Below are 71906 nucleotides of genomic sequence, written 5' to 3'. Positions count from 1 at the left end.
TTCAGATGGTCATATCTGAAAACAATGCAGCTGGTTGGCCCTTGAGTTGATGGAAGATATAATATCATTCTTTTCCCTCACTCTTCCCATCATTATTCAGCATTCCATGATTTTTTGCACTTTTTTATGTTTCAAGTTTCTTTTACTCCTTTCCATCCATCTGACAAACCACAGGAATAAAACTGTTAAAAGACAGGTCTTCCTAAAAAGCATCCGTATGTGCCAACCAAGGAACCTTTGTTCCTTCACACAGCTCTTGAGCAAACTCCTGAAAATAACAAGGTGTTTGAAGGAGAAAAATAAGAGAACATCCAGAATGATCAGCCATGTTAAAGTGCAGGTTCTGCATTGCACCTGAAAAATACAGAAGCACAGAATAACAGAATATCCTGAGCTGGAGGGATTCACAAGGATCATCAGGTCCAAATTCTGGCCCCAGACAGGACTACCCAAAACTAAAACTATGTCTGAGAGCACTGTTCAACACCAGAGAAGAGTTCAGCACCCATCCCTCCATACCTCTCGTGAGGAACTGTGAGCCACCATAAGGCACTCCCTCAGTCTCTTCTCTGGGCTCAGTGACCTCAGCTGCTCCTCATACATCTTCCCCTCTAGACCCTTCACCACATTCATAGTCCTCCTCAGTTTGGTCTAAGGACAGAGGCAAAACTCATTCTGTATTGGAAAAGATGAGGCACAGTGAGGCAATTTTCATAACTTTAGATCAATCTACTAGCCTTGCTTTTTGCTTTTGTGCTCTCAGCAGGGGGGAGTGTATGAGATCAGGAAAAACACAATTCTTACTTAGTTGATTTCTATGGATGGTCAACAATACCCTCTACAATTTCATTATGTGATGGAGAGATTCAGGTAGCAATGAAAATTACAGCTTTGCTACTTGCAAAGACTCGTTCCATACAGTGTAAGCCATAATGATATTCAGGACATCTTTGCTTTTACCTTATCACTCAAGTATGTTGCTCAAGAATAGTATTCTAGCCAGCAACTTACAACGAATAAAAGCATCAACAGTGTTCAGTGACAAATCCTGAAACATTACAGGAGCACAGCCAACGTATTGAAGTCTGCTCTTAGACACCAGAACACCAAGCCAGCCAGAAGTCTGCTAGTGATTCTTTGCCCACATCACTCAAGTTACAGAAACTGTATCCTGTAACAAGGCTATACAGCTATTGAGCTCATCTGTCCAAGAGGTACTCACGTTCACTGTAAAAAACAGGATTTATTGTTTTCACTGTGAACTACATTTCCATGTAGAAATGTAAATGAATTACATCTATTTGTATTATTATAGCCCAGTTTAAAATGGTATGTTACAAGCATTTCAGCACGTATTAGCAACATCAGCGAATTTGATCTGTAGTACAATCTAATACAAGCACAGGGTGTGAAAGTTCTTATTCCAAATTTCTATAGGCAGTACGTTTTAAACCAGAAAGCAGATTTCAGCTCCATAAATATTAAGAGAGTATGTTTTCTCCTTCATAAAAAAATATACAGAAGCAGCATATATATGATCCATGTTTTATGAAGCACTCTTGGGTTTAATGATTGTTCTGAAGTTATCTCAGTTATACGTGGTTGCAGAGGAGTGCTCCTTTCCGATACAGGACTTTCTCTGTAAAAACAACCAAGCCCATCTGAAGTACCGTGGCTCTCCCACCCATCTTCTCTACTTTGAGAAAACATACTGCACATAATGCTATAAAGCACATTTATTAATGACACAGTTTGACTTTCAAATACATTTTAATACCACCACTTTCCCACTGAAGCAGTTAAAATTTCAGTGGATAATTTTTTGTGCAATAACATTTTCTATGTTGAAGCATCTCAAGCATCCAAACAAGCCTATGGCTAAAAATCAACACTTAGCAGCTGCAGCTGCCAGTCAGCAGCTCCCTCTCAAGTTTTCCACTGGAGCAGAATAGTGGAAGTAGAACTAGGTCTATTTTGCCTTTCTCGGTTACAAAAGAAAAGGAGATATAACTGTTCTTAGTAGTTTTATCTTAGATTGACCTTGATAAAGGTCATCTTCCAAAGGACAGCTTCAGGTTCACCTTAGAGCAAAAATAACGTTGTTTTATTACTGCACGTGTTTACAGCTGCACAAAGGTAGCCCAGGTCTTTCTAGAGAAAAAACCACGATTTTGCTCCACCCATGAAACAAGAGGAAAGTCTTGCAAAATGTAGCTTAACATTGGTTTACTTGATAGCTATGTAAGGCAAATTCTGTCTTATTCTTCTGCTGGCCTTGAAAGTTCGCTATTCAGTGCACAAGAGATGCTATTTTTTTTTACCAGTTAAGTTGAACCACATACAAAAGGCAATTTCTAAAATTACTTCGCATCGGTGGTCTTGATGTAAGATCAAGGTTGTACTTAATGCTCTCGTCCAAAAAACTCTTAGAAGCAGGTTTTGTTAAATAGCTTCAAAGCTTCCTACCAGCAACAGGGGCAACAAGATATATGTACTTTTATCCCTGAAATTCAACCCAAAGTACTTCACACAAGTGTTTTATTTAGACTTAGGGAATTGGGCTTTGCAGTATAATGCTGTTAGCTACCAACCACTGTAAGAATGTGTTTAGTGTCATTGGAAAAGGGAAACCGTTTTAGATTTTACTCCTCATTTAGAAAGGAAATAAAGGCTAGCTTACTTGTTTAGCATAACCATCCCAAAATCTTGGAAAGTCAGAGGGCTTTTTTCGAAGTAGCAGGGATCTCAATGCTATGTAAAATAGTAGCAGAAATACTAGACCTCAATAGGATGATGTGGTCAATCTATTTATGCTACTCCAACAGAGCAGACTGTTCATCACCAGCTTGAATGCTGAAAGGCAACATATGGAAGTTCTGCAAAAAGGACACATGCTCCAGCTCTACTAAGTGAACAAAGTAATGCTGGAGGTGATGAACCCTTAATACACTATTAGGCATTTTCTGAATTTTACTTAGTGTGATTCCACTGTTGCCTCTTGTACAGCTGAAACTCAAAAGGCAGCATGCTCATCTTTTACATTAAATACTGGAAACAAACAAAATTCATTGCCTTAATAAAATATTTTCAGGATTCTCTCCTTGCATGCCTACAAGCTTAAGATTTCCTCAGATCATTAAGGTTCAAAATCAGGCATTCAGAAATGTATGGTTCAACCAACACTCCCTATTAACATAATTAAGTGAAAAAAAAGGCAGGGGGGCACAGGAGTGTAAATCAAACTACAGAAATACCGAAGTTAAGAAAAAGTTGGCATGTTCAATCCCTCCAAGAAGAAACAAGCCATTTTTAATTATCTTTTAGTGGTTGAATATTTCTGAGAAACTTTATTACATCAGCTTTGCTCTTGTTAAAGTAGCTGCTGCAATTTAATTCCACAGTACAGCCAAAACAACATCTTTGGTGCAGTTCAAAGCCAAGAGAAGCAGAAATTAGTCAAGTAAGCATAATTTGCATTGCAGTGACTACTCCAATGCAGAGAGTTCTGAGTAGTGTAAGATTCTCCCTCAAATCTATGGAGAACGCAGATGCTATAACTGGGATGTCCTATCAGACTGCATTTTTATCTCAATCACTGCAATTAATCTGTTTTACAGAAACAGCTGGTGAAACAGAACTGGAAAAAAGGATACAGCTGCAGTTAGTTTCTGCAATACTGCATGGGATTCCTTGGCCCTACTCTGGGAACAATGAAAGCCTATTTTGCTGCTGCCGTTTCACAATTCTAATTCTTGAAGTGCAGAAAGGCCTATTTTTTTATTTTTCATTTTGGGAAGTATCTGAGGCATTTGCTGCTGTGAAATGAAGCTCATATATGCAGTAGTAAACAGACACTAAGCACTCTGTTTCTCATTTATTTCAGGCAATGACAGTGGTAGAATTTAAACCCTCATGTGGGATGAGGGTACAGCCAATAGTAACACCATATAGAGTTTGTTTTCCACATAGTCAAATATATAAAAGTTTCATGAAACTCATCACTGGACAGCCAGCGAAGTCAGTCCATGAGGTGTCTACTGAGTTAAACCAAGCTTCTTCTTCAGAGATTCTGGCATTTCAGGTGGAGGTGGACGAGGAAGTCTGAAATAAACCTTCACAGAATCGTAGATGAACCACTGTAGCGCAGTCAGGGTACCAATCATGATGATACGAGCAAACAGACCTTTCCAGACACCTGCAGAACAAAAATACAAGCCATGAGCAGAAGAAACCAGGAAAGAAGAAATCTCCTCCAGAACACAAATGACCACAGACACTAAACCCAAAATGCATGAAGGTATGTATTTACCTCTGAATCCAAGCCTCTTAAGAACCTGTGAGGCAGAACTGCCTTTTTCCTTGTTCAACACAGATACCACGGAGTCAGCAGGATGAGAAACGATTGCACAGAACACACCAGCTGAAAGAATAATTTGACATCACTTCTGTGGTGTTTTATCTGCATCACTACTGTGCATAGTAAATATAGCCAACTGAATTAACACCTTCCCTAGATCACTAACAAACTGCACAGGAGATACTTCAAGTCTCCTGATATTGAAGAAGTCTGTTCTTATTAGGGTTATATGACTATTAGGAAACACCTCAACCAGCTAGATTACCCCTACCCCTTCTGTCAAAAGAAACCTCATCTTGAATCTTTGCAAATGCACAATCACCCTTCCACTCAGATTTCTCTACCATTCTTTCAACATTCCTGTTTCTTTTGTAGCCTCGCAAAGATGCAAGTTTTCTTGTTTGAACCAGCTGTTGTTTCTAAACTAAGGCACTGACATAGCAGACACAGGAATAACTGAGAGTACTATCCTACTACAGGCTCACTCATTCCAATCAGAGATTGAATCCAGGCTTTTCACCTGCACTTGCTGAAGTTACACGCAAATTCCCTCACTCTCACGTCTATTTGAGATAGAGAAAAATGTGTGGCTTTCAAGAGCAGGATTTAAAGTTTTCTTACCAATATAGCCTGCAATAAATGTGACTACCAGCTGTTCTCCTTTTGAACATTCACTTCGTGGCTTGGGAACAACATACTTGTAGAGAGCTTCAACAGTACGTTCAAAGCAGGCAAATTTCATCATTGTGTATGGAATCTGTCTCATCCATAGCGGAGCAACACCTTTATAGAAACTTAACAAGAGAAACTATTTGATTATCTGTAGTACTGAAGAAGTACTTCAAATCTGAAAAAAAAATCATTATCTTACTGCTGCTATCAGCAAAACAATTCCTAACAGATTGACATTGTAAGGTCAAATTGCCACAATACCTATGGAGCAGGAACATATTTCTATTATTCATTTCTGTGCACTACCTGCAAACAGCAAAACAGGAATTTAACTGATCCCTACTCTGCACAGCTATTTTTGTTGTCACATTTCAGATCACAATGCACTGCAATAATGAAGCACGGCTACTACAAGTGCAGCAAGGTTCAATGTCTGCATACCAGCCATGTCCTGATAGCGGTAAATGACTCATGTATTTACAGTCACTTTTATCAGAACAGAAAGCTAACATGCAGTTATATTTCTCTCACATGCCAATGACTCAAGCATCTTCGACTGTACAACCAAAAAAGTTGCTGAGCAACTTTGACTGGAACTGCTAGAAACTGAAGTTATCCAGCAGAACTCAGCACAAAGATACTCACAAAGATGGATCTAAGGAGCATGTGGAACTAACAGCCAGCTCAGCACAGCTTCCCTGATGTTAACTGCGTTAAGTTGTTATCCTGAACTAGAAAGACCAACAAGTATTGTAAGCTAAAGCCACTACTGATTTTAGCAATGGTTCTTTGTCAGGAAAAATATTTTAAAAAATGAGAATTCAAGTCAAAATAAAAAAATAAGGAAACACTAAAAACTTACGCCCAAATGCCTTCTTCTCCAAACATTTTAGGTACCGCTTGCCGCAGAGTGTTAGCGTATCCAGGCTGTGTCTGAATGCGAACTTTAGCAGCTTCCATTGGAGCCAGAGCAATGTCAGCAAAAAACTCTGCACTGGCAGATGCAGCTAAATATAATGAAGTACGCCACAAATAGGCATTTTCCTGAAGTGAATTAAACGTACTTTCATTAATGAATTGTACTTTTCCTGATTCCTCTCTGCTAGTAGTACTGTTACGTTGCTGATGCACAGTTTCACATAAAGTACTTAATGCTTACCTCTCCCAGCATGTTGCCATACAGGATTTTGAAAACTTCGTAGAAACCAAATTTACAAAGCCCCTGCAGGGAGTATCCAATAAAAGTTGGAGCCCATCCCTTAGCCAAGCCACGAAATCCATCTTCTTTGATTGTCACTGAAAATCCATTGAAGATGCTCTTGTACTTTTGTGGATCAACCTAAACAGAACAGACAGTTAACTGCTTGACATCTGACATTGTTTTCTCTTCTCACACCTCCAATCGGAATAGAAAATTCTTGAATTCCTCACACAGCTGGATTCCCTTGGACAACATCATCACCACAAGGTTACACTAATGTAACTGCAAGGGTTACTTGCTAGTCTCAATCCCTAACTTTAAATAGTCAGTATGTTCTTCAATACTCAGGAAACAAGCAGCCTCAATTTTGCTTTGTATTTATTTTCCACATGACAAGTAGGACTTCGTACATAGGAGAGACTCACTAACACTGATAGCACTATTTTTGCATAATTTTGTTTAGATCAGATTCTTTAAAATCTTGACAGCTTTTATCAGCAATCTTATCAACCCTACATGTAACACCTACACCAAATACAAAGCCTGAAGATTCCCCTGATTCTTAAACAGAAAAGGTTATTTGTCCACTATTAGTTTGATCCCTCAAAACAATTAGACTAAGATAGGTAGATCAAAGAGTAAAGAACTTCTGCACTTGTACTTTGATTTTGCAGTAAGGGCTACATTCAAAATATTTTCTGAACACAAAAAAACCTTCGTTGATGCTGGAAAAGACCTCTGGAGGTCATCTGGTACTCTGAGCATCAGATCTTAGAATAAAGGCCAACCAGACTATTTGTTTCACATGAAAGCAAACAATTCATTTAACAGAAACTCTGAAGCATGTCATTCTGACAGATTTTAAGTCATGTCCACTTGCCTTTCATACTTGTTTTCATCCAGCATTTCCCCAGGAAGATGAAAAGGAAGATATCCTTTTAGAAGACAGTCAAAGGACATGCGTGTGAAACGGCAGTGACTAATTCTTTAACTTGCAGCCTATCCACTGACTGAGAACTAATTTACCTAAACACGTCAATTTCAGAACATTCAATATTTAACTGGGTACAGTAAAACTAGACTATATTCATTTCAGAGTCATGTCTAATTATCATCTACACAGGAGACTACCTCTTCTTAAAAGTACATGTGAGGACAGGAAACAGTTTTCTTCCTGGAGAATCTAGGGAGGATTAATAACATGCTCTCTTATAGGACCTGTAAAAAGATAAATGCTGACAGGTTTTACAAGGTTACACTGTAAGCCAAATGGAATCTTCTCTAGAGAAGGGGAAGCATAACCAACTTCATCTCAAAGGATGCCCAGGACTAGAAGCCCAAGTAAAACACACCTACAAAACCAACGAAGCTTATGAATTATGAGGTCTTGCTCCCAGTGGTATATGCAGCGCTGCGTGACTCTCAGGCCTTCTGCCCGATAACCCAACTTGCAATCCGATTGAGAACTGTTTGAGATGCTACACCCTCTCTACTCGTGATCAATCTCCTCCTTCCCACAAAGCTCATCTTTGCCTAAGTCAAACTACATATCTTGTCTTTTCATGACATGCACTGACTGTAACAGAAGAGTTCACTTAAGCTACACTTTCAGAAATAACACATGTATGCAACTACAGCTTTTCCTCTATGGCAGAAATAGAGATTGAGGCTGAGCCTCAAGGGAAATTTATAAAAGGCATCACATTGCCTGCATCTGATGCACCATGGGTCTGCCCAGTGCATTACAAAATCAATACTTTGAGACCAGAATTTAAGATGCTCCTGAGCACACCCCCCCCAAACTTCTAGAGGGCTAAAGGCCCTCTAGAAGAACAGTTTTAAAGAACAGCACAGGCGGTCCTCCTAGTGTGATTAACAGTTCTGATTAATTAGTAGTTTGGTCCTTGTTCCAGGAGTTCTACCATTACAACATTGCCACTTTTAGAATTGGTGTCAGTCTATACAATACTGAAGTGTTAATAGCTTCAGTACATTTCCAGGGATTTACGAGTGTGCTTTAATTTGCTATGTTCCTGAGGCACAGATTTGCCTGAAATAAACCCATCACTGTTTTTACTCACAGCTGTTTACCAGATTATTTTAATGTTGGAGTTGGTATTCATAAATTAAGTGCAGTGAGGTTTCACTTCTTCCAGTTCAGTGAGAAACCATTCCTATCACTACTAGGAAACCAGACACAAGCACTGACACCCTTACAATTTAAAGTTCTACCTTTTATACTGAAAATGTCATCATGAGAAACTATCCAAGCTGTAACTCATGCAGCAATATCCAAAATGTTAATGGCTCAAATTAAACATGCACAACACTTCAGGCTAAAAACATAATTAAGTCTTCAAAACACTAATGATACAAATTCCTTTTTTTGAAATACGTGAATTATGCAGAGCAGCCCACCAGTCAGCACAGAATAACTGTGGTGGGTGTAGTTTTGGAAACGTAGTATGCTAAACTTATCTTGAACATAGTTAACTTACCCAGGTTAGCCTAAATGACTCTGCTTCCCTTGAATGTGGTATTTTGTAAACCTCACAGCATTAAGCTCGACAATCAGCACTCAATTTATTTGCTGTGTGGCATCCAGAAAAGGTACTGTGAACTCTCCATATGCTGGCTACGTACAGAAAAAGTTTAAGAAATGTCTGAGTTAATACAAACCTGCATACGACATTTCACTAAATCCAGAGGTACGACAGCAGTGTGTGTCAGGCCACAACTTAGGACCCCACCAACGCCACAAAGAGCATAAAACTTGAGCGAGCCATATTCACAACTGTATTCTGCAGCAAAACATAAAGACACACCATGCTTTTACATAAACTTCATGCATCGTTGGGCAATGATGTCCATGAGATAGTTTAAGCTTCCATTTCATTAGTAGATTAATTATCTCACACTAAACACACTTTATCAACTTCACCGCATGCAGAACAAACCTGCATTCTGCATTTAACCAGGTCTAGAGGAACCAGTGCTGTATGCGTTGTTCCACAGCTAATAATCCCACCGAAACCACAGAGCATAAAGAATCTGCCTGAGCCATATGCACAGCTGTATTCTAATTAGGAAAAAAAAATTACATTTCAACCAGACATGGTAATGAACATGAGAAAAGAAACAAATTGATCCAGTGCTATCTTCTCAAAATTATTAAATTCAAATAATTTTTCACACTATACTATTTAACTACAGAGTTATATCAGAAATAATCTCCCATGCTTAACTTAACACCTTCTGGACTGTCAAGATTGGATTCTAGGCCATTCAACATGAGTTTCTTCTTTGAAAAAAATAAAAAGTAATGAAAAAGGTTATAGCTCACAGCATATTTGTGTTGAAATAATTCCATATCTACTAGTACAAATTATGACTCAAAGCCGCAACATCAAGCATCTTCTTGTATCAAGGAAATAAGCAAAACAAGCATTTATTATTCTAGAGACAAAACTTCTTTTTAAGCCCCTACTACCTAAAGGAATGAAATACTATGGCTTAAAAATCTCTCACTCTGATTGCAGAGACCACACAGATCTGTCAAAGACTGGATACTTTTTTTCCTTTATACAGTATTTTTTCAGGTATTTTTCAGATCCTTCATGTAGACGAATTTTTCTTTCAAATGCAGAAATTGAGATTTAAACAGCTTCTGTTAAATGAAATTTCAGAATTTTATTAGATTGAATAATCACATTTAACGTTATAGAAAGGGCTAATCAAAGAAACTTTTTGACCATTCGTCATCAATGGATATTTAACTAGAACTGCTCCATAAAGTACTCCGTGTGAAATCATCCTGTTTTAAATAAATTTCTTCATGAACATGAACGGAAGTTTCCAATTATGTGCAACACCATCAGCTAATCACCCATTAACACTAACAGGTTTATCCAACTTGCAACTTCTCTATTGTAAAAGAGCTTCCCCAAAGCATTCCAGAACTTTCATCTCATTTATCTCTCAACTTACTCTTCAAAATTAAGACAATAAAAATTCATTTCCTCTTTATTCTGAAATAACAACACATTTCAAATCAGAGACGCAACATTAAGCTTAAATTTAAAGACAGGAATTAATTAACAGTCAGAATAATGTATAACCTAAGAGGTTTCTTTTAAAACTGAGATAATACCCAAAGCTGAAAATATGTTAGTCCAGGACTAGCACATACCTCTAAATAGCATGGTTAAGCTGTCTGCTTTCCAGACTGCAGAAATACTCTGTTTAAAACTCATCAGAATGACTGGTTAAATACACACAAATGAGTTTGTCTATACAGGTGTAATCAGAGAAGCCTCCAGGTCTGAATTATTGGGCGGTTCTGTCTAACCACATCTTCAGCCTTCAGCATGACAGTACTGTACTTCCCACCCTGCCAAGACACCTGAACTGCCCTTTCACACACCCCTCTTTTCTATATTAATTTACTGTTAAAAAGTTGCACTCCTCAGTAAGGCAGAGCACTGTAGAGAACACAGATAAGTAGAGCTTTAAGTATCTCATTTATTCCAGTGATACGCAGACTGATTGGTCAACTGGATATTCAAAAGCACAGAAAACCAAGCCACTATCAGGTTGGCTTATACTCTTTACATGTACCTATGTTTGCAGCAGCAGAGCAGTATTAGGAAAATAAAAGACAATCACATTAGATACCTTATTTTCTATTTCAGAAGTGTAACCACGTTTCCTTAAAAACTGTTACCTGAGAATAGAATGCAGTAGAGGAAATTACAGGAAAGACATCCTAACATAAGTAGATGCTGACTTATGACAAACGCACTAAAGCTACTTAAATATAAATACACATCACAAAAACATGTCTACTCTGTTAAGTGAAATAATCCTAGCTGTAACATAGCTGTTGTCGTTACTTTAGATCTGAACCACTAACAAGGACAAATTCCAAGAGCTGCGTTATGGCTGATGCCCTGAGCTGAACTTGAAAGGTCTTGTGGGTTCTACCGATGACTTTGTGTGACCTTGCATAAGCTCAGATATCTTCTGTTACTCTCCCAACACAAAGATCAAGAGTACCAATTAACAAAATAGCAGGACAGACAAAGAAACATATATATCTTCATCTGCTTACAAAATGGATGAAGATTTAACATAATAATTTTAAGAAATAAGTGCACATACAAGATATATTTAGCATGCTGAATGGTGATTTAGGGCTTTATTTAGCTAGGAGCAATGCTACTACTACTGAAAGCCAAGATTTGTTTCTTTAAATTCAATGAAACCAAACACTCAGTTCTGTCTTTTTCAAATGCTACACGGACGTTCATACAACAGCACTAACAGACGTCAGTAATTACAGGGCTTTACAAAAGAAATCTTGTCAAGATTTTATAGTATGGAATTTTTAATAAAAGCAGGCAGGCATTTTCCTATAGACAGCTTATAGGAACGTGAGTTTTCACATCTACTTCCACTACAGGAAGGTCTGACCTTTGGAAGTCACAGCAGAGATTAAGTAACCCGCAGAAAGGGCTTGGACTTAAATCTAAGGAGCATCACTGGGTCTTTTCACAGCTACCTCGTGCATGCCCTCTATCTACTAAACTACTAAGGAGAAAAAAACAAAAATATCAACACAGAATAGCCGCTCCTACAACGCGTGTGGATGTCGAGACGCGACTAAAATACACACACGCAAAAAGGATCTTCAGACCCATCCACGTCCGCAGACTTGTACGCTGCTCTTCCCCGCAGGCAAAAGCGAGAATCTACGGGCCTAACGGGGCCAGAAACAGCGACCCGGCAGCCCCAGAGCAGCCATCAGCAGGGCCTACGCCGCCGCTCCGATCCGGGACCTTCTCGCGTCCTTCGCCGGCGGCGCTGAAGGCGCGGTGCCGTTCGGCGCGCCCCGCCGGGGAGCGGAAGAGGCCGCCAGCGCCTCCCCCCCCCTTGCCCTTCCTCGTCCTCCAAGCGGCCGCCGGCCGCTCCCCGCCCCAACGGGCACGGGCCCGCTACGGCAGAGGGGATCGGGCCCGGCCACGACCTTCCCCTCCCGCTCTTACCTTCGGTAGCGGACGCGGCCGCCAGGCTCCGCCGCGTGGTGGGCGCCTCGGCCGGTTCCGCGCGCCTCCTCAGCCCATCCTGGCACAGCTGGAAGTGAGGCGCGTAGAAGGGGTTGAGCCGCGCGAGGGGCGCGATGGACGAGAACATGGCGACCTGAAGCGGGCGAAAAGAACGCAATGGGGCGGCGAGGCCTCGCGACGGGCACGGCCCGGCGGCCGAGCACCCGGCGCCCGCTCAGCTCCCCAAGCGTACAGCGGGCCCCACCGGCCGGGCGACCCAACTCACCTCCTAAGATGGCGGCGGGCGCGCAGCGCTGCTCCGGCCGCAGCTGGGTGCAAAGGCTGACCGCAGGCCCGGCGCGGTGACTTTGTCCTTCGCCGACGCGAGAGGCGGAGCCACAGGGCAAGAAGCCGCGAGGCGATTGGCGGAGGCGCCCCGCGAGCCGGTGCCGCCGCGCATGCGCGGTCCGCGCCAACGCCCTTCCTCCCCGAGGTGGGGGAGGGGGCGGCTGTCGCTGAGGCGAGGGCGGGGTTCCCCGCGTTCTACGTAACGCCGCGAGGATGCGTACATCTCACTTGGAGGAAAAAACGCGGGCGAGAAAAGGAACGTGGCGACGGTGCGTGTGCCCGCGGCCCTGGAGTTCCTCCCTGCGGTTCCCACTCGCCGGCTGCGGGCTCCACCGCATGCCTGCACGCAGCCCCAAGCGACGGCAACCGCAAGGCACGCCCAGCTCCGCTCGTGACTGGCGGCGGCAGCGTTACCTGTGCGACCGCAGCCTGGGACTGGTCGGAGCTGGGCGCTGCTTGTTCCAGGCCAGCTACCATTCCAACTCTTAATCGTGTGCTGTTTTCAGGCGCGGTTTTGAGTTCTGTCTCTCGTTAACTAGCATCACTACTATTTAAACTACTACTATTGAAACAAATACTATTACAAGTCAAAGAATCATAGAACAGCCTGGGTTGAAAAGGACCACAAAGATCATCTGGTTTCAACCCCCTGCTCTGTGCAGAGTCGCCAACCAGCAGACCAGGCTGCCCAGAGCCACATCCAGCCTGGCCTTGAATGCCTCCAGGGATGAGGCATCCACAGCCTCCTTGGGCAACCTGTTCCAGTATGTCACCACCCTCTGCGGGAAAAATTTCCTCCTCATATCTAACCCAAACCTCTGTCCGTTTAAAACTATTCCCCCCTTTGTCCTATCACTATCCATCCTCATAAGCAGCCATTCCCCTTCCTGCTAATATTCTCCTTTCAAGTACTGGAAGGCCACAGTGAGTTCTCCCCCAAGCCTTCTCTTCTCCAAGCAAAACAACCCCACTTCTCTCAGCCTTTCCTCACAGGAGAGGTGCTCCAGCCCTCTGATCATCTTAGTGCCCTCCACTGGACCTGCTCCAGGAGCTCCACGTCCTTCCTGTACTGAGGGCCCCAGGCCTGGACACAGTACTGCAGATGGGGCCTCACAAGAGCTGAGTAGAGCCTAACATCCTAGTGAAAGTACAGGAATAACACGTGTTTCTGCTGAATGCCTTCCATTTTATGCAGAAAACCCCTTCAATTTTTCTAGACCTGAAAGAATAAAATAGCAGAAGCCTGCAGTTTGATCAAGTGAATCTGATTTCTGGCACACAGTAAAGGCAGCAATAGAAAATAGTCTTTCAAGACTATGCTTTAGTGTCTGCCTCTTTCAAATTCACAGTAAAAACAGTTACTGTAAATTAAATTCTTCTCTTTAAATCTGTCTGTATCTTCTCAAATTTTGGGTAGATAGGAGTATACCAGTTTGGCCACTGCAAAGCTTTCCTAGCCATATTTCTCTGTTATTAACACTCACTTTTTTTTTTTTCCTCCCCCTTTAGCTCCTGTCTTACAAGAGCTTTCCACAGACCTAACATTTTAGTGAAGCCCATAGGGTCAGATCTCTTATGATAACTAAGACTATGCTGAAAAACAAGCTCATAAACACAAGGTTTTAAAATTAAACATCACAACCTACCCTTTATCTATTACAGTCAGGTAAAGCAAGCAAAAAACACCAGACAATGTACCCCACACAATTTTCCAAGCTTCATTTGCAGCATCTGCCTTTTTTCCTGTTGAAATGCCTCCCTATGGAGCTCCATTATAAAAGACATTATTTTTGGACTCCTCTGTTCTAAATCTGAACAAATCAATTTTATTTTTCCAAAGACATTCCATCCACAGAATCATCTGAGAAGCTGTTTGCACAAACTGAGGACTGTTGTTATCACGGAGACTTTTGTAGGTTGTGCCACTACAAAACACACAGCATTCTGTTGTACAATACACATATACTGCTAGCAAGTAAACTCCGGAGGAAAAAAATACATTCCTTCACATCATTTCTTACTTAAGCACAATCTAAATTTCAAACCACACACAGAATTCTAACTTAGACAAGAAACTCTCGAGGAGGATCTTTAATGTATTAAGTAAACTCCCCAAGCCTTACAATAGGTGAGGTACCATAAAATTAAGTTCCAATGCTGGCAATTTCACCTAGCGCTTCACAGCTTGAGAGCAGACTCCTGTGACTTGATGCATATTATCAGCACATAGTTTAATGGGAAAAAGCTTAAGAAAAAGTTAAGTACCAGTCCACAAATCTGCTCCATTTTGTTACTGCTGATGAAAATTTAACCCAGTTTTGCCTAAAAAAAAAAAAAAACAAGGAATTTTGTTATTTTTTTCTTTTTAAAGGAAAAGTACAAGTGCAGCATTTCACCACTTTCATATAAAGAATAGAGCATACTTCAGTATAATTTAGACAGTGGTATTTTGGATACTTTAAGCACATTCAATCATTCAGCTACTTGTGCTATTACTACGTGTGTTCCCACGCAATTATTTGACTGGCTCTAGCAGTGTTGGTAAAGCTCTCACAATATTAAATGCCCCAAGAAGACAGACGACATTTTTTTCCTGTAAGATACATTGTCTCCCAACAACAAACTGCATGCAGATTAAGGACTTATGTGAAGAAATCTTTACTTTCCATGAAGTAATACTGAAGTTGAGAGGTATCTTTTGAAGAATCCCTCAAGTAGCATATAAATGAAAAAAAAAAAAATGATGGCATTTAATTGCATTGCGGGTTGTTGGGTTTTATTGCTGTTTAAAAACAACAACAGTATCCCTGAAAGTGGTTGAAAGTATTTCATATAGCTAGAAAAGATAATTTCACATTAACATATATTGCATAGTAGGATGAAAAACGAAAAGGAAATTACTCGAGTACTGAAAAATAAGTAACTTCCTCTGTTCAAATTAAAATGATAACATATGCTAAAGAATAATGGTGCAAAATATTTAAGTGGTAATATTTACAGTGCAAGTATTATGACTATTCTCCCTTACCACGTGTTGATAGCTCTAGTTTTACTACCAGAACAATCCACTTTCATAAAGATGAAATAACACAGCAGCACGAAACACAATGACTGATGCACAGGTTGACTTTCTTTTGCTTTCTTCTTTCCAGCAATGCATTTATTTTGGTAAGGAAAATCCACACACATTAAAATCATTTTTATTTTTCTGCAGTTTGACACCAAAAAAGTGAATGTCATGAGTTACAATTTTCTATAGGATGGACACAAGTTCAGCTAATTGGATTACTCAGAAAGCAGATAAAGGAAAAAAACATTAAATCTTAACAGAAGAAACCTATAGCATTGCTACAAATTACCATCTTTGTCCCAAAGGTCACAGAAAGTAATGTTCTCCCATACCTAGTCTACACAATAATTGTACCTATAGTAAAAATAGACCATTAACGAAAGTTCTCAGCTTTTCATAAGTAGCACTTCAAGAATAAGTATGATTTTATTGCATTTTTGTACGAAGCAATGAGACTGAACATCTGTATGCTGCGGATTTAAGCACATCAAAATGAATACATTCAATTTAAAAGTTGTTGCTTATCACTCCTCATTGGTAGTAGTGAAGTCAGCTGCCTGCTCAACTAAGTTATACAATATTGAGTGTTTTAGCATGCTTCCACTGAGAAAAATACTCAACTGCATGAATGTAGTAAATCTCACCTCAGAAGATGAAATTGTAGAAGAAAATGCAGCAATGCCCTCTTCATATAAGAATAAAACTTCATATGGAATTTTCACACTTTGAGAATACCTCTCTACATGAATATTCAAAGATAATCACAAAGCTGTGATGGAAGGACCTTACATTAAGAAAAAAGACCACTGCTAAAAGTTGGAATTTAGACTACCTTAGGTAACAACTTTTACCCCAAAAAAGTATTTAGTAGCAAATTGTATTTGATGCAATTTTTATTTTCCACGCATATTACTAATAAATAAGTTCCTCTAAGACACCTGTTGCCAATTTATATTGAACTCCTACAACACTGTAAGCACTGAAATGAAGTGATACATTTAAATGTTACACTTAAACAGTTACTAATATGATACCAAGACTTTTACAGAAATGCAAACAAGTTTACAGTTACATTTACTAAAAAGTTACAGTAACCTACAGAAAAGCCTGTTGTACTCTCCCTACTTCCTAAGAGATCAAATTCAGTTAATTTGTTACTGAAAAATGCATACAAAAATGCATCTCCCTCATTCCCTTGTTACAAATCTTCCTCCCTTCATAATCTATCAAGATCTACCAAGACAAAAGTACAACTTCTTTCCTGCACAATGAAAAAGCTTTAAAAACACAGCTTCACATTTTAGTACATTTTTGCCCTTCTCAGCTTCCAAGTTCCCGCAAAAACAAATATACAGTTTCTCAAAAATGAATTTAAAGGATGTCCACATTAAAAAAATAAAGCCTACAAAAGTTCAAAGACCTGAAAAAAAAAAAAATGTTACTCCTATGGCAAAGTGATCTCCTACTAGTCCAAAGTCCAGAAAATTACCAGTGTCCATTTAGTATTAGTTTGCTTCGTTTATCCAAATTTATCAGGTTCCAATCACATCATTTATAAGTAGTCCTTGAGCCGATGAGAGGGCAGGAGAGTTCTCTACAGTTAAAAACAGGAGATCAAAATTGGGTGTGCCTTTCAGAAAGATACTCATTTGGCACCGTCCTGAGAGAACATCTGAATATATTTAGAGAAAGGATTTCCTTGATTAGTTTCCATCGACTGATAAACTGAAAACAAGAAGACTGAAACAAGAACAAAGAGAAGGATTTTTATCCACAGGGGAACGGAGCGTTCTTTTTTTGTTGAAGGTTTCTCAGACTTGATGTCACTTGAGGTACTATATTTTGGAGCATACTTAAAGAAACTTTCATCCATTTTGAAGTCAGTGTGCTCGATAGGCCGGCTAGCAGCTCCTTTGATTGGTCTACGGCAGCTAGCACTGTTAATTAGAAAACAAAAAACACCTCTGTGTTTGAAAGAGCAATCTAAAGTATACAAGAGAATCTTAGCATAGCTGAAGAACTATAAATTATTTTCAGTGAACAGAGTACCTGAAATACCTGTCTACAAATGCCTTAGAGAGTAGCATACGATTGAGGTTAACCATTCAAATAAATATCCCTTTAAATAAACACTCAAATGCCATTATATGTGGGCCTATGTGGATACTCTAATTATGACAAGAAATAAAATGCCACAAAGCATCTGCACCTGTATTTTAACTGATCACTTCTGCAGTCTTTCCAGGACTTCTAAACCTAAAATTGTCTCAGGCCATTAAAACATCACTGATGTCCAAGTCAGTGCACTGTGCAAAATGATAAGGCAGTAAGGATTAAGGAAACACTGCAAGAATCTGTTGTAATTAATCTATTTGAATTAAGTCTTGCCTGCACTGTTTTGTTAGAAATCATGCTGTGTTTTCTTTATTTGAATTTTTTCTATCCATTACTATCATCTTTTGCTTCCTAACAAATTTAGCAAGATTTCCAATGAAAACAGCTATGACTCCACAGCCCCCACCCAATTTCAGACATCAGTATGCAGTAGCAGCCAATATTCTTAAGGGGGGCAGTGAGCTGTACCAACTGCTTAGTTATCCAGAGGGCTATTCCAGTTTTCTGTTAAAGCACTATGTTTTCAGTATTAGTCCTTCTGTTCACAAAGCCAGCTTTATTCACACTACAGTAATGCTTGACCACAATAGGACCAATTACATAACAGAAAAAGACTTTGAAAATTACTTTTTGCTTTAAAAAAAAATCTCAAATCTATGCTGGGAGACCTTCTCTTAACTAACAGCAGGGACTAAAACAGCTGTAATCTAGACATACTAGGAGCCACGGAGAGGTCTTTCCCATTTAACCTCCAGCAAGTTACTACTGTAATTATGTTATAATGCTACCCCCTATTCCCCTGCTCCCCAACTTCAAATAAAGAAAAGGCTGTTTTGGCTAATAAAACCACGTATGCAGAAGAGCTCAACAGTTGTCTCAACTGGCACTAAGTCAGAATTGCAAAACCATTCCTCTGAAATCTAGCAATATAATCAACAGACCCTCCTCAGCTCAAACAGTTCTCAACAAGTGAGAAACAAGCCCCCACAGACTTCAGCAATACCTAATTCCTGTCGGTGTTGATACTTCATAAGGGAACATTTCCTTCAGAATATCCCTTTCTACTCTTCGTTCTTCTGTATGAGTTCTCTCCGGCACCTAGGAAAACAAAAACCATTATCAGCCTAACACAGTTCAAAACAATAGGCTCCTGCTTAACTGTCTCAGTGTCCATAACCACGTGCAGTTTGTAAGGAAGCATCTGAGCCACCCAGTGACATTTAAGAACTTTAATTCCTGAGTTTTAAAAGCTAGTTAACCTTAATTATTGGCAGCTGTCTGGTCACTTTTGGTGTCTCAATGTATTCACTGCTCTCCTCAGTTTCCTTTAAGATAAAGAATATGTCATAAATGCAATACATCTGCAAGCCAATGATCTAGATGATCAAAAAACTTAACCAATCACCTCTATCATGGCTGTGTTGAGCACATCATAGGAGTGTTTGCGGCCAACATGATTAACCAAGCACTGACGTGGGCAATCTGTCTCTTTCTGCTGTAACAGACAATGCCATAGTACAGTGAAATACTATGCAGTTTGAAATAAAATATCAACTTTTTCCACAACCATCTTATTTGACAATTAAGCCTAAACTGCAGTAGTTCTCATAAACAAATAAAGTAGCCTGTGGAATAAGTCTCAGATCCATTGGTAGAACAGGCTTCACAAGCGTTAATGCAAGTTTTATATAAATATCTACATGGAGCAATGAAATCCATTTAAATTCAGCCAGCTATTATTTTGTACTGTAAAATTCAACAGTAATTCAATACTACATTAATAACTACTATTACATATACTCTCAAGTGCTTTAGACATTTATCCAAATAATCTCAACAGCTTGAATAGGATAACAGAGTATAAGAATGATTTTCTTTATTGGTAGCTAACAAATCTACAGTTGCTTTCTAAATTCAGATGTTTGATTTCAAGTAACCCCACCACTTTAGTCCTTCAGGTAAGGCACTTTTTTTCCACGATATGCTGATTTGTAAGATCAGAGCTAGACAACAATTTCATTCTTTGAACTGCTTATATAGTTCAAAAGAAAAAAGTATATTCTGCACAATGTAAGGTAAAATAATAATCTAAAGGAGGATTCGTTCCACCTTACAAAAACAAGGAAGGATAAGAAAAATATATACACTCTTTTTGATGTCATATGACAATGCTAGCTTGGTTACACTACCATGCCCACCTGGGCAATGAGACCCTCCACCCCTTCTGTACTACAGAATAAACCCATACACACAAGAACCTTCTTCAAAGAGAGTAAGCAATAACAGTCTAAGTTTTAATTTACTTCAGCTGTCATCAGTGGTTTCTTTGGTGTTCTTCTGGGCATGTCTGAGGGTTCACTGATTGACAATGTAGAAGCTGCATGCTTGAAATTTCCAGGCACCCTATTGCCAACCTGCCGAGATTCAAAATTGTTCAAACTCAGAATTAACCAAAACACAAAGTAAAATGGGGAAGGGAGACAGAACTAAACAACAAAACCCTTATCTGCAGCAAATATATGCGTGTTAGGAATTCACTGAAGGTTATGTAACAGATACTCTGAAATAAGCAAAGGAAATGCAATGCTTATATTCTAAATAGTTTATTTTAAGCCACTTAGAAACATAGAAGCTAATTAGTTCACAAGAAAAGCCAAGCTTTAAAGCAGATATAGCAGATATCCTATACATACTTCAATTAAGAAGAGATGTAAGATTTTGAAGCAGATCTTCTCAACCCTCCCCCCCCAAAAAAGACATGAAACTATGTGTCTACCTAGTCCCACCTCAAAGTGAGCACCACTAGGCACTAATATAGCTATTGAACATACAGTTCCACAGCTACTGAATATAAGAAGTCTTACTTTCTTTAAAAACAGCCTGTTTAAAACAATTCTGTCAGTAAAGGCATATTATACAGGTATTACAGAAAAATACTACTTGCATTATTCGTTAAATATATTTACTAAGCATATTTACTAGGGTTTCGTTGCTTGCAGTCAATATAGTTTCAGCTATGGGAGTACTCTCTGATATAACAGCATCATCTACAGGCAACTGTACTGTAGCTTCCACCTGTTTGTTTAAAACAAACAAAAGAAAACAGTTGAATAAAATAGCCACTGGGACCCTAATAGTGAAAAAAAATAAGCTTTTCTATTATAATAAGCCTCTCATCACCCTTTTCCTTGGTGTTCTTCTTGACACTCTTGTAGACTCCCTAGAAAATGCCTGAAGAGGTCCACTTTTTGAAGATCCACTTGTCCAGACAGTCTCAGTAACTTCATCTTGAGAATAAGTCTATTCAAGTATCAAACACATGATCAAATACATGAAAGCCAGCTCTCAACATTGGATACACACAACCAAAAGCCAAAATAGCATACATATTCCAGAACAAACATCTAAAACTAAAAGCAAAACACCCCACACTGAAAACAAACTGAAGAAACCCAGTAACCTTGGATCCAATAACATCTAGCTAGCTAAATGGGCAGTGATGACTACAATACTTAGAGTCAACTGTTTCTCAAATACTGAGCTGACTGGATAATACCTAACAGTAAAAACCGTTGATCTTCTCACTGCAACAGCATGAAATCACTGATGCTTCAAGTACTGAAAATCAGAGAGTGGATATGCTGACTTCTAGGCTTCTTACCTTGAGGGGCCGCCCCCCCCCCCCAAAAAAAAAACCACCAACAACTTATGATTATAAGCAGAATGCAATAATTTGTTCAACCCACAAATGTATTCTCTCCTGAAGACAATTCAGACACAGACACCTCCATATTAACAAGATCTCATCTCCAGATAGAGGAAAAGGGAGATGTTCTTACAATCTTAGAAGTTTCCACAATGATAAAAGTCACTCAACTGTGGGTTTAAACGGCCAAGCTTAAAACAGTTCATAATAAAGCCAAATAATAGCAAAGTGCCAGACTTTCATAGCCAGAAGGAAGCATAGATCAATTCCCACAGCCTTACTGCAAGTTTTATGCTTAAAATCTTCCTCAAATCTAATTCCAAGCATAAATCTAGAAGGAAAGGGAGACAAGAGACTGCCTGCTTCTTCTAAAATAGACCTAAGATTTTGTTTGTTTAAAAACAATTAGAGAAAAATCCTTTGTCAATAATGAAATCTATGCATCTCTTGCACTGGTGCATTACCAAGTTTTTGAAAGTTACATTTGGTGTTGATGGGAGTAACACAGAGTGGTGCATCAAAATAACTTCACTGGAAGAATTAGCCCACAAAACAGTGCATTCAGAGTATAGGCTGAAGACTATAGGCTTCATTATCCCTTAATAAATAAGTACACCACCACCCTTCTCAGTTTCCCACGTGTACCTTTGAAGTTACCCTAGTGAAACTAGAAGCTGAGCAGCCTTATAACTTTGAACAGAAGTATTACAGCTACTACATAACCAGCAGAGGGAGCACAAGTGTTTTGCTATACTTCAAAGTCACTGAAATAATCTGATAACTGAATGATACATATTTATGAACAGATCTCAAGTCCAAATAGATTCAGATATTTCATACAGAACTATATATTTCAGCCTATGTCTCTGATACTTTCAAATTTAAACATACTTCTGATTAAAGGTCTCCTAATCCCTGCTTATACACTCACTAGACACTAGCTTCTCACATCCCCCGTTAAGAAAAGCTTAATTTGCAACATTCTATCATGTTGCCTCTTTCTATTTGAGGTGTTCTTCCTCAGAAGCTTTAGAAAAAAAAGCCCCTAATTTCAGAGAAGGTCGACTCTAATTCTGCTCAAGAAGGCAAGACAATTTTCTTGTCCTACAAATGGAGAGCTCCAGGGGGAGCTCTTCATTAGTAGTTCTAGGAACTTTTTTCTAAAGAAGTCTTGAGTAAATAAAAACCTACATACTGAGTTCCTCAGATGGTTGAAAGTCATGCATTTTAAGTACCAGGGAAATCTTGCATGAAAAATTCAGGACAAGACTAAGTGTACTGCATGAGACCCATCCCAACTTCAGCAGAGCCTATTCAATAGACCAGAAAAAAGTATTTATGTCTTCAGTCACAGCTATGTCCATCATTAATTGAACAGGTGTTCTATGCTTATCCTACAACAAATACCTGAAGTAAATAAACCCTACTGAAGTGTAATATTTAGATACACCAGTACCCTGGTATATAGTCAGAAAGATGCAATAATGATGTTTAGAAGCATAATAATGATGTTTACAAGCATCATTCAGAACACGTGTTCAACTGACACAGGTAATGATGATGATGAATGAGCCTTACCAACCAGCCCTCCTCCTCCCCACCCCTCTATAACCACCACGGGGCTGAGGTTCCTCAACGCGGGTTGCTGAAACTTGGCATTGACACCTGTAGATTTATGCATCGTTTTAATTTATGTAAGACTTATGTAAGATACCTGACCTATCACTTACCAACTGACAGTTCTGTGCTTTTCACATGGCATACATACAATAGATGTGTATGTCAGCAACTACAACATGCATGTTTGATATCCATGAAGTCGTTACACAGGTAATAAAAAACAGAGTAAAGAAGAGTAGGGGAACACAGCACAACCAGAATGCCACTGTAGAAATGTCACAGGAGCAAAAAATTCTAAGCTCTAAGGACTCCTTAACATCTACATGGCTTAATCCACCTGTTTCTCACCTACTATGTGGCCTTAAGCCCACACTCCCCAAATCTAACTCTATATTCACCTGCCTGGCAGAATACATTCAAAGTTAGTGTTTTCTTCCAACTTACTTAGTTCACTATGAGGAGGCAATTAGGCACAAAGGGCAGGACTCAAATTCATCTGGCCCATTGCTGCTAACCAGCTGATAAGACAAGTCAATGCCTCCCACTCACCTCCTCCTCTGGTTTTTACACCAACCTCCATAGATTTCTTATTTGCACTCATAAGAAAGAACACTAACATCCACCAGTGCCAAGCCTTCAGCACCACATGACAGCATACATCTACACTAAGAATAGTGCAGCATAGGATCCATAAGTGACTAATAAGCCGTTCACATCACACTGCCAACCAGTTTAGCCCCACCACTCTTCAGAGTTTCAATCTTTGACTCATTGCCAGACAGCAAACAGAAATTGCAAATGATGTGTCAAGTGACCATACTCATTCTGCAGAATTAGATGCAATCTAGAGACCCCATTTCACAAGAAATAAAGGTTACCATCTTCCAAATCTTCCAGTTTTATTTGCTAGCCAAAAACATTTTGAGTTTTGCTTTCTCTTTGACTCAAGAAATTATAAGGTTTTTTTTTTTTTAAAGCAGCAGTCACAAGTTTAAAGGCAAAAGCTTTAACAAACTTGAGGGTTCTTCAAGAATTTGTCGTTTTGACTAATCCGCAAAGATGGCATTTCAAGAGATACTCCTTTGATTAATTACTGGTATTTAAAATATGCAAACTGCAAAAATATTACATCTATACCACAGACAAAAGACTGCAAGAGCAAATAGAGTAATAACTTAGTTTTATTACAGCAAAATTATATTTAAGAATTGAATAATTCCTCTCCACCAAAAAATACCACAAAAACACAAAAAAACGAAGCAGGTACCTGAAGATTACAAAGATTTGTTGACAGCTAAATAAAACACCTCCACCACACTGAAGCTAGCAGGGATTTTTGGATGGACAGTGACTTAGAAAAGAATAATTCCTAAAACAGAAGAACCTTATGATTCTGATGCCCATTATAAAGACCATCATGAGGTCAAATTGATTATGTTAAAGAACACTGATTTTGTTTGTTGAACTGTGTGTTTGTTTTGATCTGTAGAAGAAAGATACGTTTAGTCTGCACCCCTAAGAATACAGTTAAATATAAGCAGAAGTAGCTGAGGAACCCAGTAACTGTAACACAGAGAGCTGTGCATTACCTGCTTTAGGTGATATCCCACCTAAATAGGAGCAATATGGAATTTACCATCCTATACAATCTTGAGAAAAGACTACTCTCTTAACGTTCTGATCTGCTAATATCAGGCTATTAACAGGTCAGATCGCTCCCCTCTTGAATGCTTTTTGGACAAGTTCTTAATGTAGCATAACTCCACTACTTATTGGTCAGATGAGTAACACTGTAAATATCCTAAGTAATCTAAGCTGTGCAGCAGGATATTTAGTGACACTGTCACATCATAAGAACAGATCAGCCACCAATCACTGAATCCAGTATTTAGTCAGCAGTTTGAAAGCCTGAGGCACCTCTGTAAAATCCTCCTTTGGCCAAGAGAACTAATGGTAATATTAAAGGACAAGAGGTACATACTTTGAAGTTGAAAATAGTTATTTTTCTAAGGAAAAGTTTTCTAATAAATTCATGTGTATTCTAGTAAGGCTGCTAAGTGTGGCCGAGGAAAAAGCATTCTATAGATACCAGAGATGTTGCATGTGTGTATATACACACACATCTCTATAAAAAAATGCATTATTTTATAGATTGTTACATTTAAACCACAATAACAGACCAGTGTATGCACATTTCTGTTTATCTTTAGATAGGCACTAAAAATACATAGAAATACGATGTACAGGAGTATTTAAAAGTATTTCTCACAAAATATTTTCAGATTTTATTTATTTATTTTTAGGAAATTGCTCCTTTTAAGTCATTTATAAATATGCAACAGAACATTAGTACCTCCAGCCCATTATCGGTCAGATTTTGAAAAGGTAAAGGTTACCTAGAGCTTTCCCTCAAAGGTGAGCTACACACACTGGCAAGTGTGACCATGCAGACCATGATTTTGAACATTAACACATAGGCAAAAAGCAGCAGATGTAGTTAATTCACAAGATTTTCATGCTGTATTAGAACAGGCTTTCTTAAAACAAAGATCACCACCAAATTTTTAAGAACAGCATATCACACACATGATTATGTTTAGTGAGTACACTGCCTGCAGTTAGTGGCTGTTCTAGATGCCACTAAATGAAACATACCTGGTTATGCTCAACAACTCTTCTTTGTTTGAGTGTTACTGGAGTCTTCATCCTGCCTTTCAGAGGTTCTCTCTTCTCAAGCCTCAGCTCAGTCTTTAGATCTGTAATGAGTTTTAATAACTGGTTTCTATAACATCACTGATCGATAAACTGCAATTGGTTTAAATGAATTTTATTGCACTAATTTGAGGAGGTATCAAACTTCATGGACTACTGTTTCCTTAAACAACCTGGCATAGGTTAAGTTTCCCTAGTGAAGAACACAATCTTCTGAAGAATGACCTTAACTGACCCAATGCATGAGTTCTGTCCTAAAAAAAAAATAATAAAACTCCTATAATTCAGGCAGACAATCTTTGACTATTTCAGCTGTTCCACTTAGAAACCAGTATCAGATTGCCGTTACTTTAACTAAAGCGATGTTCCTTGAAAGCATACACCATTACTTCTTGTAAGATACATGGTGTGCTTCAGATTCTACCTCTCCAGCCCCTATCATTTCTTAATATTAAAAGAGTAGGAACAACACACCCACCCACCCAGATAAATCAGTCAACCCGCTCCAGGTCCCTAAGGAACAGAGTATAAGAGGAATTACCATCTGCAAGAAATTAAACTGAGTTTAGAAGCATGAACTTAAACACTGACACACTAACCCAAAATAGAAGTAACTACTGTGTGTGTGTTGTAAGATGAAACTCAAAGTTGAAGTGCAAAGAACACTGAACACTTAATATCCAGTTCTCCACCTAGCACTTTTACAGGCTCAGATCTGTAGGGAAACTGGACGAATAAGAAAGGAACAGTCTACTAATAAAATTTCATTTCCCAGAACACCTCCTGGGTCACTGTGTTAGCGCTCCATGAAGTATACAAACAACATGGTCTACTGCCGTATCTTTGAGCCTCAACAAACAGCAGATCATGCTCTCTTCAGATATTTCTTCTACTCCAAGTGTTATTCATAAGTAACTTGAATAGTTTGCATGCAAGTTCTGCTTCAGGCTTACCTTCTTCATTGTCACTGTACTGGTCAGAATCATTATTTCCATTCTGTCTGGTGTTCTCAGTAGTTGAAGAAATCACTGGGAGAGGCACAGGTGTCTTCGGTTCTGGACCTTGCTCCATCAGTTTCAACAGCTTTTTCTCATAAAGTTTCCTTGTAGTAGCTGTAGCAAAAGATACATGCTAGAGATGCAGCTTTGGTCTTTCCTGGCCTGACTGCTAGAACTTCATTATTATGTATTCCTCAGGAATTTCCATACACTTATTCTGTATTTTTCATGTCTGTACACCCACAGCATGTATATCTAGGTATATAATTGTACCTCTAAGGCTTGAGTGTTTGGTTCAAGAGAACTGACAAGCAGAGATGTGTTGGTACACCTACTGCTGTGAGCATTCATCTACAGAAGGGTAACTCAATCTGCTATAATGTCGTTTCACACATCGCAACATGAGTTGTCACACCCTCACAAAAACTTAATGAGATTGATACTGCAAAGGCAAGCATCCATGCAGATTCCAATACTGTCATCTTAGCCCCATTATCCTGAAATTAACATCTCTCTCCTTAGTTTAACATTTGCCCTGCTTTCAAATCCAGACCAATAAGCATGACAGGTGGTGTAAGTAAGCAACAAGAACAAAGCTTTCTGTTTCCTGCATCCAGCTGTGAAGTTAAAACAAAAAGCTGTCACATACATTCACATCAGGACTGTGCTAACAAAAAAACAGAAAGTAGAAATAACCAGTGCCTGCACTGCTAGCAACAGCAAAGTCCTGCTTATCTGAAGTCTTCTGAGAAGTCTTCTTTACACATATATAAAAAACAGCTGTCACAACAGAATCCACACCCTGTAGGAACTGAAGTTTTTACTTAAAATCAAGTCTGAACATATTTCTAGGGGACTGCGTAGTTACTTGAATTTTCCAGGAGCTTTGAGCTCTACCCAAGAGAAAGAGGTTGAATGAGCAAACATACAGAAACAGGTAACAGAAAATACTATGCACCAAATTATTTGAACACACACAAGACTCCAGACTTTATTACTGGCAATTCCATTCTATTTCAAACACATTCTACAGAAGGCTCAGTGTGCTAGATGAAACTATCTCCTACTGAAGAGTTGTAAAATCAAATTATCTTGCCATCAGGCCAGTGCCCAATCTGAAAGGCAAGGACCTTTGATCTTGTATTACAGGAGAGTGCCTAAGGCAGGGGACTAAGCTGGGAGTTTTTGCCATCCACCCTGCCGAAGTAGGTCAGCGTACAGGATGGAATGCAAGGTTAAGGGGCCAGAAAAAAAAAAAAAAAAAAAAAAAAAAAAAATTAATGCTGAATGCAGGGCGCAGGAAATGCCCTAAGGAACAAGTTCCACGCTCATTCTGCCCTCAGATCTTAAATTATTATGTAAGGTATACTTGCTATTTAGGCAGGCTCCAGATCTCAACCTCTGTATCAGACCTAATTTCCACAGTGCTGATCTTTAATAGTTTCATAGCTTCAGAAAAGGAGTTGAAACAAGTATAGCTAGCCTAGAACATAAGGGGAATAAACTGCGAATTTGCCTTCACAAGAATGTGGAAAATGCTTCAAGTATTTTCAATGTATTTAGTTCAATGAAAACATCTTCAGTGGAAAATAAAATTGCAATAGCATTGGTACTAACAAGTAACCTTATCAAAGAACCTTAGACTACTCGGCATTGAAGTTTAGTTTAGTTGACATACCTACAATTGGGCCAGGATTTACTCCATACTTCGTAAGTTGCTCTTGAAGATCTTCATTACTGAGCTCTGTTACATCCAAGTCATCCTTTTCCTCTGCCCTGAGTTTGTCAGTTTTCTTTGTGGCTTTCTGTGAAAACAAAAGGCAGAATGTTTCCAGTTAACGCAGAACACGTGTTTATTCTGAGGGCACAGGCAGCTAAGAGAGCCATTAGAAAAGTAGTCATATTCTTCTCCTACCTGTTCCCAACTAAAAGTAAAGCATACACCAAACACTTCAAACCATTTACACCTATGAAATAACACACAAACATGTTTCCTATCATAAAAGGAAATGCCCATTATATGATGCCATAGAGGTATAATTTATACCTCTATATAAAAATATATTTATTAATAATAAATATCTTACTCATTATTCTGACCATGTTTTAACTCGAGGTATGCAAATGGAGAGGATTGCTGTCCAATGATTGGAGAGGTAAACTTGTAGATGTTCATCCAACACTACTCTAAACTACAAATATTCACATTCCATTGGCTTTTTTCTACTATCCTTCTACCTAGCAGGTCAATACCTCTTCCTCTATGATTATGGAAGTAGTTCCTCAGTAACCACACACTCCCAATGAAGTTCCCCAAATCCCTATTTCCCCTCTTCTACTAACATTCTCTGGGAGATTACACGATGTTATGAAATGAGAGAGGGAGTGGCAAAGCCAAGAACACCCCCAAATTTTCAATACCCTGCCTATCTCCTCAGGTCGTTCTTACTGCATCCTGATTGAATCCTACAAACAACTCTGGCAACACTTCTTGAACAGTTGGCAACACACCACCATATGCAGACGGTTATCAAAATAACCTGCCAAGATGCTACTCCCAAATTAGCTGTTTCCACAACATCCAGAATGATCATAAAGGCTTCCCAAGTAGAACAAATGCTGCTACCACAGACATTCCCAGGCTCCAAGATCTTCAAGAGGGTGATGAGCTACGATGGCAGAATAAATGCTTAGGAATTGCTTGCTCAACAGAAAAGAAACTAATACAACTTACTTCAAAGCAGTATCTCAAAGTTGTAGTATCTAAACAGATACACAAATAATACACTTAATAGGATTCAACTTGATTGCTCAGAAGAGCTATCAGGGTCTCTTGCTACTTACTGAAAACCCTAAAATCCCAAATGCAAATAAGCTGTAACATTCATTCATGATTAAAAGCTCTTTTCTTGATACATTTACTAAGACAGCACTAGAAGATTGTAAGAAGATCATCGAAATGAGTCAATAGGAAATAGACAGGCATTTTTGCCAGTTCTACCACTGGTTTGCATGCAAGCTTATTCTTGATATTTTAAAGCTGAACAGCAACCATATAAGATTTTCCAGTGTAAATGCCTCCCTAATTAACTTAGACTTTCTTTAACTCCTGGATTGTTATAACATTAGCATGATGAAATTAACAGTTGAAAAGCAACAGAATCTCCATGAACTTGTACTGTTTCTCAAAATTAAGAAAAGGTCTCCACGCAGTCTGAAGAAGGGATAAAAATGTCAGTGACAAGTTTGTCTAGTGACTGATGAAATGAGGTATGAATCTGCCCTTCCATTCCTTTATCATGAAAAAATATCTTATTTGCTTTTAAAATAACAGGACCCTTTTATCCTGTAACAAAAATCAAGTAACTTGCAGCTACAAGCAGAAAAATTTATTTACTTTTTAACCTATTAGTTACACTTACCACAAAGTGGTGTTATTGTATTAATAAGATTTTTCATCTCTGGACTTCCTGGACTACTGAAATGTTGCAACAGTGAAGAGCTTCAAAACATACGCTGGGTTTTGTTGTTAGGATCTGACTATTGACATCTCCAGTGTTCACACACATCACTGGTTAGATTAACTAGAATAATACTTTTGTATTTCATATGAAAACTAGCACGGTGCAGGAAGTGACATTCCAATGCCTCTTTAAAGAACTGGAAACCACATTTAAGATATGATTGATTTCTATCACCTACACGTCACAGAAGAGGCTGTATTGATGGAAAATACACAGCAGAAGAACTACTTGGAGTTCTACCAGATGCTTTACAGAGATCTCCATCAGACAGTACTGCAACTTATCAGTAATATGATCCAGCAATGCAAGTAAACTCACATATAACAGTAGTATTTTCTTCCAAATACCATTTCTCATCATATTATTCTGTATCACTTCACGTTACCACAAATTGAAACCATCAGAACAGTCAGCCTCACCAGAAAAGGAGGGCAGCAGAAAAATGAAAAGTCAAAAGTAATGAGCCTTTCAATACCACAGCCAGACACATTGATTATCGTGTGTTCTGTGATGTCTTCAATTTTTACTTTTGAACACTTATTCCCCTTTAAGCAGAAGCAAATGATTTCACTTGTACAAGTAAAAAGCTGCAGCTTAATCACTAAGGATCAGTCCCAGAAGCAAAAGGTACAAGAAAAATTTTTTCCTGTCTTGTCTGTGATATGACAGCATGAATCTCAGCAACAACACTGTTGTTATCACGTTACAAAGCACCATTGCACTTTCTGTACACGACAACTTATTCATGAGAGTATCCTGAGAGACAGGTCAAAAGGACTGACTGTAAAATTTATCATTTTTTCCCTCATTCGAAATGATAACAACACAAACAAAAGAACACCCATATATTCCTGATCTTGCATGCACTTGAAAAATTAAAAGTTTAAGCATTGAAAACAAAATTGTGGTGAATACCAGGATTTGCTGAAGTAAGGTGGTACTTTGCCCATAATCCTGTAAATATGCTTGCAGCACTCTACCCAGACTCACAAATCCTTATCAGAAGACCTCATAATCTCAACCAGAGCTAGCAGCATTAAGGAAAAAGACATCCAGTCGTGGCCATTTGCTAGGAAAAAAAATAGAAGAGGATCAGCATACTTCACTAGAGAGATCCATTCCTACTAAATAGATAGCAATTTGGTAGTGTACCTGTCACGCTCAGTTTTAGATCAGCTGATACTCAACCCTTCAAATGAATGTTTAAGTGAATTATAAGAATGGGATTCCCACACAGCTCTCAGTTCTACAACAACAGGAAAACACAAAATAAGAAAAGGTCACCTTCTCAGTATTATCCAGCTGCACTGAAACCTTCCACCTTCCTTCAGTAACAGGGAAGGAGCAGAAAGTTTAAGCTATGCTAATTCATACCTCATCTTTACTATTCCTGCTGATGAGAAATCCAACAACCACAGATCAGTTTGTCAGACAGACCTGATTGCTACCTGCATTAGCTTCCAAAACTGATCCACCAGACAAGCAGGAGTAACACCATCAAGAAGTCATTATGCAAACAGCTATGGTACATCAAAAGTATTTTCAAATCCTGAGTTAAATGGCACCCACATTAAGATATCCAAAGGCTTTAATCTCGAACAGGTGCAGCTTCATCACCAGCAGCAGAAAGGCTCAGGGCTTCTTTACTATTCCTCTGAATGAGGTTAAGACAGGCTAAAGAAGCCCAAATCATGTCAACAGGATGCTCTTTAACTCTCCAGTTTGCACAGTGTCACCCCTGGTGACACTTACTTCTCTTGGGAAAGATAAGCAACTGCAGTTGCCAGGCTTGCACGTTGAAACACTGAGGTCTACTCCCCATGCACTTGTTATTCAGTTATATACAAACATTTTCTGCCATAGTATAATTTTAAGACTGAACATTAATACTATATTTACTAAGCTTTATGACAAACAAAATAAACAATGGAAAGGAAATTATACAGCAGCTAATCCAGAGATGTTGATAAAGTTAGCTTTGAGAATTCTGTCTTTTACCCCTAGCAAGGACATGCCAGACCTCAGTGTCTATGTAAGGCAGCAGTCCTAAATGATAAGATTATGGACTTATGCCTCCGCCTCCTCCTCCTCCCCCAGACACTAAATTCCATTTTACTCAGTGCAGGGAATTCATCTGCCCTGAAAGCAGGTGAATATTGCATGGTGAAGAACTGTTTCCAGAGAATCTGATGAAAGAGTAGAAGTTCAGAGAACAAGCAAATCAAGAAATCAAACTAACAGATGGTCTCACCACTCAGACAGTGGATCACTGACCGGGAGACAAAGCTTGAGAAACTGACATGAACTTAAAAGCAATTAAAAGCTCTCAAAGGGAAGTTGCTGATGTGTCCTCTGGGTCACATCTGTACAGTACATCATAGTCAGGAGATACAGCCACACAGGAAACACCGAGCGGATCACTGAGCAGCACATGAACTTCACATTCTCTCACCTATCCAAGCATGCAATCCCATCTTTCATGGTCTTCATCTTCATAACCATCCAGTTTTACCATTCTTCCCATTTCCAATAGGGAAGTAGTTGAGACAGTACAATTATATCAGCTGCAGATATTACTCCTGTCATACTATTAACAGCTGAAATTAGATTGTGGGTTTGTTTTTTTTTTCAAACCTGCCTATTTCACTAAAACAAATGAAGAGCATCTTTACCTGATAGATGTCTCCTACAAAGCTACAAATAGACATCTCATATCCAAATGTCCTCATTACACCTTTACAAGCATAAGTGAGAAGACATCTGAGTGATCTTTCCCAAATCACCATTTTAGAAGCCCAGAATTTCACTCAGTGTTTCATAAAGTTCTTTCAGGAAGATATGAACAGCACCAGTAAGTGAGGTCATGAAAAACTACACCTTCTGAGCTCTGAACAGCTCCTGTTTGGCAGCAACATCAAGATGATATTTTTGATATTGACTTGACTAGAAGCATCTACCTCTTATAGAGGCAAAAATACTATTTTGCAGTTATTTCTCCTTTGAGCTAGAAATAGCTGTCCTGACATCCAGCTTAAGTTCAACCAACACCATAAGCACCCACACAGAGTAGTTTCCCCTGCAGGAAAAAGGTTTCTGCAGTATCAGCCACTGTCCTCAAACAACACTGTGGGAAATGGGAAAAACAGCCTCCCCCAAAACAAAACCAACAGAACTATCCACACCAGTACGCCTAGAGTAGCTGGATATTCTAGACAACTTCAGAAAGTGAGGTCCAGAGAAGTATTTTAAGACATTATATGCTTACCTCTCATGGTAAGTTTAAGTGGCTAAAGCAAAGACACATCCAACCTCGCCCCAAAACTAGTGTTATATCTAGAGAAGTGCTCACATTTTAAAAGATACTCTGGAAGAGCTTTCCTGTGAAATCTTTGAAACAATAATTAAGTTTACTTTGATTTAGTCAATTTTATGTATTTGACAACACCCTGTGCATAGCAGACTGCAGTACATGCAATTTGCTGCACCACATTACAGTTCATAAAAGATTGAGTTTCATGAGTTCTTACCACGCTAAAATACTTCCGTTGTGAACACCAGGTTCCAAAAAGAAAAGAAAAAAACGCACTGTCTGCCTAAAGAGTTGCCATTCCAAAGCATCTCCAGGGCCTGAAAACACTCTGCAGAACAAAACTCTCTTAAAGTTGGGTCTGCTCAGACATTCATCTTAATCACCTGTATGCTCATGGCTGTATCAGGATAAAAAAAAAAAAAAAAAAAAAAAAAAAAAAAAAGGGAAATATAAACAAACACGAGCAAGAACAACATCACTGCGGATGCAAGACACTTGTCCTACGCCACCTCAGCTTCACATCACCAGCATACTGAGGTTTTTGTTTTAAGAAAGGTAGCTCGGACGCAGTTCCGCCTTCCTAGCTTCCTAGCAGCTGCAGCACAGACGCTCAGAGCACCGCGCTGAACTCGTTTCCCAAAAACACTCGGAGGAAAAGAAACCCCGGCGGAGCGGGGAAGGAGGGCTTCTACGGCCGGCCCCGCCCTCCAGCCCCCGCCCCGCGCTGGCGAAGGCGGAGGGGCCGCGCCGGGCTCAGCTCCGCGCACGAAGAGGCGCACGATGCACTTGGCACAGCGCCGGCAGGCCGGGCCCGATCGGAGCAGCGAAGCGACGGACAGCTGAACCTCGGCAGACGGGACTTAGCAGGCAGGGCGCGTGGGAGCACAAAGCCGCACGTGTTGGTATTCCGAGTGAGTAAGCGCCAGCTCGAGACGCAGCGACAGGTCTCACTTCGCTCCTCTCTACTCAAAGCACCTCTTTGCTCCAAGCGCACTGCTGGCCTTTTCTCTCTCCCCCTCCACGCATCAGGCACTCGTTTACCCAGCAGCGAGAACAAGTTTTCTGCATCAAGTTCCTTTAATTTTATAAAGTCTTTAAAAAACAAAAACCCATATCTAAAGAAATTTAAAAAAATAACAGATCACAGCAGGCCAGAACCCTCCCCATCCCTGGAGGCATTCAAGGCCAGGCTGGATGTGGCTCTGGGCAGCCTGGTCTGCTGGTTGGCGACCCTGCACATAGCAGGGGGATTGAAAACAGATGATCATTGTGGTCCTTTTCAACCCAGGCCGTTCTGTGATTCAGTGAAGATGCAAATCTATTCAACGGTTTTCAGCAAGTTCACACTAGCCGCGACTGCATCATCTGCACTGAAGAGTTCTCTGCAACTTTTAAATTAAGCAGCTCTTAATTTTTCTTTTAGAATGCCACAAGATACGGAAGATGCCATGCAGTTGACCTATAAAGGTTTACAACACCTGGTTTACATTTTTCTCTTAAATCAACACAACAGTATCTAAGACCTCCAACACAAATAAAAGTGGAACAAGTAGAGCACTGCAATTTTGTTCCTTCTATCCATGTTACTGTATCACCACAGATTAGACTGCTCTTACTTTCTAAGGCACCCAGTACCAACTTTTCTCATCCTCTTAAGTATACGCGTAAAAGAAATACACAAGATAAAACAATCAAATTGCACAGAGGAAAGAAAAACAGAACACCAAACCCACCTTTGTTTCCAGGCCTTACAAAGCAACTTAGATAAAATACAGCATTCCTATATTAATTCCAAGTCAGGGTACCTCCCCTTTGCCCCACGTTTTCAGTTCCCTCTTTCAGAGGTCTGAAATGCTTTTCTTTCTGTCCCCTCTTAATCTTATCAAGATACTTCACTCAGTTTCCATAACAGAGTCCCACAGATAGGACGCAGGACGCTTAAATCCAAACAGCTGCCACCAGCACCATTCATCACATTTTGGAATTTACTGCTCTGAAATTAACACAAGAGCAGCAGAAAGCCTTACAGACATTGTTAACAAAAGTAAAAGTGTAAGAGTAACACCCACTGTGTAAACAACAGAAAAGCCACCTCTAATTGTTTAAGCTCAAGCCCCGGGAAAAAGGAAAGGAGGGGAAAAACAAACAAAACCTCCAGGGACTCCTTCCCAACACAAGCTGCTTACACCCTGGATTCAAGCTCATCCTATTACACTTGGAAGCACCTTAAAAAAATGCTACAGGCAAACCACTATATTAAAGGAGTGCTGAGTTCAGTGTTAAGTCTTGCATACAATTTCTCCCATGTAAACTCCAGTGTTTTAATTAGGCAGATGTTGAAAGAGACAAACCATTTGGTTAGAAATCTTTTAGGTGCAATTTTCAGTTTATCAGTTCAAGCACTGTTGGCATGTTTGGCTGTTGTTTTTGTTTTGTTTTTAAGTTTGAAGTATGGAATATCTTTTAAAGAGTGATCCATGCCCTTGTTTTACAGGTGGTTTTAAAGGGAGTATTGCAGATATAATCAAATAGCGTAGCGTCTAAAAATCTAAACTGCGGCTGACAATCTCTTACAAGGCCAGACAGCACGCTTACTTTTCATTTATGAATTGAACTATCGCTTAAATGATATGCGAGCGTTTACATAGCTCTCGTGAGAAATTCTAAAGGATTCTAAATATCTAAAGGGAGAAGAACTCAGCGGCACCAGCTGCCCTGTCCCCTACACGCACGGTATTAAGAACTACGTCCAGAAGGCACCTAACAGCACAGCAGAGGCGCTTGGCTCTATAACACGTGCTCAGCCGTAGGAGCAGACAGCTACATTAAGCAGACCGTACTGAAACGGCGCACTTCATTAACCAAAACAAACAAGCTGTTCTTTCGCAGCCTTCCACGTGGGGCTGTTTGCCGGGGGCCGCGCTTCAGGCGCTCTCGGCGGAGCTGCCCCGGAGCCGGGCGGGCGGAGGCGCTGCGCCCCAGGCGGGCCCCGAGCCGCGGCTGGGCTGGAAGGCGGGCTGAGGGCCCCGGGAGCGCGGCGCTGCAGCACTCACCCGTCCGACGGAGGCCCCGCGGCCCCGGACGCCGATGGGGGTGGGCTCCCGCTCCTCGTCACTGGAGAAGTCGGGCTGCGCGGCGACGGGCGGGTTACGGGCGGTGAGGTGCTGCAGGTAGAGCTGCACGTAGACGTCCTTGCGCTGCTCGCCGCCCGGCAGGCTCACATTGTTGGCGATCAGCTCGCTTTTCAGCTTCTCCTTCGTCAGGACCGAGGGGTCCGCCAGGAACTCGGGCATCGCCGCCGCCCGCCGAGGCACTAACAAAGCGCGGGAGGAGGGGACGCGCTGCCCCGCGCCAGGCACCCAGCTCCACAGCGAGCGGGCGCGCACGGCGAGCGCTCCTCGCAGCCGCCAATAAGCCGCGCCCCGATTGGCGGGGAGGGGGACGAAGCGGTTCTTCTATTGGCTGTAGGGCGGGAGAAGGGAGAGGCGCGCGGGCTCGGCCAGCGTTAGTGCTTTGCGCGGGGATCAGCAACGCAGTTTAAATTCGGCTCGGGCGGGAGAGGCGCGGGGTGGTGCTGCCCTGAGGGGCTGGGCGCCGCCCTTCCGCCCTACGCCTCACTCGTGGTGCGGTCGCCCTGCTGCCTTTCTCGGCTGTGGGGAATCGGGAAGAGCACCCGTGAGAGTGCTGAGTTCAGGCGTTTCGCAAGCTGCCCCGCTGAGAGAGCAGGGCTGAGTTTGAGATTAAACCCGAATTAAGTCCTTGCGTTTACGTGCTGCTCGCTGGGAATGCTCACCGTTGTGAATTTGCCTATGTTTTACGACGGGAGCTGTTCAAAATTTACATCTGATTATGTACCCTATGTGTTTGAAATATCGGAGATGGAAATAATTGAGTGGCTATGTAAATTCATCCATCCATCCCAGGTGTGAAACAGGATCGTCGGTGTTTGCGCCCACTCTTTCTTAGAGTTCCAGAATCGCCCCGAGCTGAAAGGATCGTTGAGTCCAACTCCTGAAGGAGTTTCACACCGTAGCGGAGGAGATTGCCCTCCGGTTTGGTTTGCTCCGTCCCTGTCGCTCCGGTTTGCCTGGCCGTCGCTGCAGTGTCAGCTGTGGTTATGCTGAGGGCTGTTTCTGTAGGAGAGAATTTCAAGTGGTCTGCCCACACCAAGACTGGTGCTTCCCATTGATGAATTGGTGCAGTGTAACAAAGCAGTTAATGCAAGGCAATAGCTGAGCTTGCAGAATTTAGTTTACTTTGCAGCAAAACTAATGATATGTGGTGGCTACCATCTGCTGTTTGTTGTAACCAATATGTGAAATATTTTGTTCTTTTTTTGTATGGAGTAAATCACTCAAAAAATTATTCCCATGGAAATGACAACAGATGCAAAGAGTACAAAACACTATTTGATAGAACAAATTCTCACCTATGAAACTCTATTTTTCAACATAGCCACCACCACTTGCTATGCCTTTCACCAGCAGTGAACAAGAGCCTGCATACCACACTTATTTTAAAACCTTTACCAGCAGAGATGATCTGCTGTTTCCAATGCTGAAATGCACAACTCTCCACCTCACTGTGCTCACGTCCACTGTTCTCTCCATAAACTCTCAGCACGCATCAATGAATGTCAGTGGGCTCCAATTTTTTTTTCACACTGAGGAATTCAGTTCCGTACCTTTGCTTCATATGCACTTCCATGTCAGATGCCATTTCGTCAGACTGCCCCTTTGCTACCATCAGTCACGTGGCAACAAAATAATGGAATATTGGTAGGATGGGTCAAGCTCCCTTGCTCTATCAGTGATGTCCACTTCTGATCTCATAGGCCAAGAGAACTAAGTAGGAGGCATTACTTTAGGAGCAGCCCTTGTAGGTGTCTTGGAAAGCAGATGCTTCTTTCACTTTCAGAATTTGCATCTTATTCATATAAATAAGATCTGAAACCTGTTGCAGATTGAAACAACATCCATCAGAAATGTAGCTGTGACAAGGCTCTTTAGATATTGCATTAACATGAAAAGTAAAAACACCATTCATACAAAGTCACAGTGTTTTAAAACAGCATCAAGGGAAACTGGTCTGGGAAACTTTAATCAAAGTCAATAGTGAAACCTGCAGCAATTGCAGCACAGAGAGGCAGTAGGTGGTGCATTTCAGCAGTGACAACAGTAATACTGGGTCACTTCTGCTGGTGAAGATTTTAACAGTGTAATATTCAGGCTCTTGTTCATTGCTGGCAAAAGGTATAGCTAGTGGGGATGAGTATGCTGAAAAAATAGTGTTTTGTAGCTTAGAATTTGCTCTATCAAGTTGTGTTGTACATTTCGTACCTTATAATTTCCATGGAAATAAAATAGCATGCATTACTTTTGGATCAATAGAAAACCAGTGCAGATATCATTTAACATCCCTGCAGACAAGAAATGATATTATCCTCTAGGCCAGAAGCTTGTTTTCTCTGGCTGCTTCTTAGTGGCATAGTGCAGCCATTTGCAACTCCATACACAGTTCAGTAAATCCAATACAGCTGGTGTTGGATTTTCGTGTGAGTGACCCTTAGCAGTGGAAGATGGAAAATGTTGAGTTTGAAGTCAGTTTGCACCTTTTAATCAAATTACATTGATGTTGTCTGGTTTTAATGTACAAGGTGTAGCATTTAAAAAATGCAACAGCACTATGGTACGATGTAGAGAATCAGTGCAAAGCTACATTCTGGATTTGGGATTGTTCATTAAAAATGGGTGGGCTCACTGTTATGTTGGATCTGTAATTTTTCTTTCTACTGTCAGGCAAAGCTAATACAGAAACATAAAGACAGCAGAAACTCAGCATCATGTGCTTTGGTTGACTTCAAAATCCAGAAGAGTGATTGTGGAACCACAGTCTGAAAGGGACCTTACAGATGGTATTTACATTTCATTTATATTTTGCAAGCTATTTCCTCAACCACATAAATATGTATCATCTTTCATTAATGATTTTTTCGGTTACATTTTTACATCGCACAGACCCTGGGCTTTTATTGCCTTACCTTCAGCTGTTTCCACAGTGGATAAGGTTAAAAAAGCATCATACGACACTTTGTATCACCCTTTTTCAGAGTGGTAGACTGCTCTGTGAAGGCAAAACCGCGTCACAAACCCGTCACTTATTCCTTGGCCCTACACTTTTCATTGTTTCTCCCTGGGAGCAACAGGCGTTCTCCTGATGAGGTAAAAGTAGGAGAAGAAATAAGGAAGAGATCCAAAATGTGAACACACATAATGATTAGCAGTGGAACCTGCAAACCTGCAGCTATCACTGTAGTCAGACCTTGATACAGCTAAGGATCTGCACCTCTACCATTTGTTTTGTTTGAGGGAAACAAAGCTTCCATGCTGTAACATAACACAGCAGCCAAAGGGAACAACTTAATTACAGACAAGCCCAAAAGAGCTTTCTTGTGTCGTTTCAGAAAAAAAGAGAAACAACCAAAGTGGTACATATACCTATTAGATTATTTGCATTTTGAGTATTGAATACAAACTTGTTATTTAGCCATGCCTTCTGAGAAGTGTTCTAGTATTTACGTGTTTACTGCTAACAGCAAGTTCTGGCTTTCAAAGACCAGAATATCCACACCTACCTGAAAAACAGGCAGTCATATTTTATCTCTTGTCAGTATAAATAGTGACAAAAAGCAAGTTTAGGAAAAAAAGTGAAAATGGAATGAGACTATAGTGATCTTCAGTGGTTGAAAAGCAGCCGTAAGCTTGCCTAAAAATGTGAAATATGCTAAAAGTAGAAGCCAAAAATCCTTTCTTCATAGAACCCTCCCAAATGTCTGGAATTTGTTAGCTTTGCTGAGCGTCAGAAGAGATTTTCAGTCATAAAGTCATCTTCGATATGTAAAGACCTAATGCCTTCTAAATTATCCCGGATTTCTAGCTTAGAGTTCCCCCAGGTTTATGATTCTCAACCTCTAATGCCACCAATAAAAACAAGATATGTCGTTCATCTTGTAGGACGCTAAAAAAAAAAAAAGATATTATCTCTATCTGTGTGATCAAAAAATTATCCTAAACTCAGCAGAGTTTCTGGATGACATTTAATCCATAATGAAATACACGTGTAGAATTTGCATTCGTGTATAATATTTGCCTCAAAATACATAATAAAATTGTGAGAACTGTAAATCCATTCATGGCAGAGACATTTAAGGAAGTGCTACAGACATGCCCTTGTTCAGACCGAGTCAATAAGGAAATTTTATTATCTAAATAATGTAAAAACCCTATATGAGATGTTAATTCAGTCTTGGTTTATGGTGAGTTTGACAATAAAAATAGCACTTCCTCTTAGGCAATAGAAACTGGAAAGCATTCGTACAAATAAAATAAGCAGTTCCTCGATCATTATGGCATAGTATAACTGTACTTCCTAGAATCACTCATTGCTACTCCACACTCACGGAGCTGGGGAATGCTACAGGTTGCCTGATGGGGCAAACAGGCCAGTGGCTGCCTTCAGTCTGAGCACAGGGATGGCCAGCTCCGTGGGAAGTCTGTGTGACTGTACCCAGGCAGGGAAAGAAATGTGTACAATGGTACAGCTGATTAATAATTTTATATCACTGTCATTATGATAGATGGAGGCCTATATCAATGCAGACTGGAAACAGAACTGTCAGATCCTACTGAAGTATGCAGACAGAGCTGAAGGAAGAAGGACAGTTTACATGAGAATGTCCTGCACTTTCCAAACAGGAATAATATGGGTGTGTGTTTTTATTGTAAAAGGACAGAAATAAAGCAAAAGCTCTGCTTACCACACATTAGCTATTACTTCCGCTCCAAGGCTTTTTAACCTTGTAAGAATTTAAGTTACTGTCTATATTTAACAAGGAATAATTCCATAAGAAAAAAAGATCTGCATTAAGAGATCAGTCAGGTTACAAACTGCAGTATTAGAAGACAGAAGCATAGAAGCACACATACTGCAGAAATGCTGCTGAGAAGCAAATACCAATATCCTCAGGTGCGTCAGAATTAATGGAGCAAGCTGCACAGTACTTCTCAGCAACTGAAGAGAACTGTTATCCCCATTTTACCAATAGGGCACTGAGAAGGAGAAACATTAGTTAAAAAAATCTCAGACATTGCAAAGTTTGAATGCAATGTTTAATTTTCTCATTTACTTTTGAATGAAATTATTTTGTTGCATGGTAATTGCGGCTTGCTGAAAGGGACGATTCTGCTCTCTGTTCTGTCCTGGGCCTCACACTGCTGACACTTTCCTCGTGTTGGCTCCAGTACTGTGCTGCCAGGCCCTCGTGCTGAGCCAGCAGCTGTTGCTGTACAATTGCAAGATGTGATGCAAGTGGAATGGTGGAAACAGGCAGGCAGGGATGGTCAGAGGGATGCAAGTCTGACAACTGTGTGACAGCCTGCACTCATGTTAGCTACAGTATGAAACCACACCCTGACAACATCTGCTCCTATTAATAGATCTTCGGTGTTGGCATTAGATGAACTCACTGCGAGCTGAAGGTATCATCTGGCAACAATCTGGAATGCTTGGAGTAGCGCACCTGCTTTGGCAGCAGCACAGGAATGCAAGCAGATTGTCACTGCTTCTTACATCCATTGGCTCTGACAGGAACTTAGGTGAAGACATAAGAAATTTTGTAGGAGCATGGGAATATATAGCAGGCTATGCATCCAGCCTGGTTTTCCTCACCTTCATTTTCAGCACGGCTTCTCCATAACTTAGAAAGTTTAAGAACCTACATAGTTCTTTTCAGGGTAGTGGACTATACTTCCGTAACTCAGTTTCTCAATTACCACTTAACTGATTCAGTTTGACAGCAATTTATGCTTTAACACTGCTAACGTAAGAAAGAACTTGTGATATGATAGGAAAAGAACAAGTCACAAAATAATCAAGTAAGGAAGATATTTTCAGGTTGGTGAACACATCACACAGTGCTGAAGAACTAAGCATCTGCAAAATCTCTAGTGGACGTCTTCAGAAAATTTTACTTCTGTATGAGGGTGCATTCTAGAAAAAAGGCAAATAAAGTGCTCATCTAAAATGAACTCATCTTTCATCCTCAGGGAAAAATGTTAGCAAATAATTTCATGCATTCAGAAGACAAAAAGAAGACTAAAAATGTATACCAAGAATAAATCATCTCAAGACAGTTTTCTTCTGTGTTGTTCTCCTGAGAGATGGAGTAGAAAGAATAGTTATGTCATAGAACCACAGAGTTCAAGAATGGCTGAGGTTGGTGGGCATATTTGGTCCACCTGGTCCAACCCTCACTCAAGCCTGGACACCCAGAGCAGGCTGCCCAGGCTCATCTATAAGGTTTCTTTTGAAAATCTCCAAGCAGGAGACTCCATAGCCTCTCTGGGCAGTCTTTGGCAGTACTCCATTACTTGCACAGCTCTGATGTTCCTCCTGATGTTCAGGAAGCATTCCTGAACTGTTCCAGTTTGTTGCTCACTGCCTCTTGTCTTGTCACTGGGCACCATTGAAACAAGTCTGGATCCATCTTCTCTGCACCCTCCCTCAGGTACAGCTCCAGCCCTCTCAGCCTCTTCTTACAGGAGAGATACTCTAGTCCCTTCATCATCTTGGTGGTCAAGATCAAGAACTGGACAGCAGTTGTTGGCCTCACCAACGCTGAGCAGAGCAAAAGGATCCAGAAGGATCACTCCTCTTGATTTGCTGGCACTGCTTTGCCTAATGCTGACACAAATACTGTTATCCTTCTTAGTGGCTAACAGTGGCTTAGTGGCTCACATTCAACTTGGTGTTCATCAGGAGCCCCAGGTCTTTTTCTGCAGAGTTGCTTTCCAACTGGGTGGCCCCCAGCACGTACTGGTGCATGGGCTGTCCCTCCCCCATTGCAGGAGTTTGCATTTGTGGAACTTAATGAGACTTGCTAGCTCACCCTCCCCGCCTGCCTAGGTCCCTCTGGATGGGGACACAGCTTTACAGTGAATCATCTATTCCTCGTAGTTACTTACAGTTTATTAATTTACTGAGGGTGCATTATACTCCATCATCCTGATTGTTAATGAAGGTGCTATACAAAACCAGACCCAGTACTGACCGCTTGGGTACTCTGCTTGTTACTGTCCTACAACCAGACATTGCACCACTGACTACTGCCCTCTAGGCCTGGCTGTCCAGGCAGTTTTTAATCCACCTCACTTTCTGTTCACTAAATATATACATTATTTACATCCTGACTATATAGATATTCTGACCAGTATCTTTCATTCAATATGATCAAAAGCAAGCCAGGAGAACTTACAGTAGTTAAGAGTGGTAGGTCCGCAGTGTCTTCAAAAATGGTTAATATTTAACTAATTTCTGCAAGGAAAAAAATCTATCTATCTATCTATCTATCTATTGCAAGAAAACCATCAATATTTTTATGCAAAAACTGTCAATAATTCACTCATTCTCTTCTACACAATCTTTCCATTAGAAATTAGGATGATAGGCTACAACATGTAGATTTGCAGATGAGAGGAACCTAGCAGAGACTGCAAATATATTGGTACTTAAGACTCAGTTTAATCCTAAGAAACTGGGAACGATCTGGAAAAGTAAAAAGAAGTTAGACAGTGATAAGTGCAAAATATCACAGAATCACAGAATGGCCGGGGTTGGAAAGGACCTCAAGGATCATGAAGGGCCACATGCAGGCCCACCAACCTCCCATTTCATACTAGACCAGGCTGCCCAGGGCCCCATCCAGTCTGGCCTTGAACACCTCCAGGGACGGGGCATCCCTGCAAAGGAAGTGCTGTTTGCTGTGGTGAAACACAGGCTGACCCTTGTCAATAGTGTAATGTTAAGGAAGAAAAAAAAGTGCTGACCTCATAACAATAGAATCATAGAATCACAATGGTTGGAAAAGACCTCTAAGATCATACAGTCCAATCACCCACCTACCACCAATATTGCCCACTAAACCATGACTCTAAGTACTACATGTCCCCTTTCCTTAAACACCTCCAGGGATGGTGACTCCTTGGGCAGCCTGTTCCAACTCAGAAAGGGAAGCGCAGTCAGCACAGCATGTGTGGCTGTCCTGCTTGTCTTGTCAGTACCGTACAGCCTGAGCCAGCTGAGTACTGTGTCTGATTCTGGCAAGACTCAGCAAACACAGTCTACTGCTTGAGAATAGGCATCTATAGCGAGACCTAACACGTTTCTAACGTGTAAGAAGTTGCTAAGAAAAGGAAGGGAACAAATTGTTCCCCAGTGCCACCTAGCAATGGCATGAGTTCTGAACTTAAGTTACAACAAAGGGTACATCGGGGCTAAACAACAGCTGTGAGCGTCAGAGCAGCAGTGATGGCAAAGCGCCAGAGCAAAGACTGCAGGCTCTGTATTTCCAAGGTTTTCAGGGCATATGAAACAAAGACCAGGCTGCAAAAACAGGATTATTTGTCTAAAATAATAATAATAATAATAATAATAATAATAATAATAATGACTCCATTGAGTGTGCTTTCTAAGCCTTCTCTATTCATTTTCCTGCCATGGTTTATAACACCATGAGTTCTTACAAACTTTTATCTTTTCTCTGCCATTTTTTTTTTTTTTTTCTCTGTTTCTTAAGTTCAGGACTTACTTTAACAAACTGTTCTGTTTCCTTCCTAAATAAATTTCAGTAAGTGTCTGACTTCCCAATCTACCCAAATAACAAAGTGATTGGTTCTCTGCCTCCTTATCTCAAAACTAGAACAAAACGAAGTGTTTTCTCGACCTTTCTGTCTCTGGAAATGGCCACTCTGGGAACATTCCACTATTTCACAGCCGAAAAAGAACAATACCTTTGTGAGTATTTCCCTCAAAATTAGGGTTTTCTTAGCCCTTTTCCGTTCCTAAAAGCTAAACCACATCTGCCCCGCGTCTCTCGGCCCGTCCTGTAACACCTGCTTCCCTGTCCCTCCTTTCACTCCTTTTGCTGTTATTCCAATGCATCTTTCCGACTTTTTTTCTTCATTTCCCTACTTTTTGTGAACGCCTCGCACACTGCTTCATTCCCTTCCCCTTGTTCTACTCGAGTCGCTTCCCGAGGAAATCCGAAGTCCCGCCTCCAAACCAAAAACAAACAACAGCGCCCGTCCTGCCCTTTCCCCTGCAACGAAGGCGGCAAATAATACGGGAGCAGAAACAAAAGTACAATGACCCCGACGTGATTCGAACACGCAGCCTTCTGATCTGGAGTCAGACGCGCTACCGTTGCGCCACGAGGTCCTCCGGCGAACAATTGGCCAGAGCTTTACAACTCACCTACAACAGCTGTCCGCCACCGCGTCGCTTTACCGCCTCAAATCTCGTTTCCTCCCCCACGGGCTCGCTTCCCGCGTCCCGCGCAGATCACTTGACGCCCCTCGCCCACACACCGGCTGCCAGCACCAAGGGCCTCTCGCTCCTTTGGTGGTGTAAAGCTCGTTCTCCGCGGAACTGCCGCCATACGACGGCTCCTGTCTGCTCGCTCCCACTTCACGGCCCTCAGATCATTTCCACGTCCTTTTGCCTGTTCCCTCCGCAATCCGCTGCTTTCGAGGCAATTAAACAGCACAGATAAAGGATAGGCATGAAGTGACTCACTTAAGGCGTTCCTCGTTAGTATAGTGGTGAGTATCCCCGCCTGTCACGCGGGAGACCGGGGTTCGATTCCCCGACGGGGAGGCTGCAAGCGTTTTTTTTTACTTCTCACCGCCCGGCTGCGTTACCTACTCTAAAGATCAAATAAGCGGCGCCTTGAGTGGCGTTCGTGTTTTTCCCGCCTTTTTTGTACTGCGCCCTCCGGCGATTACTGGCATTGATCGCGCTGAGAGAGCCGCTAAGGCAAAAGTCATGCTTCTCCCCGTCGGGGAATCGAACCCCGGTCTCCCGCGTGACAGGCGGGGATACTCACCACTATACTAACGAGGACTCGTGAGACACGCGTAGCCTCTGGTGCCGCCGCCCCTGCGGCACCCGGCGTCTCTCGCCTCGCTTTAGCGAGGCCGCGCTGGGCAGCGGTCTGCAGAAGGCAGGGCCGCGAGGGGCTGTGTGCTGGAGCTCGTTGTGCAGGCAGTGGCCGTTGTTTATGTGGGTGCTGCTGTAGCCAGTTTGCGTGGATAGCCTCCCACCCGTAGCGTTTTTTCCTCCTACGCCCCATAACTGAAGGACCTGTGTGAGCAAACTAGTGAAAACAGCATAACAAAACCGCCAGGCTCGAGACACTGAAGAAGCAAAGCAGCCCAGATAAACTTTACATTTGTGTTTTTGCATCTGGTTCATGCAGACAGTTTCTTTTTACGGGAACCTGAGAAGCGTCAGAGTCAGCAGTCCTTGGGTGAGAGGACTCCAGCACCTGCTTCTCACCTCCCTAAAATGGGAGAGGGGAAAATGGAAACCAATTACTCGGAGACTGGAGAGTAAAAGGCCGAAGGACGCACACTGACCATATGTCTTGCACTCGTTTGGTCAGTGGTAGCACGGCTGCAGGTTGTATCACAGGGTCAGGAAATTATTTGTAATTTACTCATTGTATGAAGCTTTAACTCCATGCATAAGAAGTCAGCTGGAACAAACAAGGCTCCCTTTCAGCAATCTTTGATACCAGGAATATTTCTTTGGACAAAAGGACCCCAGAGTGGCGTTTTCAGACAATCATGGATGAGGAACAAATAACAATCAGTATGTAGAATATCTAAATATAAATGACCTGTGACTGAAGTATTTCAACAAACTGGCCAGCTCCTGAAAGCGTTTGAAAATAAATGTGTTCCTGATGGATGCAATGGATGCAACAAGAACATACCTTTTACCCTGACAAGTGACAAACATAAGTTAAAGTCTCATAATAATTGAATTACTTCAGAGTAGTGTCATGAGATGCACTGGTAGGGCTGCTATCTAGTGATGGATAGGCTTTAAACCTCAGGGAACAGGATCAGAAGCAGCATTGCTAGGCTGGTCTAAACTTGCCAGGCAGGATCAAGCTTTATTCAAAAGACGCTGATGATTAGATTTAACTTGTGAGACTTCCTGCTGGATCAGATATTGGTTGTCTGCATTTTGTGGGACTGATTGCGCTTGGCTAGTTCAGACTTTTCCACCTGTCACTTCCCAATCTCTTCCTTGATCCCTGTGATCAGGGAACTGAGCTGAGAATAGCCTTGTCTAAGAGGTGGTGCTTGCTGCTGTCCTGAGCTGCTGGTCTTTGCTTACATCTGGTTTTGCCTCAAACTTTTACAAAGACCTCCTCTTTGTTGTTGTGTTTTACCCTATTTTCAGTACATACATAGCTCAGTACACTGTATGTTGGTGTGTCTTCTCAGGATGGCAACTAGTTTCATGATGACAGCCCTTGGTCATGCCTCAATCCATTGTTCTGATCCCATTTCTGGACAGGTATTGTTAGCTTCATCATCCATCTTACATATTTTGTATGTCTTCTTCCAACAGGCACAATACTGAAAAAAAAGTGCCAGTCAATATGCAAGCTCATGCTCTTGCATAGCCTCTTCCCACTCCCTGTTTTGTAGTGAGAGCAAGAATATCTACCAAAAACACTTGCTCTGATCGAAGCTGGTGATGGTAAATAGGGTTAGGTTAACCAACTATCCTACTGTGGTGAAAATGAATATCTTGACCACTTTTGCTTCTTCAGTGAAGCCTATATGTACTTCTGAAGCTGTCCTTTCAAACATATCCTGTGCCTAGATGATGACTTATCTGTAGCTATATAAGAATGAGGTCAGTAGGGGATGTTGAAGTATGAGTCAGAGAAACAAAAGTGCTGTTTTGGGGTGGATGGTCTAATACAATGCTGCTGTGACTCACAGTTACACAGCAAATATCTTCCCTGTTGATTTGTCACAGAGACCTGTAAGCAAAAAGTGGAACAAGTACTAGAAACTAGTATCAGCGCTCCAATTTCTAGGAAGCTTTTGTCTTCTCCTTGGTATCTGCATATGGCTATTCTGTGTGCCTAATTCAAACCTGCTGTGCTTTCCTCATTATGGTACCAGCTCTGTGATCAGCTCTCATTAGGCTGCTGATCCCTGAAGCAACAGTTGTCTGCAAGAGGCCCTTCATAACCATGAGGAGCAGCAGGTCTAGGATCTCACTCAGCATTGCAGTTGGAAGCTAGTTACCTCCCTTTCAGCTTGCTTAGCTGAAATAAAGCTTGAAACATGGTCATCTGATTGTGTTTTGTAAATAATCACAGATGGGAGATTTTCCGTAAGCTCTTTGTTGCAAGAGATTGTCTTCTCTAACTGTAAATATTTTCTTTCTTTGTATCTGCTTGTAATTTGCCAACTTGCTGCTTGATTGGTTTTCTCTTGTCATTTTGCCATGATTCTCCAGGTAGAGACTGGCTTCATTGTCTCTGTGCCATCCTACTGGGTATCTAAAGACAACAATTAGATAAAACTGTAATCTTTTCCAAGCTGAATAAATCCAGCTGTCTCAGTGTCCCATGCTCCAGCTCCCTGGAGTGACCCTCCAATGAATTCATTGCTCTTCATCAATATCTTTCTTGTATTACCCCAAGTTGTGCACAGAGGTCAACAAGCAGTATCAGATGCATCCAAAGGCCGTGGGGAACATTAATCACTTCCCTCAACTTACTGGTTGTGGTGTTACTAATGCTGCCCAGTATATGATTAGCTTTCACTGCTGCAAGAGCAATTACTCACTCATATCCATCCTTCTTGTTCTCCAGGACATTTGGGAATTTCTCCATGAAGTTTATGCAGTCAGCTCTTGGTTTGGTGCATGGGGCTCTTTTATTCTAGGTGCAGGGCTCTGCATTTAACTTTGCTGAATCTGAAGACATTCATGTTTATCTATCTCTACAGCCTGGCAAGGCCCCACTGAATGGCACTCATGCCTTTGATAGTATCAGTTGCTTTCCTAATTGGAAACACTGCCTGGCTACCCAGGCTAAAGGCTGAGCTGCACACAGGATCCTCACGGCTCAGCTACAGTGGCACGAGTCCATAAGGAGTGGATTTAATGTAGTGCAGTGAGAGATATCTATCATGCATGCAAGCCGTATAAATTGCTTTGCTTTGTTTAACCTCACTATGAAAATGGTCTTCTATTAAGTACATTAAGCTTTCTTTTTTATAAAAACAAAGGACCAATGACCATACTTTTTTTTTTTTTTTTTTTAATAGGAAGTTATTTGATACTGCAGTTTCTTTCTATTTTCTTGAGATCATTCTCAGTCTCAGAATATGTCCTCTAATATGTTAATACTTAAAAATATATCTGCTTTGGAGTAGTCAAGGCAAGTACTGGCTGCCATCTGCACCATGTTGCTTCTGAAGTGCTACAGCCTCTGGAGAGCTGCCCTGATGATTATTTACAGGGTTTTTCAAACCAGAGCTCATGAAGGAAGCTAGACAAAGCAAATCAACTGCCATTGATTTAGATTTGCTGTGCAGTGGTCTATAACCCCATTAGAAATAGGAGAGGGGTCCAAACAGAGAAAGACAAGAAACGCTACCTTCTAAATCAATGTTAAAACAAACAAACAAACCATTAGGTGAGAAGTGAATCCCTTCAGTGATGTGGTCCTTATGATGCCTGAGTCCAGAAGAGCTGCTATGAAACTGGATTTCTTATCTACTTTTTATGCTCTCCACGCATACTCAACCCTTCCTCTTTTTGTGTTCTGTTCCACTTTTAATTTTTGTCTGTGCCCTCACCATGTAGGCTCAGAGTGCAGGATTTAATGAGCTTTTTACTAAGAATTTATGAGTTAGAAAATAGCATATTGCGTTATGTGAATTATTTCTGTACAGCTTTTGGCCTTGTATAAATTCAGTGCAGGCTTGTTTTACACTCTGCATGACATAGTGGCCTTTTTTCTGTGTTAATGTATTTTGATCAAGTCAGAACAAAATTTTAGAAGTTATTTGAAAAAATAATTGACATCACTTAAGGAAGTGAATGATCAGACATCCCACATAAAACCGACGACTGAAATGCTGAAGAAATTAAAGGTAAAGGGGAGCATGGCAATGTATGTCAGTGCCAGGTGGATTAGTGGGAGGAGGGACTTAGGGGGTTTTCCCTGATTAGCATGCCTGGTATGGTTTGTACAGTACTAAATGCAGCCACACAGCTGGGCAGCTTCCTCTCCATGTCGCATCATGTGAGCTGTCTAATAAAGGATGTCTTTTAAAAACTAGTTGGAGGAATCTCAGGCCTTGAAAATTTATGTCCTAACAGTTGTATAATAAAACAGACAAGAAATGCCCATGCAGAACCTAAATTTTCTATTTAGGTAAAAAACACTCTGAAAGAAAAGTTGAATAATTGAATCTAACCATTTATATTCCTGTGGCATGGTTTAAATCTGCCAGGGATCCCAGTAAGAATAAACTCCTTATCAGTGGGAATCTGCATTCTCATCACTTTTCCCCTCAAAAGGGATTTCTAAATAAACGTACTGAAAAGATACCATAAAAAATGGAAAATTCCTTTAGATCAGGAAAAGTGGAGGCTGGGTGGTTTGAATAAATAGTTTCAGCATTAGAACAGCAAATAACAGTCTTGCTTAGAAATCAGAGGACAGGACTCAGCAATTAATGGGCAGGTGATCAGTCAAGTTTGTATGTAGAATTCAGGTATAGGAAATGTATAGTTTCAGAGTAGTCTCAAAAGAGCATTTATGTAGCAAAGCCCTTAGAGACATACTAGGACACTGGAAAAATTTGATAGATTGTGTACTGATGTAAGCGTCCTTGCATAATACAGTTCTGAATCCCAGAATATCTCTATCATATGATAGTCGTAACTTTATAGCTGTGATGAAAGACTGCAGTGGATCCAAACAATTACACCACTGGTCTGTCTTAATCTAAAATATGGCATTTCTTAGGATCTTGACATTGTCAGTGATTTGCTTAAATTAGAACAATGGTGCCTAAGAAGAATTCTAGAGATAAACGTGGAGAAAATCAAAATCAGTTGTAACATAACTATCAGGTCCAACTCTCACATCATATTGGTTCCAGGAATGAACATCTATCAGTAAAAATGAAAAAAGGAAAAAGAAAAAAAAATGAATTCAGTAAAGCAAAACCTACAGAAAGTAATACGGGAAAAAACATCAGAGGCTGAAGTTAGGTGACTAAAGCAAAGATGTCATGAGGCAGAAGCATCATACACAGAAATGAAACATTTTGTAAAGAAGGTGGGGGTGCGTTTAAAGGTGTCTGTTTTCCCAAACTGTGAGTGATGCAATGAATTTAACTTTCTCTGAGAAAGCTGATCATCAGAAACTTCTTTTATGTGTACTGATGCTCGCTAAGTATAAACATCAGAGGCAAGTGCAGGTTGAGTAATTATGATGAGGGAAACTGAGAAGATTAAACATCTAAAGCACCTAAAGATGAGCTTAGGGAAGAGGTGCCATTAATACCAAATAGTCAATGCTTTCTCAAGCTATTAAGTTAGGAAATACACAAAAGAATCTGAAGGATTCATCATTGGAAAAAAAAAATCATATGCTCCCATATGAGAACTTACTAATGCCACAAACCTTGACTAGAGCTGCTCTCTGATGGGTGGTACTGCTGTAAAACTGGAAAATCAATAGGTTAAAAAATGTCAGTGTGCAGAGCCAAGAATTATTAGAAGTCAGTTTAGTTTTTACCTAGTAGCTCACAGAAGGAAAATTGACCTCACCTTGAAAATACTATAAGAACGTGTACTGAAAGCATAAACGGAAATGCATGTATGTTTCACTGCTTTTGTGAAGTTTCAGAATGATAGACAGATGTGCATCACTGAAAAATGTATTGATGACTCACGATATCCAGAGCTAAGAGTGGAGATGAGAGAGAAGGCAGCATTGTAAGCAGATGTGAAGACATCATACGGCATCAGTAAGGTACATTTTGTTTAAGAAAGCATTCAGTGATAAATAGAAAGCATAGTGAATGACAGTTTGGAATCTTCTAAATGGCATCCGAGTTAATGGACCTTAGATGAACAGTGTGATGTTTGCTGGCAATCTTTCTCTAACGGTTCGACTAGAGGAGGCCATCTGAGCTTGATAAATGTTTTGAAAAAAAATTATAATAATTTATAAAAAAGCACAAACTGGTAAGAGCCATCTCAGCAAAAGACAAAGCTGGAAACTCATTTATTTTAATAAGTAAAGCACTTGATCAAAGCTACCAGCACTCTAGTGATTTATTCTATTGCTGGCATCACTGTGCATTCCTGATGATCAGGTTGCCACCATTTACTGCTTCATTGTGTCGTGCATGGGGAACAAAAGAATACCCTCCATTCTAGTCAAACCCAGGGCTGATGGGGTAACAGTTTCCTCCATTCACATTTCCTTAGGATGTGGGGGTTACATAGCATTGAAACTACATTATTTTTTGCCTTACTCAAGGGAGTGCTGTAAAGTCAGGTAATCTGTGCACCCAGGGAAACATGGAGAAATCTCAAGTGTTCCCTGTGGCTTACAAAAAAGCTCTTATTTCAGGAGTTGGTTTTTATCCTTGCCATACATTGTGCAAGTGGCTTTTCCATTTTGTGCCTTTCCTCATCTTTTCCCCCCCTCTTTTCAGAATTCATCTACCTCCACCACCTTTTTGTTTGTTTGTTTCTCTTAATATTAAGGAAAAAATACGATGTCCCAGCTCTTGTCCAAGTCAGAGGCATGCAAAAGAGCCACCAAAAGGCTAGAGGAAACTGCCCTTGGCTGTACCAGGAGATGATTGGCCTCTTTGTCTTCTAACACTATTTTCAGTGGGTGGATGAGGAATAAAAGAACAGTAGATAGGTTTTTCATTTTATCAACGGGAAGAAGGAACATAGTATAAAATAAAACATTAAAAAGCCCCTACAGAAATTAACTGCCATTTCCAATACCCATGACAGGGAAAAGCAAATGTGTGCATTCACCAGAGATTGTCCAAGATGTGATGGATAGTTAGCCATCTTGTTCAAGTGTAGAAGTCTGGCACTTTAAAAAGATGCAGAAATGAATCACATGCACTTAGAATTTGAGACAAGAGATGAATATTTAACAATTGAACAGCCAAAGCCATAAATGAGGAAATGTTGAGAATGAGGTGCTTAGCACAGCTGCTAAAAGCTGAGTTCTACAGTACAGTGTCTCTGCAGTACGTTGCCTGACAATCAGAAAATTAATTCTAATTAAATGAAAGAAAAAACAGTCAGATAAAAAGTATCAGATGCATTACTAGGTACAATCAGGTGAAGTTCAGAGAAGGCAGGACATTTTGCAAATTCTCACAGCTGCTGAAGATGGGAGATGTTATCTGCACTTGCTGGCTTGGAAATGCCACCTCAGAGAGATGAGAAAAAGGCTGAGTAATTGGTGTGGGGCAATATGTGAAGGGAGACACTGTTGAGATAACAATAATTTAAATTATGGGTTATTAAAGTTCAGCAGAATGTGAAATAATACTTCTATTCCTGGGGAGAAAGTTTAAGCAGTGTTTCATCAATTACATCGATGTTTCTCATCACATGTGATTTGAATGTGAAGGAATTTTTGCTTTAAAGTGTGCTCTTCAGGACAATAATCTTTATTTTTTTCACTACTGCTTATCAGGATAGTAATCTTCCCTTGCGTTTCTTTGCAAAGGCACTAGAATATCAAGATTGCAATTGCACTGGCTCCCTCTGGTGGCATCCAGACGAAAGCCATTGATTCACAATTTGATGTCAGAAATGGAGGTTGTTACTTTATTTTAAATGATGTATTAAACGTAGCAGAAATGAGTAGTCGTATCTTTGAAGCCCAATTCAGCTTACACAGCATCAGTTCATAGAGTGAAATATTATCAGCTATCATCCAAATGTTTGGAGAAAGCATCACTCATTTCCCTTCCCTCACTTTCTCTTACCTGAATTAATGGATAGCATTTTGCTATTATGTGTTTAGAAAGGAGTTGCAACAGTGCCCTACCTATTGCAGTAGCCTGTTTCACTTGGCAGCAAAGATCAGCCTTTCGGAGAAAGTTTTCATAGGAAAATTTCCGTTTTGAAGTTAAAGCAGTTGGCAGTTGTTGGAACTTGCATCCCGAGAGTTCTTGCCAGAGCTAAAACAGATGTGCAATTAATGCCTGTCTTTGTCCACTTGTTATTAAAAACAAATGTGGATAAGGGAGTTGAAAAAGAATAGAGAGGAGCAGGAAATGGGGAAGCAGTTAGATCATTTCCTTTATTTATGCATGCAGGAGGACCCACAATTTGGAGATGTTGCCAAGGATGAAACTAACCCTTTCATCCAGACTTGGGTAACTCTGCATTTGCCCATCCTCAGTGAAGGGAGACCAACTGAGAGAAAGAAAATGATTTAAGTTGCATCATCAGCGTAGCCCAGTCTCCCACCTCTGCAGTTTAAGCTCTCATTACCAAACACCGCAGGTTTCCCAAGCGGATGGATGCTCCTGCCCCTTCTTCTACTTAAAAATAACAGAGAGTTCGAGGAGTATTGCCTGGAAACAGAGAGGGAGAATATTTTTGGGCAACTTTACTGTATTAGCATTTGTGAATTGATACGTGGATATAATTTCAATTATAGCACTTCAGAAACTACGACAAGAACAATAAGAGGAAAAAGTCAAGTTGTTTCTTTTTTTTTTTTCCTGCTCATATCTGGAGAAATGGTACAGGTTTTTTAGTTAAATGGATGAAGGGAGCACAACCTTTTGTAATGTAGCTTAAGAAAAGTAAAAAGAGAAATGCTAAAAGTATTTTTTAGAACCATTGTTTTTTAAATGACATGAATGCCATGCTTTTTGGAAGTGTATCAATGCTAAATACCAATAATATTTTGTACATCATCTAATCCAGCCCAAATTCTAATCCTACAAACCCTCACATTTAAGCAGAAAACAAACAAAAACAGACAAGCAAACAACAGAAATGTAATAGATACTTTGTAATGGACTTCTTGGATTAGAAAGTCTGAAATTTCAACTTTTCAGAATGATTTCAGACAGACTACTTCAGGATTAAAAAAAGCAACAACAAAACATCAACAACCAAACAGTGCAGTACAATGAGAAAGAGCTGTACATATGTGCAATGTGTGTGTATACGTATATCACACATACAGCTGTATGTGTGCATGTTTGCCCCAGAATGAAGAATTCTCTACTTCATTTACCAGTATAGTTTAGCTTAGTAGCTTGGCATTTTTAATGCTTCTGCATGTAATTCTGCACACCTGCAAGTTCTTGGAACATTTCTATAACCTTTGAGAAACACACCACCAGGTGAGCAACATATTGCGTATGTCAACATGTCAACATTCTAAAATATTTAATATGAACTGCAGTATTTCTACATCTTGTTTCTTCCCATTAGGAAGTCCTGTCTTGTTCAGCAAATTATTTACCTGACATTTCCACTCTATCTGTTGATTTTACATCTATAGATCCCACTAACTTTGGACCATGCCTTTTTGTTTTCAAAGTCAATTCCACCAGTAATACGTCATCAAATTTTAAATAAATCTATCTTCTGAGCTATGAACGAATATCAGAAATTTCAGCCTTGTTTAAAAGGCAAAAATGATTGAAACTCTGCATTAGGAATGGAAAGTCATTCATAACTCTACATCATATGATTAAAAGCTGAGCTACACTATTTATAGCTAAGCACTGTCAAGAGCAATATGTGCTGATGAGAGAACCTGACTGCTAGTACATTCCTAGATTAGGTGCATGCTAATATGGCCCGGAGAAAGAAACAAAAGGAATGAAGAGTGAAGATAATACTTAGAAGCTGGGGAAAATGTTGAGATTGATTAGATAAACAAAATTGAAAATCAAAGGGAAAAGGAGCTAAAGTAGATAAAATCTAAACTTTCCAGCTATTTGTAAAGCAATTCTGCTTTCTAAATGCAGATCACAATGCTTTTAAAATTTACTCCTAATAATCGATGTCAACAATAATCCTAGCGGTAATAACGATTATAATAGTTAATACTTTATAAGGGTGATTAATTAATTATAATAAATTAAAAACCGTTAAATAATGATGAGTACATTAGAATGTATATTTCCTGAAGGCGTTTTGTTAAACAAAGGAAAGAAAACTGCTAGAATTCTGCTGATCAGATGCAGAACTTCAGCTGAGATATCTGTGAGAAGGATGTTTTGGATAGGTCTGTATCTCCAGTTCAAATAGCTTTGTGTTTCAGGATGCATTCAGAACTTGGGTGTTGACTTGTGCTAGCTCTACATCGAAACTTCCTTTTGGGAGCAACAGGTCTGCATTTGAGATGTTGGTGAGCAAAATAAAGAGAATGCACAACTTTTGAAAAGATAATGTAGTGAAAGCTATGTTTATAGAGATGAGATTATGCACAGAATTCATGGGAAGAGGATATGAAATTTGGAAGGCTGTGACTGCAGTTTCTGCAGCCCATAAACCACAACATTTTCTTTATATGTTCAGATGATACAGCCAAGAGGTGGTCACAGTGCAGTGCGCTCTCATTCTGTGCCAGGTCACTTCCTGAATGAGAAAACAGCAAGAAGCTGTGCACTGACAATGGCAGTTTTATGGCTAATCCTAAATACTTGGATATGGTACAAAGAAAGGATAGGGATGGGTGATGATGTTAGGGCATTCAAAAAACAGGCAGACGTGCCATGCATGTTGTTCTAAATTTATTGGTCAGGGACAGCAGCCATGCAGCAGGCTCTTTGCCTGTGTTCGTCTTCTCTCTCCATATGCACATCATTGTGATGCCTAAATCATGATTGCATATTTCTCATCTCCTAACTGCAATACTTAATGAGCAGTACTGTGAACGGAAACAGACACAGAATTGCAGTGCTAGCATACCACAGTGTTATTTCAGATTGCTCACAAAAGTAAGCTTGGTTAACAAAAAACTGTTATTCTAGCTTATTTTATATCTCCCTTCTTGTTTCATGAAGTTTGTTTCTGGTTGGTTTTTTTTTTTTTTTTTTTTTTTTTTTTTTAATATATAATTTTGGCAACACAGACATATTTTCTACCCTGACCCTTTTTTTCTTTCATTAAGTTTGTCTGCAGGAAGATGGTCACAGACAAAAGCTTTAATTTATATTCTTGATTCTAATGATGATGCTATAGGTTACTAAAGAGATTTTTATACTGGGAATGAAGATTACTTTATATTAAAATGTGTTTCATTAGGTAAATTAACTGATAGGCTTTGTATCTCACAAGATAACTCCCAAGAAAAGGGAATATTTTTAACTTAATGCACAATGCATAAACACTTTCCAAGCCTGTATGATCATCATTATGTCTGAAGCAGTGGTCTTTTGGCAGAATCTTAATGACTATTATTCCATTGGGCAAGATAAGGCTCTGGTATTCAGTTACTGAGTTATCAACTTAATTCTTTGAGTCTAGATGATCACAGACAATGTTATTAATAATAGATTGGAAATGAAGAATGAGAGTCTATTCATCACAGACCATATCAAAAGGATACACCAACTCTGACTTGTTAGACTGATTGCTCTATGAAAGTGACAGTGTAGTTTGTACAGCAAATGCCTAACTGTAGCAGCTGAAGAGTCACTGAATTACACTGTTCTCAATAAGATGTATGCATCTTGTCATCTTTGCAAATTGTCACAATAAAAATATATAGAAGGCAACTGGAAGTTTGATATGACTAAGTTTCATTATGTGACTAACTATTCCTTGATTGCTAAGTGCAGATAAAACATTATAGAGATCAAGTTGGTTGTAGAAGATAACACGAAAAGGAGGATTCTAAAAGATCTTGGAAATATTTATATTGTGAAGAGATTATCTGTCGTGCATCTAGAGAACATAGTTATGGTTCTTAGATTTTGAAGAAAGGGACAGATTTTTTTCTCTTTTGAAATGCATTAAAATAGTTTACCTTTTATATGCCAATTATTTGCTTTCCTATAGCCTACAGTGCGAAAGAATATTTTGCTCTTTTGCAAACAGCATCATTTTCTGTATAGTCAGCAGGACCAGTATTGTCCTCCTGCACTCACCCTGGTGAGGCCGCACCTTGAATACTGTGTTCAATTTTGGGGCCTTCACTACAGGAAAGATATTGAGGCCCTGGAGTGTGTCCAGAGAAGGCCAGTGAAGCTGGCAAGGGGTCTGGAGCAGAAGACTTATGAGGAGCAGCTGAGGAAACTGGGATTGTTCAGTCTGGACAAGAGGAAGCTCAGGGGAGACCTCAGAACTCTCTACAACAACCTGAAAGGAGGCTGTGGTGAGGTGGGAATTGGCCTCTTCTCCTGCATAACTAGCAACAGGATGAGAGGGAATGGCCTCAAGTTGCTCTAGGAGAGGTTCAGGCTGGATGTTAGGAACAATTTACTCTCTGAAAAAGTGGTGAGGTGTTAGAATGGGCTGCCTGGGGAAGAGGTGGAGTCACCATCCCCAGAGGTGTTCAATAAATGTTTTGATGTTGTACTAAGGGACGTGGTTTAGTGGGAAAATATTGGTGGTAGTTGGATGGTTGGACTAGATGATCCTAGAGGCTTTTTTCCAAACTTGGTGATTCTATGATTCTTTGATTCTGTAATTTATGAAGACTTCATAATACTCATAGGAGTGCATCTTACAGGAGGAAGCATTTGGAATAGGCACGGGAAAGACTGAAAGCTCCTGGGCTGCAAGAGTACTCCATCTACATCATCTCTTTAAGCAGTCCTATAAACCATTTCTCATTCTTCTAGAAATACAAATGTGTTAAACTCCAAGCTGGAGTAGGATGTGAAACAGAAAATGGTGTAATGGAGAGCTCAGGCATGCAAGCATGTGGGGCATGTTCTAGGTACACTGGTCATATTATAGTGGAAGATCTGAGGTGCTGCAGTTGCCACTGCTTGTCCAGGCCTAATTTCAACACAAAGTCAAGGGAGATAAAGGCTACAATGCAATACTGCTGCATCTTCACAAATCCTACAGAGATCACCAAGAAACTACATCTACATACATTACTGCAGAAAGTGAGAGAAACAAAATCAGCTTTTGTTTCTGGTCATTCAATATTCAGTGAATATTGGATTTTAGTATTCACTTTTGTGGCTGTGGAAAACAATACTTACACATATAGTTTTACTAGGGAGGAATATATTCCTTCCACTGTGATACTAGTAACAAAATGTGGGGAGGAAGAGCTATTCCTCAGCTCTTTTTCAAATCCTTTCAAGAAAATATGGCCATCCAAAGCTCTAAGTAGACCATGAGCACTTATGTACATTCAGAAGCTCTAGGGACTCTAATTATAACCTCTATTATAAAGTTCTTCACCACTGATATAGATGATGAGGAGAAGAAAATGAGATCTCAGTGTGTACCTTCTGGTTTTTATTCACCTGCAGCGAATGTCAGAGAGATAACTGTCTTCTGTTGATTGCACATGGCACCACTGTCTCTTGATAGTAGGCAGAAGCACTGTGAATGGCTGATACGTGTAACCGATTTGTTCTAAAGTTGGTACTTATTTCTAGATTAAAGCCTCAGCACACAAATCTACTTGTACAAACTCTCTGGAGTTATTACATTTATGTCAAGAATTAAGCCTGGTGCTCAGAAAAAATTACACAGTAGCTAGAGAGAAATAAAAAGCCAACAGGATAGAAGTGCATAATACAAGGAAAAATGACACAAAAAAGCAATTGGTTGTTTGTGAGGGTTCGGGAGTGGGGCTTATTGCTTAACCCAGCTGGCCTGGGGGAAGAGAAAAATAGGATAAATAAAAATACACAGGAAAGAAGCAATGCCAATTAAGTTTTAATGTGATTTAGGCAAGAAAGTAGAAATGTTTAATAGAGATCTAATTAAACTTGAGTGTATGAACTGGCAGGGGCAAAAATACAAAAAGAAGGAGTTCTTAAAGAATTAGAAGGTCTCAACAATGTGTTTTCTCCAAGGAGAATTTCAAAACATGACACTAATTCCAGCAGTCTTCCCATTTTCTGTACCAGGTTTTCTTTCCATTCTTGAATCTCTACATGCTTTAATAGCTTCAGGAATGTTGCAGAGGGATAGTTTAATTGTTTGGTACACTTGCTGACAGTAGTTAGGAGAGATATGCAAGCTTTTAGAAAGACAGAAAAACAGAAAGACAGAAGAAGCTGAGAAGAAAGACAGAAAAATAAATACTCTGAATAAATACAGAAAAAATAGTAACAGAAATCAAAGTATGCTCCAGGGGAAGCTGTTCTCTATGTCTGCAGCAGGTGCAGCAAGTGATGTAGCTTTGCTGTGCGATGAGAATAAGATATGCCACTGTGCATAGTCTCACTGGGACCCGACACATGATGTATAACATCATGTTTTGACATATGATGTGCCTAACCTGCACAGTTTTGCTTGCCATAGCTTACAAGGGCTGGAAGAAGATGACTTTCTGATAAACCTGAGGTTGATAGGGGCCAGAGTTGCTTATCAAATTTCCTTGAGATTTTCCTGAAGATATGTCACCAAAGTCACTATTCTGATCTTTAGACTGGTGCAGTTTTTTGGGTAGGCTGAACTATGAGGTGCTTTGAGACAGAGAATTTCTCCTTCTGTCCTTTTCTTAGTTTGCCTAGTGCTCAGCTGAGAAATTGTTCTCACTAATACTGGCTTAAACTCCCAAAGTTCTCATAATTCATATTCTCCACTCATGTCTGAATGTGATTTTTGAGATGCTGGCAGCTCATGAAGTTGCTCTGCTGCTGCTGGGCCATGTAACGAGCTATGGGATGGCAAGGGGTCTAAAGAATGACCTGAACCCTCAGTCACCGGAGCAGTGTGCTGGGGCAGACAGTCCTGGGCCACAGAAGGACTCAGCTGTCCATCTAGTGTCAACTCAGATAGCACCTTTTGGATTCTCAGGATTCACCCTGCCTGTGAACAAACGCTGGATGTTCCACCTATTTAGCTGTCATGGAAGCTGCTCTCTGCAATATGGAGATCTTGATCTGTTACATCTTGGTATATATCTTGATACTTGTAGGCTCTGAAACATCCATTGCAGTGAATAACCCATGGTGCCTTTGATTATAAAAATCTCATATGATATTACCAAATTACACTTTAACTGCATTTTATAAATTAAAAACAATTGAAAATATTGGACAGTCAAGACGCACTTGGTAGAACAGACATTTGCTTTACAGAGGTCCAAGAGGAAAACGCCAGCATTTCAGCATGCAGCCAGTCAATTTTGCTATATCACTCACTATTGGGGTATGAGAGCAGTTCACAGAAACATTTCAGAGTTTATATATATCTTTATTCCAACCACTGTCTTAGCATAATGTTCCTTCTGTTCACAGTCATCGGATCAGATAGCCCTGACCTACAGTTCTGAAGACAAAATGATGCCAGCTCTGTTTCTCAGACTCTCAGCATTAGTGTCTGTTGGAGCCATTGGTCTGCAGTGGCTTTGACTGTACCCCCTTTGCATAAAACCTGGGGGAACTGGATCATATGTTCAGTTGCTCTTGATGCATATTTCCCCACCTTAAATTCATGATACTAAAAGTATAATCCACATGGTGGCCAGTTGCCATCAACTTCTATGTGCTATTTGGTCTGTTTCTGTGAGAAATAGCTTGTCACTGATTCCTGTGTGACTCTCTATGACATGAAAAATGATCAAAGAAAACATATATAAAGAATTTCTTTTACTAGAAACAGAAGAAGAAGATGGTTATGGACATTAGAGTTCATTTCTAAGGAGAAAAATAGTATGCTGAAGTATTTAATATGTAATTTGTGAAGTGAACCCAAACGGAGGGACATTCTTTGAGAAACAACACAAAACACTGATCTGGCTTATTACTCTGGATGCACTGCTAAACATTTCTAGTGTGACTGTAACAGATCCTTTGTTATTAGCGTACACATGAGCAGAGTATGAAAACCTCAACCTCGGATATAATGAGTAAGAGCAGAAAATAACATATCCAAAAGCTGGTCCCTCTCTGCTGTATTGTGTCGTTCCTTCTGGGAGGCACAGGACGCAATAATATCAACAAGTATTAAGATAGGACTTAATCTGAACCCTTGGGCTCTGCCAGCCTCTGCATTGCTCTATAAATCATCCTTTCTTCTTAGCAGAGCTTGGTTGGGCATTAAGGATATGTTTATATCTAAGCTTCAAAGTAAGCATTCGCTGATACAATTAACTAATCTTCATTTCTCAAAGCTAAAGCTGGCTGCTTACTTTTAGGTAGAACAATTTTTCATCTGAAAGTGCTGATTTATCAGAAGTGAAGAGTTTTGTGGGAAGATGTTTTAGAAATAAACTTGAAAAGAGATGTCTGCTGAGGAGGCACATGTGAGAATCTGCCAGTTCTACTAAGCAAGGGGATGATAGTTGAGAGCATGCAGTTCTGGAGTCAAGCATGTGGCTCCTTGTAAGCTCAGCTCCTATGTTCCTTGTTTTTGAAGTATCTCACCTCAGGGCTGCTGGGAGCCAACAATGAGAAAGGTAAAAGCACAAAAAAGGTCTGGATACTTGAAAACCACAATCTGAGAATTTCTTTGCTGAATTTTCAACTGTTAGAAAAAAGGCTTTTCTACCTTGTTAGCAGAAAAAATCCAGTTTCTAGACATTCATAACTGCAAATGCAGGTTATACAGCATTGGTAACATTTTCTCAGGGCTTCTTAAATCCTACCTTCATCCAACATGAAAATAAAGGTTCTGAGACATGTAGAAACAGTCATCAAAGGACAACGATAACATAGCAGCACCAAATGCAAACCCCATATTGCAGTTGCACTAATTCATGAAATAAGTCTAAGAATGTATGCATTAGTAGATGCCATTCTCAGTAATACTGGGGTAAATACAAACCCCTGTCCCACCCCCTCCAGATTCACGTTGTGGCATTTAGGACTTGCACTTTCATTTCAAATTTGCTTTTAGACAAAACAAGAACAGAGCATATGCTTTGGTTCCCTAAATGGTGACTCTGAAAATCAGGGTCAGAAGCTGTGAAAAAGCTACTCTCAATTTCCTGCACAAGCATGCTATTGAACTGACTCCTTTGTTCTTACCCAGAGAGAGTACTCATCTCTCTGATTTGCTTGGCAGCTAAACCACAACCTCCTACTATTCAACATACTTTGAAACTATAAAGAATTTATTTGAATAGTGTTTTGCAGTGAGGAGTGATATAAAAGAAGAGAGACACAGACAAAGGCAAACCTTTGCAAACCAAGTATTTACTTGTCTACATGATTGGTATAATTACACTGCTAAGATAATAATTGTGTAACGCACCCAAGATGAGTGTTTGGCTTTTTTTCCTGTCACTATATATCTCTTTTATAGCAGTATGATGATTTAAGTCTTGGCTCGACTACAGTATTGTGTTTGCTGGGACTTGCAACTTTGAGTATTTAGAAACTCTTATTATTAAAGATTAAAACTTTGGTTGATATAGATTTGTGCTTCCTGTCAGACCTCAGTATAGGAGCACTTTCCATAACATTCAACCAAATCTGCTGTCTTGGTGGTGCCCATGTTCAAGCAGAAAGTACCATAAGGCAGCTGCTAACCAAGGCCCCTGGCCACTGGTTTACTCTAATCTTGTGTTGATTTTCCAGTCTCTAAACACATATTTGAAAAACCTGCCATGGCTATTAGCCAATCCTTGAAGTATGCTGGGAAATAATGTCTGAATTTTCATTCTTCATAGGCCAAAATATGTTGTACAGAATCAAATTGGGAAGGAATGTGAGAAAAGCATGTGCAAAGAATTGTAGTGCCCAGTACACATTCCTGGCTTCTGATACTCTGCAGTATATGGATTTCCAAAGCCAGAGTTTGCATCATACCAGTGTTTAAAATGATTCTTTTAATGAGGTCTTGAGGATCACTTGTAGAAGCAGAAAAATGTTTGGAACTAGATTTTTTTTATCTTTAATCAAAATTTCTACAGGCCACGTCAAGTCATAAGGCTCTTTTCTACCAGTATTTCGGTAAGCATTAATGCAGGAATCTCATTATCCTTTATGGTTGATCATATATGGAATTTAATACTGACATAGCAGGAGTTAGACTGAACCCCTTTGTTTCGAAGGTGAATTTTAGATTTTATAACTTCCTTTTCTTTCTTCCTGTTAACTAAGTGATGCATTTTTATTACACCATGATACTCTTACATCTTTGTACGTGTGGCTATTATTGGGCTTTTACAGCTGTAACATCATCAAGTTATATTCAAATTTGGGATTAATTTGGGATAGTGAAACCACGTTTCTGCATTTTCCTGGGTAGTGAGAGATATTTGACTCCCAAATTATAAAACAGCTGGACATATTTTACTATGTTAGTATCAACTATTTTCCATTTTCTATCCTTGAATGCAAATAACTATTTTAAAGAAAGCCAATGCTGTGAATGTCATGTAACAACAAATTAACTTTGCGCTAGAGCTAAATATAATGTGATTGCATTTTCGTAGCTGTGGGAAATCATCTAAAAACGTAAGACTGAACTGCTGTTTATTTTGGTTTGAATGCATAAAACAGCTCAGAACACAGTTAGAGGACATCATACATTTTGACCTTAGTTCTGCTGGACCACATCCAGAACTGACAGTCATGGTTCCCACACCTTCTTGTACCAGTCTACTGAGACAGACGAGTCCAGTTGAGAGACGAGGAATGTTAATTTTAACCTCCTCACTATGAAAAACTGGAAGTGAAAGCAGATGATGGCCTACTTTGATGCTGACTTTAAGCACGCTGTCTTTTTTTACTTGATGGTTGTGATATAACTCTACATAGAAAGCAGTTGTGTTTCTTTGTTTTGAGTTCTTACCTCTGCCTGTCACCTGCTGCCTTTGGGTGTACATGGAAATTTTCATCTCCCAGGCTATGGGAATCAGCCTACATGCCTAACCAGTGAATTCTGGATAGGAATGGAAATTGGTTTTCATCCTTACAGCTGATCCCTACAGCAACACGATTAGCATTTCACCCAGATGTTAGTACAGCGAGCACACAGTTTTCTTCCTGCCTTTTTACTATTTGCCCAACTAGAGGCTGAAAGCCGTGCCACACTGTGAAGGACAGCACCGTAACCATTCTGAGGAGCACAGTGCAGCCTGGATAGCTGCACCTGCAGCCTGCTGGCTCGCAGCACACTGTTTTCAGCACACAAAAACCCACAGTGGATTAATTCTGAGTGAATCCCAACATGGAAAAGAAAAACAGAAAAACAGAAAAATCTGTGACAAATATTAAACTGAAAACTTACTCCAACTGTAGGCCAGTTTGGAGGACTTCACGCCTTTGCACAAAAGCCACTTTCAAGCCAGCATTTTGGCACAGCCTTAGCAGGGCTTGTTTTGGCGTAGGGAGGACATCTTGTGGTCAGTCTGGAAACTCCTCTCACAACGTGTGTTTAGCTTTCAGCTTTCTCGAGGAAGCTGCATACTTGCTGTGCCCCCACCACTAAATTTTGAACCCGCTGCATATTTTCAGCCATGTTTGCATTGCCAGTTAATTTATTCTGTCAACTCTGGGAGCCTCATCCATCAGCCTGATCGAAAGGTCCTCGTGTAGAGGGCATTCAGTCTTCTTCGAGAGGTGAAGGTAGCATGCCTCGCGAAAAGGGATTAAAAACCCGCCTTGCAAATATAAGGCAGGGGAGTGGGATGAAGCTTCTGAGGCTGGATGCTGTTAGCATTTGTTAATCAAAGTCTGATTAGTGCCTGTATGGCTGTGAGCTGAGAGCAAGGCCTGCTGTGCAGCTCAGCAGTGAATGCAGGCCTTGTTCCAGGCTGTCCTCACACGGTGCTGAGGCAGGGCAGCCCAAGCCAGGCCAAACTAGGCCATGCTGAGCAGGCCTGTTCACACGCCAGAATAGTAAGCAGGGGCAGAAGGCAGCAGGGATTCCCTAAAAACAATGCAGTGTGTGATGTGACCAGGGAGTACTGTGCTGCAGTGCACCCACGGGGCGCTGAGCAGAGAAGCCCTGGGTCTGTCTGGCTGCAAAGCAGAATTGGAGCCCGTGGTGTCACCAGTGTTCTGTGTTACTCCTCCTGTTCTCACACTGACCTGCATCAGGCACTGAGCTGCATCAGGCACGGGAAGAAAAAAAGCAGTGGTTTATCAGGGTCTGTTGCGTGTCTGCCTCTGCAGAAAGAAATTTGCAGGTATTGTCGATGTTCATGACAGACATGCTGAATATGAACATATTGATATGAACTATACGAACATTGCACAGTACATACACATGGGAAATCACCAAGATTTCTGCTAACAGCTTTCATTTGGATCGTGTTCAACAGTGTGCCAGCAATTTTGTCTGCCAAGACACACAGAAATCCAAAACAAATATAGCAAATCCTCAAAATCCACTGGGTAAACATTTCCAAAGGGAAGAGGGGAATCTGGGGGAACAAAGATGTCAGTTTTAATCAGGGCTACAAAAGGACGGAGGACAAGAGCAAAATGGAGGGACAGCAGTGAAAAGCACACTGAGCTTATCAGGGAGTAGGTAATTGAAAGCCCTGCTTTGTGGTTTAAAAGGTATTAGCTAAATCCGCACTTATGTGTCTGTATGCTTTCTCCCTGATCATCTTATGCACTTTTGGGTCAAGGAATATCTGCACTGTGTTTGTGCAAAGTTTACTAGAAGGACGCTGATTTTTATCTATTTTATATCTACTTCTACAAATTGATTGAGAATGATCAGGTTCCAGATTTAGCACTTTAGCACAGAGTGCAGAAAGGTGATGAGATCAGACATCTAAAGGACATGCTGACTGAACTTGCTAAGTTTGAACTTGCTTTTTAGGAACCTAACAGAAACAAACACAGAAAAAACAGAGCCTTGCATTTTATCTGAGTTTAATTCTGTGTATGAGACAAGCAGATACGTGCTTGACTGTTTTAATCACTGCACTCAAACTTTTTTTTTCCCCCGTATACACACTGTAATAGAAATGATTTTGTTGGGATGATGACACATGAAGGCTCTTGTCCAAACATATTTTCTTTAACAACCCCACCATAAGCTCTTTGCTACAAATCCCAATACTGGGAGGGCATCCACTGTATTGTGCCCATCTTTTATTTCACTGTGTATTACCACCTCAGTATTTTCTAGCACTTCCCTGCTTCATTCTGGGTGTTAATATCTTATGATGTAAACACCTGACCATCTAATTTCCACATGCCTAACAATACCTAACACAAAGAGGTCCTGAGGCTGCAGGTACTGCTACTGCCTGGTAGGACAGAAGTGTTGACACAATGTACTGTAAGCAGCATGGCAAACTCCTGCTGGATTGTGCAGCAAAGGATTCTGGGCAGAAATCAGAAGCCACAGGCTTGTGATGGAGATTGGTTCTGTCTGTGGTACCAACTTGAAATCTTCATCCTTCTAGCTTAAAATAACTTGAACTGGATGATGGGATTGAGTGCACACTCAGCAAGTTTGCAGATGAAACCAAGTTAGGAGGAGGTGTCAATCTGCCTGGAAGTAGGAAGATCCTTCAGAGGTCTCTTCAGAGGGCAGTGTGCCCAGGTGGCCAGGAAGGTCAATAGCATCCTGACTTGTGTTAGAAATAGTGCAGTCAACAGGAGTAGCAAAGTGATCATCTCCCTGTATTCAGTTCTGATGAGGGTGCACCTTGAGTACTGTGTTCAGTTCTGGGCCTTTCTCTACAAGAAAGACATTGAAGCCCTGGAGCATGTCTGGAGAAGGTCAACGAAACTGATGAGGAGTCTGGAGCACAAGTCTTATGGGGAGTAGCTGAGAAAACTGAGGTTGTTCAGTCTGGAAAAGAGAAGGCTCAGTGAAGAGCCCTCTACAACAACCTGAAAAGAGGTTGTGGCAAGGTGGGAATTACCCTCTTCTCCAATGTAACTAGTGATAAGACCAGAGGGAATGGCCTCAAGTTGCTCCAGAAGAGATTCAGTGTGGTTAGGCACTGGAGTGAGCTGACCAGGGAGGTGATGAAGTCACTGCCTCTGGAGGTATTCCAGAAGTGTTTTGATGTTGTACTAAGTTTAAGTGACATAGTTTAGTGGGGAAGCATTGGTGGTAGGTGGACAGTTGGACTGGATGATCTTGGAGGTCTTTTCCAGTCTTGGTAATTCTATGATTCTATGAACATTTCTTTAGAAATCTGCATAGATGTAGCCCAGCTGCTAGAGAAAGAGGAGATATTACTAATCGGTCTGAAAAAATATGTTTAATAATACCAATGAAAATTTCAGCTTAGTCTACTTCCATTGAGGATTCACTTTCAGTAAATAGAACCAGCTTAAGGGAGACACACAAGATGTGCTTCTGATTTTCCCCTGGTATGCCTAGGGGAACATGAGCAACTTTGCTTTATTTGTGCATTTTCTTCAATTTCCTGTTTTAGTTCTTTATTTTATGGCCATTTTCTGCTGTTAGAACTCCCCATGACATGAACATGTTTTTTGTTTTTTGTTTTGTTTTTGTATTTGAAGAGTAAGTTTTGGCTTGCAATTTTAGAATTAGATTTTTGTTTTTGCTTATTTTTCATCTGGAAAGATTATTCCACTGACAATCCATCTGGCCTTATTTCAGTCCTAATCCACTACATTTATTATTCATGTACTCCTCCGAAACATGTGTACTTTCTTCCATGATCAGAAACAACTTAATTTCCAGGACTGTTTTTCTTTTTTTCTTTTCTGCCTCCCCTTTTCCTCACCTCCCAGTACTTTCACCCAGACTCTCCATTTCACTTCAGTCTGCACAGTTTGCTTCTAGAGCACACTGTGTACGTTTTTTCTCCTCAGGTGAGATAAAGTATATTTCATTATGAGGGGGGTTGGACTCGGGGGTTGGACTCGATGATCTCTGGAGGTCCCTTCCAACCCCTACAATTCTGTGATGAGACAAAATAAGAATAATCTGCAGGTGATCTTTTGCCAGGGCAAAATCACAGATAGAAAGGCAAATCATAGATAGAAAAGAGAATGTGAAAACAAAACAAACTTTATTCTACTTGCAGAGAGCAATAGTGTCTTCAATAGACTATTACTGCTTGAAATTAACACACAGTACATACCTTTCAATATCCTCGTATTTAATGTATATCCCATCACATATGCAGCAACAAATAAACTTATTTTGCACAGCCATGGTCTCAAATATTTATTTAGGTACATCTGATATCCCACTATGTTCAAACATGGCTTTACATCTTGCACTTATGTAGTTCATAGAAAAAAAGGCGTTTCATAACATACAGCTAATGCCCTACAGAGAGCATTTTGTGATTTAGCTCACTTCTAAACTTGCTCATGTTTTATCCATCCTATATCTTTTGCCTCCCCTCACCAACACTGTACCTCACCAACATATCAGTACAATAAGTACAATAGAGAAATATTAGTGCTGTAGAAGACAGAGCTGCTGTAGCTCTTTCAGAAGTGTTGCCTGTGTCCACCTCTCTTGCAAATCTGCCTTGGCAGCTCCTGCAGTGTAGTTCAGTTATGTTATAGCTTACATGGACTGAGTACACTTTTTTGCATGGTTTTAAATAAACAAAAGGAGTAGTTTAAGCTGCTGTACCAGAGTTTGAAATGCAATGGCTGAGAGCCAGCACAGAGCTAGCTGGTGCCTCACTTTTGGGCACAAGTCTCCCACAAAGTGATGGGAGAGAGATCTTGGAGACTGAGATTCCCCGCACATAGGGGAGCTCTTTGGTGTCTTTGAACTCACATAATGGTTTTTTTTTTTGGAAAGCATCTGCCTGTGTTGGAGATTCCAGAGTATTGCCCATTTGGGCACTGCCAGCCAGAGCTGACCACTGACCAGACTGTTCCCACCCATTGGTGGTGTTAATGATGTGTCATCAAAACTGTCTAAGAAAGTTTTGCAACAAGCCACTGCATTTTAATCCATTTGTTTTGTTTCTCCAAAAAAATAAAATAATAATAATAAAAAAACCAAAGCTTGCAGACTATTCCCCCATAATGTGAATGGTATTCCTTTTTAGATGAATCCAGCCGTTGTGATAATGACATTTTTGAAAGTGGCTGCTGCCTAATGCTGTGTAATTATTTTTAATAACAATTGATCCATAAAACAAAATTCATACCATTCTCATTACACATTCTAACTAGAAGCAGAAGCAGTATGTGTGCAGAGCATGCATATCAAGTCTGAGCATGCATATCGAGTCTGAGCCCCCATTTCATGGAGTGTATCAAACTTCTGGCTGGTCTAAAAGTAGGTATTCTCCTTTACCTTCAGTAGCATTTCAGTTGCTATCAGCTGTAGATAGTTCAGTCTATGACCCAAACAAGAATCAAACTCCATAATATGCTATATTAAATGAAAAGTAAAACAAATACTATCTATTCTGGATGGTGAGTGAAAGGAAGTAGAGGGACAGAGACAGTGTTAGGAATCCCTCTGCTTAAACCAAGGATGTTCTCAGTAAAATGCTGTTCTGGATGGATTTTCAGTTGTAGAACCTCAGGTCAGTATAGAACACACAGTCAAAAGACTAAATTGTGGCACGTTTTACAAAATGAAAGGAAATGCAGGCATAATTTTTATTCAGAAATTATCTTCACGAAATGCTTTACCCGCTTGGTCAAACACATATTTTTCGGATACTTACATCCAGAACATGACGGAAGGTATTCATTATTACAGATCATATATAGAAGATAAGATGAGGCAGAAAAGGAAAAAGACTTCTCTTTGGTCTCGAATGAGCGCAGTTCAAATGTAATAAAGACCAAAGTGTGGTCTCCTGCGGAGTGGAGAAAGAGAGCATTCTCTTAGACCCTGTGGATATTCATGGCATCTGCCATGGTGTGATGTATATGCAAGCATCTTATAAAGCAGCACTGCTTGGCCATTGTGATGGTAATCTAGGCCATTTCCAATCTATTATTTTAACATTAATTATTACTTCTCTCTTCACCGAGTCTAAGAATATCTTTTCTCTGCTGTTGCTCTTTGATGGAAGTTGTATTCTCCTAGACTCCAAAGATCAGCAGAATGTAGGCATAGGTATTATTTTTAATGTATGCATCTGCTGTTTTAAACCCTTTTAAAAGGCATTGTACATTAACTGCAATTTGGTAACTACACTTCTTAACAACAGTTGTATTTTAAAAGCAGCCCATTCTACCACATGAGTTCAACAAACTGCTTTCAAGAGCTGACAGGTGCAGTAGGTTACAAAGGCAT

General features: G+C 40.3%; 2 protein-coding genes and 4 non-coding genes across 13 annotated transcripts; 1 reads left to right on the top strand and 5 right to left on the bottom strand.

Moving 5' to 3' along the window:
- Positions 1-3861: 3861 nt before the first annotated feature.
- SLC25A3 (solute carrier family 25 member 3) lies at positions 3862-12667 on the bottom strand. 2 transcript variants are annotated; one of them, XM_042889365.1, is made up of 8 exons: positions 12561-12667; positions 12275-12428; positions 9188-9309; positions 6189-6368; positions 5892-6073; positions 4979-5151; positions 4310-4420; positions 3862-4195 (listed from the first exon to the last, which is right to left on the bottom strand). In XM_042889365.1, exons 2-8 carry the CDS (start codon positions 12420-12422, stop codon positions 4035-4037), a joined length of 1077 nt encoding a protein of 358 aa, XP_042745299.1. In that variant the 5' UTR covers positions 12423-12428; positions 12561-12667; the 3' UTR covers positions 3862-4034. The 2 variants fall into 2 exon arrangements, with proteins under 2 accessions (XP_042745299.1, XP_042745300.1); XM_042889366.1 differs by lacking the exon at positions 9188-9309 and adding an exon at positions 8910-9031.
- LOC122190520 lies at positions 5458-5698 on the bottom strand. Its single transcript, XR_006182165.1, has one exon. It is a non-coding gene; the product is annotated as a small nucleolar RNA SNORA53 (small nucleolar RNA).
- A 3078-nt stretch (positions 12668-15745) lies between the features above and the next one.
- Positions 15746-37059, bottom strand: TMPO (thymopoietin). 7 transcript variants are annotated; one of them, XM_042890082.1, is made up of 11 exons: positions 36731-37059; positions 28522-28648; positions 26799-26957; positions 25789-25889; positions 20988-21107; positions 20787-20882; positions 20111-20221; positions 19213-19302; positions 19067-19132; positions 18811-18905; positions 15746-17629 (listed from the first exon to the last, which is right to left on the bottom strand). In XM_042890082.1, exons 1-11 carry the CDS (start codon positions 36968-36970, stop codon positions 17338-17340), a joined length of 1497 nt encoding a protein of 498 aa, XP_042746016.1. In that variant the 5' UTR covers positions 36971-37059; the 3' UTR covers positions 15746-17337. The 7 variants fall into 7 exon arrangements, with proteins under 7 accessions (XP_042746016.1, XP_042746018.1, XP_042746017.1 ...); XM_042890084.1 differs by lacking the exon at positions 20988-21107; XM_042890083.1 differs by lacking the exon at positions 19067-19132 and having other exon boundaries at positions 36731-37057.
- Positions 37060-45878: 8819 nt separating this feature from the next.
- TRNAW-CCA lies at positions 45879-45950 on the bottom strand. Its single transcript has one exon. It is a non-coding gene; the product is annotated as a tRNA-Trp (tRNA).
- Positions 45951-46316: 366 nt separating this feature from the next.
- Positions 46317-46388, top strand: TRNAD-GUC. The gene has a single exon. It is a non-coding gene; the product is annotated as a tRNA-Asp (tRNA).
- Positions 46389-46562: 174 nt separating this feature from the next.
- On the bottom strand, positions 46563-46634 carry TRNAD-GUC. The gene has a single exon. It is a non-coding gene; the product is annotated as a tRNA-Asp (tRNA).
- Between the last annotated feature and the right edge of the window lie 25272 nt (positions 46635-71906).

Source organism: Lagopus leucura, unplaced genomic scaffold, assembly GCF_019238085.1.
Source record: "Lagopus leucura isolate 7727_CA_CO unplaced genomic scaffold, USGS_WTPT01 Super-Scaffold_100159, whole genome shotgun sequence".
NCBI classification, from domain to species: Eukaryota; Metazoa; Chordata; class Aves; order Galliformes; family Phasianidae; genus Lagopus; species Lagopus leucura.
This window is presented reverse-complemented; position numbering and strand designations above follow the sequence as displayed.

Coding starts and splice junctions, on each gene's coding strand:
- SLC25A3 (XM_042889365.1), bottom strand. CDS start 12,422: ATGTTCTCGTCCATCGCGCCCCTCGCGCGGCTCAACCCCTTCTACGCG. Junction 5,152..5,891: donor GGAGAAGAAGGCATTTGGGC/GTAAGTTTTTAG, acceptor TCTCTTGTTAAG/TTTCTATAAAGGTGTTGCTC. Junction 4,421..4,978: donor ATTTATTGCAGGCTATATTG/GTAAGAAAACTT, acceptor TTATTCTTTCAG/CTGGTGTGTTCTGTGCAATC.
- TMPO (XM_042890082.1), bottom strand. CDS start 36,970: ATGCCCGAGTTCCTGGCGGACCCCTCGGTCCTGACGAAGGAGAAGCTG. Junction 28,649..36,730: donor GCGGGGCCTCCGTCGGACGG/GTGAGTGCTGCA, acceptor TTGTTTTCACAG/AAAGCCACAAAGAAAACTGA. Junction 20,222..20,786: donor CTGCAAGCAACGAAACCCTA/GTAAATATGCTT, acceptor GAATCTCGGCAG/GTTGGCAATAGGGTGCCTGG.